Below are 60,745 nucleotides of genomic sequence, written 5' to 3' on the forward strand. Positions count from 1 at the left end.
CATTCAGTCATGATGTCATAGCTTTGGAAAATAAAAGGAGGTGAATCAGAAAAAATTATGTTAGTGGAAAATCTTGCATGAGACCAAGAACAAGCCATCTAAACCATCCTTATGCCTGAGGACATCCCCTTTGCCAAAGTTCTGTATACAGAGTAACCAATATGACTAAAAGCCAGGGCAGAGTCTGAAAAGCAGGCTTTATGGGAACAAGCCCAAGAAAAGGGTGCACCAGACAAGAGGAGCTGAGACATATGAGGATGCCGAGGAAATGCACTGAAGATACAGGTAGGGCAAGATATGTCAGATATTTTAAAATGTATTCTACTATCTGTCTTCGACATGTGACATGGCTAGTAAATAAAAAAATGTTTAGACAGCATAGTGATGCCCAGCTTTCCAGTCCAGGCCTGATCACTTTCTATAAAGAGTCTACATTTTTTCCCCATGTCTGCATGGTATTTCCTAGGAAGCTGATATTTTTCTCTCAAAAATGTGCATGTTAGAGTAACAGCTCATTGTAACTAACTCAGGATGAGTAAGTGAGCCTCATAATGGGTTAGTATCCCCTCCTGGGCTGGCCCCCACCTCACTTCTAACATTTCAAAAGCTCCACATGACACTATAATGGAATGAGTAGTTTCAGTAGATGAGTGCACATTACACTTCTGTAAGCTGAGTATTTTCCTTCATAATAATGGCACTTAGTTTCTGCTGTTTTTTCTTCTTATGTTGTCTGCTCAAAGACATATACAGTGCCCCTAACCAATCAACAGTAGCCGATGTTCTCATAGATTTCTTGTACTTGAGTGCAGAAGCAGAAAACTGGTGCTGCACTTAAGTTTTAATTATTGCATTAAAATGGTGAAGGGCAAGTTGGTGTTAGCTCATAAATTGATTTTTTATTGTCCCAATGGAGTCTTTCTAGAACCGACCAGACATTTAGTTCTGATTGGCGGTTCCCACCGTCATGATTCTGTAGAAGGCAATTTACATTGCCCAGGGCTCCTCACCTGAGTTCACCAGCTGTCCTCCTGAGACTGACTTAACGCTGACTACAGTGCTAATTCCTGACAGAGGTTTATGTGACACATTATTTCTTAAACATATTTAAAAAAAAATAATAATAATAATAAAGCGCAGCCGAATTTCAGTCCCATATAGTCCTCGTTTCCTGCCAATCATATTCTACCCCGCCTTTTTACTTGCTTTGATTTTGTTTGTGGTACTTGTAGTTCGCTTTCTCCATCTTAGCGTATACTTAAATGGTTGTACAACTACATTTCCCAGCGTGCCTTTCGCGAACTCAGCTCACTGCTTTCGGTGCAAAAATCTATAGTGATGTGTGGTAATGTTCATAGGGTGGAAGTAGAGTTCCGCAAAAACGAAAACTTAGATGTACTGTACTTTGTGGCAAAAACGGAAAGAACCGGCAAAGGCTTTTAAAGTTGACCATTTATTCACTCGTATTTTTTTTTCGTTTTCTTGCTCGCCGGTCTTTCCTTGTTCGTGTTTGGAATATAAGCAATCTGCAGAGCAAATGAGGTTCGCGGTTTAAATGCAGAAGGTGCACTTCTACGGTAAAGTCGGCTGGGGCACCGATGTCATCGCAGTCTTTTGCTATTTCACCAAAGGACCCGTTAGTCTGTTCTTTTCTTTTGTTATAAAATAATCCATATCTTGTTTTGACCTGATGTGAACTTTGAAGAGGATGCTTCTGACTCTCGATAGCTGAACATCTGGTGGAGGCTGCCACTTGAGGTCCTACTTATAAGCTCCTGCGCTTTTTGGGTGAAATTGATAGTTAATGTTTTCTAATTGTAGCTGAATGCGCGTATTTTTAATTTTCTTTTTAAAAGTTCTTGGTTGAAAAGAAAGCATATCGATTTTTAAGAGCATACCAAAGCTTAATACCGAAATAGGTATTCAGGGACTTGCCCCTGAGTTTGCTTGATTTGATTTTTCTCGTTTATATAGCGAGACAACTAGTTTACGTTTTTTCTAATGAACCCCTGGACTTTGTTCAGACCTAGTAACCTGCTACCCGGCAGTTTATTACCTTGGAGCAGCGCTGTGCCTGAGGATCCTAACAAGGTACGTTGAAGTGGGTGTTGCTTTTTCCTGGGGGGTTACTTTATGTGTGACACAGGAAACGATTCCAAGCACTGCTTGGGATCGTCGCCTTCTTTTTCAAACTTTTAGCTTAATATCTTATTGATCTGGAGCTCATTCGTTTTATTACATTGTCTCTATTATAAGGTTTAGTTCTGAGAGACGTGGAAAACAGATTAATATTTCGGGCAAAGCATCGAACTCGCAGGATTATGTAATGCCTCGAGATGAAGGATCCACGGTTTCCATATGTTCTTTGTAGATGACCTCATTAAGTACACCCAAACAAGAAAATGATTATGAATGCCATATTGATAATTAGAAGATGCGATGAGAGATTATCAATTGGACAATTTTCTGTGCTACACCCCGTTGAAAGTGAAAGCAGCTCTGCTAGCAAAACTCTCCAAAAACAAAAATACAAAACACCAGGACCCCCTGGGTGCTTTCTTACTAGCCCGGTTCTACAGCTGTACAGGCTGCAAATGTAGAAAGTTTTTATAATGCTAACTTAGGGCGCAAATGGGATGGTGGCTTTTACGCGTTGATAGTTTGTTTGTTTGATTACAGTTGAAGCTTTATTTTTAATCGGCAAAAACGCCACCGAATTAAACACAAAAACGAATAATTGAAGTTAAAAATAAACAAAAAAGTGCTCTGTTAATTCGGAAACAGAGAAAGTCTTGGTTAAACCTTGCAAGTCCAGATCAAATAGTAAGTAAGGAGGATTCCTTCCCTCTGTCCTAATTGGCAATTCTTTGTAATTAGACGTTAAATGAAAATATACAAACAAACATGCAGCTTCATGCAAACATCTGAGCATGCCCAGAATTGTTCATGTTTTTGATAGAAATTGATATTTTTTTATCAAGATACCATTACATTTGTTTTAAAATACAGCCAAGAACTAACTAGTTTTGTGACTGGTTATTCCTACTTGAAATGCCTTATGTTAAATTTATTGTTCATTAGTAGTGGCTGGGATTGGCTCCAGCAGACCCCCTTGACCCTGTGTTTGGATTCAACGGGTTCAAAAATGGATGGATAGTAGGATACATACTACTGCAAACCCCATTTTCAGTAGCTATTCCTTCAATGTCTTAATGTTCAGCTGCTTTAGCTTATCCTTAATTAAATGCTACTTGGTTATTAGAGAAACCTTTGTAATTGTGACAATACTGCTGAAGCCAGTTATTCTGTTCACTTGGTTTGCAAGGTAATGGCATTTCTAAAGTTCAGTCCTACGTTCAATAATGGCCAAAGTGAAGCAGCTATCTTAAGGAACATATCAGTCTATTGTTTTTTATTTTGCAGAATGAAGTTGTTTCGTTGTGTTTTATTGTTTTTTTTAACATTTTATAAATTGCCAAAAAACTAAAGATTTCTTGCCAAAGGTGTTTATTACTGCCTTTAGAGAAAAGGGCAAGCTAGATCTGACCACAATAGGGAAAAAGGGGAAGGCCCATATGAAGAACTGAGGATAAGGTCATCAGAGTCTGTATTTTGAGAAACAAATGCCTTAGAGATTGTTAGTTGGCTTTTTCCTTAAATACCTGCCAAATACCAGCATTGCGTGCAACATGAAAGAGATGAATTCAGGATGCTGAACATAATACACTGTTCCAGTCATCATTGGCCCAATCTCTGTGTTCTTTTGTTCATTTTAACCTTTTCTTTGTATTTACCAGTTTTTCTTTGAAGCTCTACGTCTTAGGCCGGCATCCCAGAATTGTGTTTTTTCTGTTGCAAAAGACACTGGTATTTGGTGTGTATTTATTGCATTCAATTGGATTCCAAGTGAATAACAAGTTTCAGCAGTGTTAATACACTTACAAATGTTTCTATAAATAACAAATTAGCATTTAAAGTTCTTAATTTAGGATAAACAAAGGGACTGAAAATTAGGACAATAAAGGAATGGCTTCTGAAAATGTTTTTTTTTTTTAGTCATATCTGTATAATAATATACTTTAAAAAAACACTTATTTCAAACAGTAATAGCCTTTATCAACACTAGTAATGTTGGCTGTATTTTTAAATCAATTTAATGTAATTAAAAAAGTATCAATTCAGATTTCCATACCGGATCGGTTGAAGCCCAGGTTAACAACAGCCAAAAAAGGAGAAGGGGGAAGGCGCGTCCAGAGGTGGGGGAGAAGAGGAGAGGTAAAGAGAGTGGCAGTGAGGATAGGTACTTTGAATGTTGGCAGTATGACTGGTAAGGAGAGAGAATTAGATGAAATGATGGAGAGAAGGGAGGTTGATATTGTGCATGCAAGAGACCAGATGGAAGGGGAGTAAGGCCAGATGTATCAAAGGTGGGTTCAAATTGTTCTACCATGGCATGGATGGGAGGAGAATTGATGTAGTGATTATCCTGAAGGATCAGTATGTCAAGAGTGTTTTGGAGGTGAAAAGAGTGTTGGACAGAGTGATGATCATGAAGCTGGAAATTGAAGATGTGATGATGAATGTTGTTGGTGCATATGCCCCGCAAGGTGGGTATGTGATGGATGAAAAAGAAGATTTCTGGAGTGAGTTGGAAGGAGCGGTGGAGAACATACTCAAGGGAGAGAGATTTCAATGTACATGCTGGGAAGGGAACAGAGAGGATGAGGAGGTGATGGGTAGGTATGGTGTAAAGGGGAAGAATGCAGAAGGTCAGATGATAGTGGATTTTGTGAAAAGGATTGACATGGCCATGGTAAATACTTTAAAAAGAGGGAGAAACGCAAGGTGACCTACAAGAGTGGAGGAAGATGCACACAGGTAGATTATATTCTATGCAGGAGAGTCAGTCCATAGGAGATTGGAGACTGCAAAGTGGTGGCAGGGGAAAACGTAGTTAGGCAGCATAGGATGGTGGTCTATAGGGTGATGATGGGTAACAGGAAGAGGAGGAAATTGAAGAAAGAGCCAAGGATCAAATGGTGAAAGTTGAAAAAGGAAGGTAAGATGGGCACTGAGTGGCAGTGAAGAGTTACCAGAAAGCTGGGCAACTACAGCAGAAGTAGTAAGGGTGACAGCTAGAAGGGTACTTGGTGTGATGTCTGGACAAAGGAAAGAGGATAAGGAAACCTGGTGGTGGAATGGGGATGTACAACAGAGTATACAAAGTAAGAGGTTGTTGAAGAAGAAGTGGGATAGTCAGAGCGATGGCAAAAGTAGACAGGAGTACAAGGAGATAAGGCGTAAAGTGAAGAGAGAAGTGGTTAATACTAAAGAAAAGAAGTATGAGAGGTTGGACACTAAGGAGGGAAAAAGGATCTGTACTGATTGGCTAGACAGAGGGACCGAGCTGGGAAAGATGTGCAGTAGGTTAGGGTCATAAAAGATAAAGATGGAAACATACTAACTAGTGAGGAGAGTGGGTTAATCAGATGGAAAGAGTACTGTGAGAGGCTGATAAATGAAGAGAATAAGAGAGAGAAGGTTAGATGATGGATAAAAAGTGAATCAGGAAGTACAACAAATTAGAAAGGAGGAATAAGGACAGCTATGAAAATGGTAAAGAATGGAAAAGCTGTTGGTCAAGATGACATACCTGTGGAAGCATGGAAGTGTTTAGGAGAGATGGCAGTGGAGTTTTTAACCAGATTGTATAATGCAGTCTTGGAGAGGAGAAGTAGTATACTAGTACCAATTTCTAAGAATAAGGGATATGTGCAAAACTGTAGTAACTACAGATGGATAAAACTGATGAGCCACAGCATGAAGTTGTGTGAAAGAGTAGTAAGGAAGCTCGGTTAAGAGGGGAGGTGATAATTAGTTAACAGCACTATGGTTTCATGCCAGGAAAGAGAACAACAGATGCAATGTTTGCTCAGAGGATGTTGATGGAGAAGTATAGAGAAGGCCAGAAGGAGTTGCATTGTGTCTTTGTGGACTTAGAGAAAGCACATGACAGGGTGTCTCAAGAGGAGTTGTGGTATTGCATGAGGAAGTTGGGAGTGGGAGAGAAGTACGTAAGAGTTGTACAGGATATGTACAAGGGTAGTGTGACAGTGGTGAGGTCTGCTGTAGGAGTGATAGATTCATTCAAGGTATAGGTGGGACTACATCAGGGATCAGCTCTGAGCTCCTTCTTATTTGCAATGGTGATGGACAGGTTGACAGACGATATTAGACAGGAGTCCCTGTGGACTATGGTATTTGTGGATGACATTGTGAATTCTAGCAAGAGTAGGGAGCAGGTTGAAGAGACCCTAGAGAGGTGAAGATATGCTCTAGAGACGAGGAATGAAGAATAGTAGGAACAAGATAGAATGCACATGTGTGAATGAGAAGGAGGTCAGAGGAGTGGTGAGGATGCAGGGAGTAGAATTGGTGAAGGTGGGTGAGTTTAAGTATTTGGGATTAACAGTACAGAGTAATGGGGAGTGGGGAGGAGAGGTGAAGAAGAGAGTGCAGGCAGGGTGGAATGGGTGGAGAAGAGTGTCAGGGGGGATTTGTGACAGATGGGTATCAGCAAGAGTGAAAGGGAAGGTCTACAAGACAGTAGTGATACCAGCTGTGTTATATTGGTTGGCGACGATGTCACTGACCAAAAAACAAGAGAAACAGCTGGAAGTGGCAGAGTTAAAGATGTTAAGATTTGCATTGGATATGACGAGGATGGACAGGATTAGAAATGAATTATATTAGAGGGTCAGCTCAGATTGGATGGTTGGGAGACAAAGCCAGAGTGGTAAGGTGAGTTGGTTTGGACATGTGCAAAGGAGAGATGCTGGGTATATTGGGAGAAGGATGCTAAGGATAAAGCTGCCAGGCAAGAGGAAAAGAGGAAGGCCTAAGAGAAGGTTTATGGATGTGGTGAAAGAGGATATGAAGGTGGTGGGTGTAATGGAGCTCGATGCAGAACACAGGGAGGTATGGTAAAAGATCTGCTGTGAAGTCCCCTAAAAAGAGCAGCCAAAATAAGAAAATGAAGAAGAAGAAAGTATCAGTTTCTAACAACAACATGAACATTAATGGGTGTGTCCAGACATTTGATTGGTACTGTACATCAGGTTCTATATGTATTAGTAAGACACATATTTGCATCCCAGATTATAATTTTCTAGGTTACGTGGCTCTTAACCATGTTGAAATGCATTGCAGTACAGTGAATTAACTATCATTCTAGCTTAATACACCAGAATAGTAGAATATTCATTAGTGCCACTGGACAAAGAAAAGAATGGGAAATAAAAATAAAGTACAGTTATTAAGAAGTACAATGGACAGTTCAGCAGTACTTTTAATTCTTAGAGTTGATATTAAATGTTAACACCCGAGGAAGAACTTCCAAAGCCTGCTACAGTATGGAGTGCCATGTACTTAAAGGCTTTGCTGCTTTATCTTTATTTGTTTACAGCTGGAACTTTTAATGAGGCCTCCATCCATCTATCCATCCTCTTCCGCTTATCCGAGGTCGGGTCGCGGGGGCAGCAGCTTAAGCAGAGAGACCCAGACTTCCCTCTCCCCGCCACTTCTTCCAGCTCTTCCGGAGAATCCCAAAGGCGTTCCCAGCCCAGCCGGGAGACATAGTCCCTCCAGCGTGTCCTGGGTCTTCCCCGGGGCCTCCTCCCGTTTGGACGTGCCGGAACACCTCACCAGGGAGGCGCCCAGGAGGCATCCTGATCAGATGCCCGAGCCACCTCATCTGACTCCTCTCGATGCGGAGGAGCAGCGGCTCTACTCTGAGCCCCTCCCGGATGACTGAGCTTCTCACCCTATCTTTAAGGGAAAGCCCAGACACCCTGCGGAGGAAACTCATTTCAGCCGCTTGTATTCGCGATCTCGTTCTTTCGGTCACTACCCATAGCTCATGACCATAGGTGAGGGTAGGAGCGTAGATCGACTGGTAAATTGAGAGCTTTGCCTTACGGCTCAGCTCCTTTTTCACCACGACAGACCGATGCAGAGCCCGCATCACTGTGGACGCCGCACCGATCCGCCTGTCGATCTCACGCTCCATTCTTCCCTCACTCGTGAACAAGACCCCGAGATACTTGAACTCCTCCACTTGGGGCAGGATCTCTCCCCCAACCCTGAGAGGGCACTCCACCCTTTTCCGGCTGAGGACCATGCTCTCGGATTTGGAGGTGCTGATTCTCATCCCAGCCGCTTCACACTCAGCTGCGAACCGATCCAGAGAGAGCTGAAGATCACGGCCTGATGAAGCAAACAGGACAACATCATCTGCAAAAAGCAGTGACCCAATCCTGAGTCCACCAAACGGACCCCTTCAACACCCTGGTTGCGCCTAGAAATTCTGTCCATAAAAGTTATGAACAGAATCGGTGACAAAGGGCAGCACTGGCGGAGTCCAACTCTCACTGGAAGCGGGCTCGACTTACTGCCGCAATGCGGACCAAGCTCTGACACGGTTGTACAGAGACCGAACAGCTCTTATCAGGGGTCCGGTACCCCATACTCCCGAGCACCCCCACAGGATTCCCGAGGGACACGGTCGAATGCCTTTTCCAAGTCCACAAAACACATGTAGACCGGTCGGGCAAACTCCCATGCACCCTCCAGGACTCTGCTAAGGGTGAAGAGCTGGTCCACTGTTCGCGACCAGGACTAAAACCACACTGTTCCTCCTGAATCCGAGGTTCACTATCCGACGGACCCTCCTCTCCAGAACCCCGAATAGACTTTTCCAGGGAGGCTGAGGAGTGTGATCCCTCTATAGTTGGAACACACCCTCCGTCCCCTTTTAAAGAGGGGACCACCACCCCGTCTGCCAATCCAGAGGCACTGTCCCGATGTCCATGCGATGTTGCAGAGACGTGTCAACCAAGACAGTCCTACAACATCCAGAGCCTTAAGGAACTCCGGTATCTCATCCACCCCGGGGCCCTGCCACCAAGGAGTTTTTTGACCACCTCGGTGACTTCAGTCCCAGAGATGGGAGAGCCCACCTCAGAGTCCCCAGGCTCTGCTTCCTCATTGGAAGGCATGTTAGTGGGATTGAGGAGGTCTTGAAGTACTCCTCCCACCGACCCTAACGTCGAAGTGAGGTCAGCAGCGCACCATCCCCACCATATACGGTGTTGACACTGCACTGCTTCCCCCTCCTGAGACGCCGGACGGTGGACCAGAATCTCCTCGAAGCCGTCCAAAGTCGCTCTCCATGGCCTCCAAACTCCTCCCATGCCCGAAGTTTTGCCTCAGCAACAACGAAGCCGCGTCCGCTTGGCCTGCGGTACCTATCAGCTGCCTCCAGAGACCCACAGGACAAAAAGTCCTATAGGACTCCTTCTTCAGCTTGACGGCATCCCTCACGCCGGTGTCCACCAACGGGTTCGGGATTGCCGCCACGACAGGCACCGACCACCTTGCGGCCACAGCTCCGTCAGCCGCCTCAACAATAGAGGCACGGAACATGGCCCATTCGACTCAATGTCCCCACCTCCCTCGGGACGGGTTGAAGTTCTGCCGGAGGTGGGAGTTGAAGCTACTTCTGACAGGGGACTCTGCCAGCCGCTCCCAGCAGACCCTCACAACACGCTTGGGCCTACCAGGTCTGACCGCATCTTCCCCACCATCGAAGCCAACTCACCACCAGGTGGTGATCAGTTGACAGCTCCGCCCCTCTCTTCACCCGAGTGTCCAAGACATATGGCCGCAAGTCCGACGACACGACCACAAAGTCGATCATCGACCTGAGGCCTAGGGTGTCCTGGTGCCAAGTGCACATATGAACACCCTTATGCTTGAACATGGTGTTCGTTATGGACAATCCATGACGAGCACAGAAGTCCAATAACAAAACACCGCTCGGGTTCAGATCGGGGGGGCCATTCCTCCCAATCACGCCCTTCCAGGTCTCACTGTCATTGCCCACGTGAGCATTGAAGTCTCCCAGCAAAACGAGGGAATCCCCAGAAGGTATGCCCTCTAGCAACCCTCCAGAGACTCCAAAAAGGGTGGATACTCCAAACTGCTGTTCGCATATGCACAAACAACAGTCAGGACCCTTCCCCCCACCCGAAGGCGGAGGGAGGCCACCCTCTCGTCCACCGGGGTAAACCCCAATGCACAGGCTCCAAGTCGGGGGGCAATAAGTATGCCCACACCTGCTCGGCGCCTCTCACCGGGGGCAACTCCAGAGTGGTAGAGAGTCCAGCCCCTCTCAAGGAGATTGGTTCCAGAGTCCAAGCTGTGCGTCGAGGTGAGTCCGACTATATCTAGCCGGAACCTCTCGACCTGCGCACTAGCTCAGGCTCCTTCCCTTCAGAGAGGTGACATTCCACGTCCCAAGAGCCAGTTTCTGTAGCCGAGGATCAGACCGCCAAGGTCCCCGCCTTCGGCCACCACCCACCCCTTGAACCGTCACCTTATCGTGGTGGAGGGGTTTGCGTGTCCCAATGATCCTAGGAGCTATGTTGTCCGGGGCTTTATGCCCCTGGTAGGGCCACCCAAGGCAAACTGGTCCTAGGTGAGGGATGAGACAAAGAGCGGTTCAACAAACCTCCAATGAAGAGTAAAAACTTTGGACAACGTTTTCCCTTGCCCGGACGCGGGTCACCGGGGCCCCCCTCTGGAGCCAGGCCTGGAGGTGGGGCTCGATGGCGAGAGCCTGGTGGCGGGCCTGCACCCATGGGGCTCGCCGGGCACAGCCCGAAGAGGTAACGTGGGTCCTCCTCCCCATGGGCTCACCACCTATGGGAGGGGCCAAGGAGGTTGGGTGCAGTGTGAGTTTAAAGAGGCCTGCATCTTGGAATTGCAGTGTGTGTGTTGGAGTATATGTAGCAAGATATAATTTATTGATGACTTTATATGTCCAAGGTAACTATGTGTTAACCCAATTGTACACCAGTGTAATGAAGTAAGACTTGATATTATATGGTACAACTTTGATTCTATTTATGATCCAGATGAGCTCACCCATTTGTTGATAAATTGTCAAGGAAAGATGCAGTGCCAAATAGATTTTATGTGATAGTTTGGGACCTCCTACTTAATTGTTCCAGACATTTAGCCCAGGAGAAAAACTGCTCCCATTACTACTACCACTTTAGTTAGAGAGAGCAAGATCTCCTACCAAATGCAATTGCACTGAAACAATTAAAAAAGCCATCAGTCAGTTACTAATTATCTTGTCTTGGTTATAGATACTTTCTGATATACCGAAGAAGAAAACCATCAGAAAACCTAATTTGTGTTTATTAAATTATAACTAAGAGCTCTCAGTACTTCATACAGGTTCCAGATTCTCCAGGGTATCTGGACAACACTGGTAGCCCTGACTTCTGCCTTCCAAGAGAATTGTCCATTGAAACTACTCTGTGGCTTAATTTCTTTTCACCACTCCATTATTGAAAAAATGACTCTTGAAAAAGTATTGGGAAAGGACAAGTCTTGTCTTTTTTTAAACCTCTTACACCCTGAGGGTATTTCTCAGCAATCTCCACCTGAGGGGGCTACTCCAAACTAAAGCCTTATTATTCAAAAATAAAGGCAGGACAGCCAATTTTTCACTAAAACCTGACAGATTACTTCTTAAATGTTATAAAACCTGCGTCTGTGCCAAATGTAAACATTCCTTTATTTAGAAACTGCTGCTAAACGAGAAAGCAAAATAGACGCTCAAAGTAATATTTTCACATTTTTGTTTTCTGATACAGTGTATCTCATATACAAGTAATGCCAGGTCATTGTTTTCATCTCTGAACTGTACCCAAACATGTCTACCTTTCTAAAGTTTCATGGTAATAACACAAAGAAATAAACAGTTGCAGCATTTGGCGAAAATGTATCCAAAATCTCTTCAAATGGGTATTCTGAGATCATTTTTCATCTAAGGAGGAGCACACAAAATAAAGCTTTATTATTCCAAAAAATAAAAGACAGTTTTTCACTAGAACCTGACGATATTTTCCAAATGTGATTAATTTGAAACAAAACACAAATTTGAAAATTCCTTTACTTGGAAACAGCTGCTAAACTAGGAAACAACTAGGTGCTTGGTTAATTTTTTTTTTCTTCAGATTTTTATTTTGTGTACTAGTAATGACACTTAAGACTGCACAATGACAGCAACTATACACACACACACACACACACAGAGTTGTGCTAGTTTAGCATTGGTTTACTGTTTAATAGAGTGTCAGTGTGCAGCTGAAGGTGTTCCTGGTGGTGGGCAAGAGGAGAATGCAGCATACCATCTATCAAGCTGTGCCACTGTCAGAGACGGCAAATCGGTGGCGACATCAGATGCAATACACACACGCGCATACATATAAACACAAAACAATTTTATGTAAAAAATATAAACACCTTTGTGTAGAAAATTTCATGCAACAGACATAAATGGAGATTGATAGATATGCATTATAATGTACATACACATTATGTAGAATATATACATATAATGCATTATAAAATGTACATTATGGCTGTTTGATGGTGCCATTGTCAATATAACATTACATGTAATGCACTGGAGTAATAGTCTACACTAATCAAAACTAAACTAAATACGAATAGACGAGAGTAGTTGTTTTTTGCAAGCTTACTTACTCAGAAAATTCTTCATCTGAACTGCTGTTTGTGTTGGAGTCAAAATCAGTCAGGTCTTTATCACTGTCTTCGGTGGTAGCTTCCAAAAGCTTGCTCAAAGTGCATTTTGGTCGACTTGAAGCCATTTTTTTTAAGGACAATAAACGGAAATAGTGCTTTGCTGATGTTTTTTGTTGATGCATCATGTGTCTTTGAGATACTATATAGTTGATTACGCACAAACCCAGATATGTCTCATTATGTTCATATATAGACATGCATGTCTTTCGAGACTTCACAGTCGCTGCTATCCAGTGGTATAAGGTTTGAGAGTGTGTGACCTATTGAGTCTGCACTAATGACCCAGAAATGTCAGGTGGCACTTGGCAAAGGTGGCTTGCGCCTTCTCTTATTTGGAGGATATCTCATGATTAGTGAATCATACAATTGTGTGCTTAGACTTATTTTGATTGTGACAGATGTGTCACTTGTAGATTTTTTCTGTTGTTTTGTTAAGTAATATGAAATAGGATATGATAAATTAGAAGAATGGTGTAATGCTTTTTTCAGCCTATAGCTCACGTTTACTTGGTCGGTGGGAGGGTTCATTGCATTGGAAGAAATCTATTGGTTGGGACAATTTGATTGACACATAACACTTGGTGTCGGTGGGGGGAGTACTTCAAAGACCTCCTCAATCCCACTAACACACCTTCCAATGAGGAAGCAGAGCCTGGGGCCTCAGAGGTGGGCTCCCCCATCTCTGGGACTGAGGTCACCAAGGTGGTCAAAAAACTCCTTGGTGGCAGGGCCCTGGGGTGGATGAGATACGCCCAGAGTTCCTCAAGGCTCTGGATGTTGTAGGACTGTCTTGGTTGACATGCCTCTGCAACATCGCATGGACATCGGAGACAGTGCCTCTGGGGTGGTGGTCCCTCTCTTTAAGAAAGGGGACTGGAGGGTGTGTTCCAACTACAGAGGGATCACACTCCTCAGCCTCCCTGGAAAAGTCTATTCGGGGGTCCTGGAGAGGAGGGTCCATCGGATAGTCGAACCTTCATCCTGGTTTTCATCCTGGTTGTGAAACAGTGGACCAGGTCTACACCCTAAACAAGGTCCTGGAGGGTGCATGGGAGTTTGCCCAGCCAGCCTAGATATGCATTGTGGACTTGGAAAAGGCGTTCCACCGTGTCCCTCAGGGAATCCTGTTGGGGGTGCTCCAGGAGTATGGGGTACCTGACCCCCTGATAAGGTCAGAGCTTGGCCCGCATTGCCTGCAGTAAGTCGAACCCGTTTCTAGTGAGAGTTGGACTCCGCCAGGGCTGCCCTTTTTTACCGATTCTGTTCATAACTTTTATGGACAGAATTTCTAGGCGCAACCAGGGTATTGAGGGGGTCCTTTTGGTGGACTCAGGATTGGGTCACTGCTTTTTGCAGATAATGTTGTCCTGTTTGCTTCATCAGGCCGTGATCTTCAGCTCTCTCTAGATCGGTTCACAGCTGAGAGTGAAGCGGCTGGAATGGGAATCCGCACCTCCAAATCCGAGACCATGGTCCTCAGCTGAAAAAGGGTGGAGTGCCCTCTCAGGGTTGGTAGCGAGATCCTGCCCCGTGGTGGAGTTCAAGTATCTCGAGGGTCTTGATCACAAGTAAGGGAAGAATGGAGCGTGAGATCGACTGGCAGATCTGTGCGATGTCCGCAGTGATGCGGGCTCTGCATCGGTCTGTTGTGGTGAAAAAGGAGCTGAGCTGTAAGGCAAAGCTCTGAATTTACCAGTCAATCTATGTTCCTACCCTCACCTATGGTCATGAGCTATGGGTAGTGACCGAAAGAACGAGATCGCGAATACAAGCTGCTGAAATGAGTTTCCCCCGCAGAGTGTCTGGGCTTTCCCTTAAAGACAGGGTGAGAAGCTCAGCCATCCGGGAGGGGCTCAGAGTTGAGCCGCTACTCCTCCGCATCGAGAGGAGTCAGATGAGGTGGCTCAGGCATCTGATCAGGATGCCTCCTGGATGCCTCTCTGGTGAGGTGTTCCAGGTATGTCCAACCGGGAGGAGGCCTCGGGGAAGACCCAGGACACACTGGAGGGACTAGATAGATATCTCCCGGCTGGCCTGGGAATGCCTTAGGATTCCCCCGGAAGAGCTAGAAGAAGTGGCTGAGGAGAGGGAAGTCTGGGCATCTCTGCTCAAGCTGCTGCCCCCCTCCGCGACCAGATCTCGGATAAGCGGAAGAGGATAACACTTGGGTATTCCATATACAGAATAATTACTATGATTATTTTTCAGATTTTTGTGTCAATTTATGAAACACCCCATGTATGATTTCATACCAGATTAAAAGTAAACTGTAAATTTTGATTACTAGGAGTGTAAAGTCAACACCTTTTACTTGCAAACATGTGTGGCATAGTTCACATGTATGATATAGTGAATGATTTTTAAACAAACGCTTGGCCTGGTACTGGGCTGCTCAGGGTATAAGCTGTGGCAGAATTTTGCAAAGGGGGTGTCCCTAACTATTTGTAAAATAAAATAGCTAATAATATGCCACTTCACTATATGGTTTTATATTTAAAAAAATAATCCTATAAAGGGAAGCTGAACAGAATGTAAATGAGCTGGCTCTGCAGAATACTTGTTATGCCTGTTTCTGTGAATGGCAGAAGTGTAGTTTGATGCATATAGTTTGAGTTAACTGTGAATTGAGATTTGAATTAGATTCTTTATAAATGAGCAAATGGTTGTATTTGATCCAGGGTTGTTTCACCACATATGTTTTGATATAACCTTGGTTAATTAATTTAGGATAAGTTAAAGTGATTGCGTTGAATCACTCAGGTGACCAGATATGGAACCTGTACTTCAGTCAATCCATTAACACATGAAACACTGGATTAATGTTATGGGAATAGACTTTTCAAGTACAATCCGAGGCTTAATGTACAGTTCTTTTCATAAAAAGTTTCTTCCATGAGTCTACAGGACCATCTAAGATACTCTTTAATGAGGCACACTTGCTTATATCATATTTGCATTTGTAATAGGGGTAAGTTCTTTCCCCCCTGTTACCCCTGTCTTTCTCTGTCTGCCTGTGATGTACTGTCTGATGAACTTATGGTCCTCCCTTTTATCTTTGGTTTAGCCTGCACTGTCTGCTCTCTGTAAGTCAATCATTAGTTGGTCCTTTGGCCTTTCATTACCTGTTTTACTCCTGTGTGTGATGTGCTGTGTCAGGTTTTAGATTCTTACATGGGGAGGGAAAAGAACATGAACCAAGGCATCTGAGGTTCCTTGTCTAATTCCACAGATTTCCCTTGTGTTCCCAGCCCAGATGTCACAAGCAGAAGAAGTGAACTGTGACATAACTTACCATTCCAGTTCAGATGTTGTGGTTATAGCTGCTTGTGATGAAAGTAGTGCATCTGTGGCAGGGTATCAGCATTTCTGTGGAGACAGCCCTTATGATTCTCGATAGTGATGTGAAGTGGCTGAAGGTTGCAAAACTACCTGGTCACATGGGTATTGGGTTTTTTGTTTCAGACCATCTTTAGAGTAGTATGATCATTATGAAAAAGAAATCTCTATCCAATGGGTAAGACTTGACCTTGGTCACTGCCTGTTTCATGTCTCAGAACTTGTTTTTTTCAACAGAATACAGAGTCTCTGGGGATGATAGTGTCCAGGTGACATACTCAAAGAAGACTGCACTGAGTTATCTCAAGGGTTTTTCATCTAGATAATATGCAGCCATGAGAAATCTGGTGTTCATAGTATGAGGTCAGAATATGGTAGCCACAACTTGTAAATTCCAAACCACAGCAATGGGTGCCCCTTTGTCAGTTCTGTTTAGGGTGTTGCTCTTGCAGCATACTGGAGAAAAACGTTTGGTAATATTCAATTACCCAGAAATGCAAGCACTTGACTTTTTGTTTTAGTTCGAGGCCACTACATGATTTATTGAATCTTCCACAAGAACATAGCCGTAATACTTACTTGATGTAGACCAAACATACACTTAGCAGAGCTGATGTAGATGTGGCTAATATGTTGCTTGAGTCCTTCCACTTGATCTCAATTATTTTGCCTTTTTTGTCTTGTAGCTACTGTCTCACCATGGTGAAGTTTAAGGTGACTGAATTCATCAGGCATAATACCACAGTTCTGTCATAAAGTGCCATGTTATGCATCAGTTCCAATTTCCCTGTGAACATCCAATTCACATCATTATCACTATCGCTGAATTTGAGCAATGGTTCTATTTAAGTTAATTTTAAAGCTACCTTTATGGCTTTTTGTTTGCTATTGTGTATTTTGTTGGAGGCTTTACCCCACTCATTAATATTGATGAGTTAGTTACCTTAGAATTTCCATAAAGTGGCAGAAAGCATAGAAATATTTTTTTTCTTTTTTAAACAGAACAATGTTATATCACCCTAAGGATGGCAATAGAATATTGTCCCGAGATTTATTTTGGCCTAATGGTACAATACAGCATATCCTTACATGTCACCCGGAGCCTGGCTTGAGTTTAACCATAACTTCATAGAATTCTGAGCATGAGTCGAGTACTGAACAACAACAAACAATATCAAAATGTTTATCTGGAAGTCTCAGGTTACAAGTGTTACATAACCCAATGTCAATTATATATCATAAGACACATGTATTTTTCACTTCTACTTATCATTGACCAAAATAAAGTTTTATCCCAGAATTAGATGTCATTCCCCACTATAGACGAATGTACTAACTTTATAAAGTTTACAAAAAATCTATTTGTATAAAGAATAAAAAAAAAATGAAAATACTTAATGTTTTTATGTTTTTAAAATTACAGGAATGTTGTTTTATTATTATACGATAGCTAGATAGAACAGACGGATATAATCAATACTATACCTTAGCATTTATATAAAAATATAGTGTGTATTTAACTGATGGCTTTAAATTGGCCCATTGTGAATGAGTGAGGGTTTTGAGCATGAGTATACCCTGCTCTGGACTGTTCTGGATTATTAGTAAGACATATTTTATTCTATTTTGTTGGGTTAGTCTTTGTTTCTCTGCATGCTTTGTGGGTTTAATGAGATTGTTGTGGTTGAATTCGGAGACAATCGTTTTCTCCTGGTTGGTTCTGAATTGAAAATATGGCTTTGTGATGGTCCATCTGCTGTAGATGTTGGACTTCCTAATGAGTAGGGACAATTTTTAAAGGATTAATGGAAAAAAACATAATTGGCTCTTATTATGAAGGCTAAAGGTCTTGAGGCTGCTGACTCAGCATCACATTTGACACACTTCATCCATGACTGTACAGGCAAATACAGTAACAACCACATTATCACAGTTTCTGATGACACCACGCAAACTTAGCTATCAGCAGGAATGAGCACTTTGAAATGAAGAGGCAGATGTGACAAAATGCTTTAGTCATAAGAAACTGGCCTCAAATGTCACCAAGACAAAACAACTCATTGTGAACTTCTATAGACACAAAAACAGTCTCATCCTATTTGATACCTAAACGTATGAAACACTCCGTATATCCAAATGTAAAGCCTTGACTATTAAAATCATGATGCCAGGATAGCCTTCAGCACTGTTTGGAAGTCTGTTAATGTCCACAGTGAAAAAGACAGGAAATTAATTTTAAAAGCAGGCAACATCCATCCATCCATTATCTAACCGTTATATCCTAATACAGGGTCACGGGGGTCTGCTGGAGCCAATCCCAGCCAACACAGGGCGCATGGCAGGGAACAAACCCCAGGCAGGGCACACACACACACACACACACACACACACACACACACACACACACCAAGCACACACTAGGGACAATTTAGAATCGCCAATGCACCTAACCTGCATGTCTTTGGCCTATGGGTGGAAACCAGAGAATCTGGAGGAAACGGGGAGAACATGCAAACTCCACGAAGCGAACCCGGGTCTCCTAAATGTGAGGCAGCCGCGCTACCCACTGCACCACCGTGCTGCCCAGCAGGAAACATGATATTCATAAATAGTTTGTTAACATTATTTACTGTATGTAGCATAACACAGCATTCAATAGATGTGTTTAAGCAGTCTGCTTGTCAACTGAATTTTGTTTCCCTCAACTTGAGAAGAAAGTTGTGGAAGTATCTCAGGTGGGCTACATCTAGGATTGACCATCCTTAAAAATTAGTGATTGCCAGTTCGGCTGCCATTTATATGATTTTGCATATATATTTATGGGTGCAGAAATATACTGTTAATGTAAGTGTTTTCTTCAAACTTGTAACTAATAAAATTAATGAAAGCTTTTAACTAAAAATAGAAAATGGGAATAAATTCTGTTTGCAGTTGTTACATTGATCACATTGCCTAAATCAAAGTTTGAATGGAAAGTGATATGCGTGGTAAAAATTAGTTTTAAGTACATCATATGTAAGCAGAAATAGTCTTGAATTTTGTAAATTACAATACTGGCTTAATGTGCAGCTCGTTGAAAAAGGAAGTAATTTTTTTTTTTAAATTTCTTTCCAGGAAAAACGACAAGATCTTTTCTCTTGCTGCTGTTACTGCTACTGCTCCTGCTGTTCCCCATCCCCTGACAGAACCACACTTCCTAGCTGTGTACAACCAGAAGGTCACCCTGCAGATATCTCACGCTATCTCACTTTGGCGTAACTGGTGCTAAATTTTGCCTGTGGTGGCCAGATCTGTCAGTCAAGCACATCCATTCATAGTTGGGCTATAAGGTAATTTTTATGATGCATTTTTGTATAGCAGTGCATTTTGTGTATTGTGTATTTTATTTTATAGGGCTTAACTGTTTAAATTAATTGCTACTGTGATAGCAAATCTAGTTTATATTCTGGAGGAACCATAACTAGCCTCATGTTACTGCAGCAGACAGTGTCACCTTTGATGCATTTAGCTTTTCTTGCCTACAATTTTAATACATTCAGTGTTATCAAAGTTGGTAGTATAACATGTGGTCATTTAATTTATGACTGTAAGGAGGTATGATTTTTGTTTCCTGTCATTCCATGCTCAAGATTATTATTATTATTATTTTTACAGTTATTATTTAATTTAGTGTAAACTCCTTGTTTCATTTAGGTGACTCCAGATTGGGACCTTTGTTAACAGTTTTCAGTTTATTAGAAAACACAACCACATATCATTCACATATTTGAAGCAAACAAAGATTATAAAGTCACTCCATATATCAGTAACACTGTACATTAAAGACAAAAAGACCAAATATTCTTAGTTATTACTGTATTTACAAACCTGGCCTGGTGCTAAACTGAAGGAACACATGGATTTAGAAGCCAATGATATCTAACAGGTTAGAGGGAAAACTACAGTAGGTGGAGGAAGAGAGGAAATGCTGCAATGAATGCAAAGCCATAATATATTATTTTTGAAGCCTGCTTGAGTTTCTGGGGCTGGAGCCTATCTTAGCAAGCATAGGCATAAGGTAGGAACATTCCCCTGGACAGGGCACTCATACATACATTCACACCACACAATGACTAGGGCCAATGTAGAGTTGTCAGTTATACTTAAAGTGAATTTTGATTCTTAATAACAAGCAGGCTGCTTCTAGTTTGATGCTTACCTATATGGTTTCTTCATTTGTTTTATACTTCATGTTCTAAATTTCAATCGTGCTGAGTAGTCTAACTTTGAACACATAGCAGCTCACATCAATACTCAGTCGTAAAAGGAGCATTTTTTGCCATTTGTCCTATCATTTCTTTTTGCACACAGAGATAACCCCCATGAACAGTGAGAGTTTATATGAAAGTTACAGAGAGGGTGATTTAGGAAGAGTCTCTGAAATTGTGAGCCGCTAGTTCTAATCACAATGCTGTCACAACACCAAGCTTTTTGTTAAGTATAAGAAAATAAATTGTAATGGTTAAAACTAAGAGTGGGAATTGCCAGGGACACCAATATTATATTATCATGATACATGGTTCATGATGCGATAATATTATGATTTTATTTTTTAATCTATTTTACAATTGCCAGATTTTGTGATTTCATTCTGTGAAATATTACAATGCATTAGTGTTTTTATTTGTACGACTGAAACAAAAGTTGTAACTACATTCCCATGGCTCAAAGTGCCATCAATCTGCTATGCTTAAAACCCTTGAGATTATTCATCCCAATTTAATATTTTTTGATGAAAACGTAATTTTACTGTTTAAAAAGTCCTCATAGTAAATTGAACAATAAACATACTTCATTACATTGTCTGTTCTTAGTTCTTGTGAATTAAGAACTTGTTAATTTTCAGGAGCTATTCATTTTCATAAGGCAGTCTTTTCTAAATGCATACAAGCCCTTTCTTTTCATATATTGTTGTAAAATATGTATAAGCAAAAATTATCCTAAATACAGATGTTCTGTTTTGTATCAGAACCCTTACAGGCATGAACATGTTACAATTACAAATTTACAATAGCACCTTTTACACCAAAACAGTAAAACCCACAGGCTTTTTCTGTTACCCATAAAAGAAAATTTTAAGAGTTTAGGGTGCCCTCTAGAGAACTTTGGAGAAAATGAATTGTGTTCTGCACATTTCCAAAATGGACAATAAAAAGCATTACTTTAAAACAGAAATAAAAAGAAAATCATCAATCACCTACACACAGGGATCACCCAGAAAATAATCTGAACTTGGGAACAGTTTGACAGGTTGGTTAGAAAATAGATGGGTGGGTGGAAAGACAAAATAATGCACAGGATTGTTTTGTGGGAAATTAAAACCTGAATTTAAAGAGACATAAATAAAGTCCCTATTGCTATGGGTTTCCCCAAAATTCTCATTAAATGTAATGTATAAACATATTATAATCCTATATTTAAATGTAAAATAAATGTATTGTATTTTGCAGTCCACAGTCACTTCATAATAGAGATGGAAAGATTTTAAACTAGACTTTGCTCATTAGGTTTGTATATAATATATCATTGCTTTTGAGGAAGTATCTAAAGAAGATGTAGATGATTGCTTCTCTTACTTCTTATACACTAATGTAAATGTTTTTCCAAGTTATAGTTACGCACATGTTGAAAAAAATGTTTGTCATTATGACCTAAAAAAAGGAAAAACTTACCTCAGTAAACTATGCTATTTCATTTACAAAACTAATTCTCATGAGATACATAGTGCTGTGGCAGTCTAGATTGTTCTACAGTCAAAATAAATTCCTCATACACAGAAGACTGCTGGTGAAAAATTTTATTGTTGCGTCAATAGCATAGACATAAGGGTGCAAATGCAGCGTAACGTTTTTATTTAAAAGAAAACAAATTTAAATTAGCAAAAATCTGTTAAAATTATATATGAAAAGTGCTGCTGCCAGTTGATTCAGTTTTTCTTGGGGCTTAATGTTTTGCTCAATAACTTAGTTGAATACAATTTCAAGCTTTAAAAAAAATTTTGCACTGCAGAAACTACTTGTTTTAAATAAACACTAATTACATTGTTTTATTTTCCAATAAAATAAAATTTAGCATTTATATTTAAATAGCACCGTTCCTCAGAGATTAGCTTGCATATATTTTGTATAATGAGAATTATCTTTTTGAAACGGATTATCTACAGTATAAAGGGATGCAAGTAATATGTAAGATGCATTTTTATTTAAATAACTGAATATGTAGTTGAATGAAATTATGCACTTTAAGAGTAGTATGGCTTCTAAGACAAGTCGATTCTGGAAGCCATCTGGCAGCTTCTAGATGTTATATATTAATTTGCATCTATGGTTTGTTACTAGAGAGTGAATTGTTTTCTTCTTGAAAGCATTATAACGGGAAGTAACCAACAGCTATTTGTTATGTATATGTCCTGTGATGGTGTGACACTGCATCCTGGGTTGTTTCTTGTCTTGTGTCAATGCTTCTTGGATGGGCTCCAGCCCCTCATGACCCTGAAATGGATTAAATGAGTTTTCAAATGCAAGTATGTATTTAATGTAACCAATATCAACTGCATCAGTTATGTCTTTTCTTTTATAAGTGCTTGCTTCGTAAAAGGCTATCTTAAAGTGTAAGCATAGAAAAAAGAAAAAAAAATTAAATATGTATTCTACTGAAATATATGCAGTCTGAGACTAAAAAAAGTTGTGCCTAGAAGCTCCGGTTTAGCATGAAGGAAAATTGGGAATAGAGGTTAGCATTGGCAAATAATTAGGTTTTCATGTTTGTTTTTCTCATTACTGCCAGTGATGGTTTACACATCAGATTTGTAATAAAAGTCAGTGACAAAACAGGCTACAATAATTGCAGCCTGAAGAGGCCTCTCAAATCAGTACAGCATAACTACAAAGCCCCAAAATTATATTTATTAGCTTTGAGAACAACTTTGAGAGTTTGATAGACACCATTAGAACACTCTAGACGAGAACAGGCCATTCAGCCCAACAAAGCTCGCCAGTCCTATCCACTTATTTCTTCCAAGAAAACCTCAAGTCGAGTTTTGAAAGTCCCTAACGTCTTACTGTCTACCACACTACTTGGTAGCTTATTCTAAGTGTCTATCGTTCTTTGTGTAAAGAAAAATTTCCTAATGTTTGTGCGAAATTTACTCTTAACAAGTTTCCAACTGTGTCCCCGTGTTCTTGATGATCTCATTTTAAAATAACAGTCTCGATCCACTGTACTAATTCCCTTCATAATTTTAAACACTTCGATCATGTCACCTCTTAATCTTCTTTTGCTTAAACTGTATAGGCTCAGCTCTTTTAATCTTTCCTCATAATTCAACCCCTGTAGCCTTGGAATCAGCCTAGTCGTTCTTCTGTGGACCTTTTCTAGCACTGCTATGTCCTTTTTGTAGCCTGGAGACCGGAACTGCACACAGTACTCAAGATGAGACCTCACCAGTGCATCAGGTTGTTATAAAGGTTTTGCCTAGTTAGCATTTTTTGTTATTGCACATTGATGTCAATGTATTTATATAGCACATTTAAAACAACATAGTAATGCTGTGGCCAAAGTGCTTTACAATAATGGACTAAAAGAAAAACAAAACAATTAACATAAAACATAAATAGAAATAAAATATATGAACATAAAATAAGATACATAATAAATAGAAATGATGTTATATAATCACAAAGAGGAAACCATCAGTATTACTGAAGGTCACGGAATGCAAGTGAATAGAAATGAGTTTTTAATCTTGTTTTGAACAGTTCAATTGTAGATGACTCCTTTTACGTGATGAAGTAAAGAGTTCCACAGGCGAGGCGCAGGAGCTGCAAAGGCCCTGTCCTCCTTGGTTTTACACTTGGTACGAGGGACAACCAAAAACAACTGACCAGAAGATCTAAGCACTCTGGATGGCTGGTGTAAAACACACAATTCAGATAAATAGGCAGGAGAAAACCCATGTAAAGATTTAAAAAGTAGCAGCAAGATTTTAAAATCAATTCGAAAACTGACAGGCAGCCAGTGTAAAGAAGCTAAAATAGGAGAAACAAAGTCATACTTTCTTGTCCTAACCAAGAAGCGAGCGGCAGCATTTTGGACCAGCTGTAACCTGTGTATCAGAGATTTGTTAATCCCAGAATACAGTGAGTTGCAGTAATCGAGGCGAGAAAAAATAAAAGCATGAGTAGCTTTCTCAATAACCCTAGAAGATAAAAAAGGCTTTATCTTACCTAATAGACGAAGTTGGAAAAAGCAACTCTTGACTACAGAATTTACTTGTTTCTCAAAAGAGAGGTTACTATCAAAGATAACACCTAGATTGCGGACTTGAGGTTTGGAAAAGACAGAGAAAGAACCGAGAAGTCCAAGACCAATTTGGGCTTTAGCTGATTGACCCACTATAAGCACCTCTGTTTTATTTTGATTTACATTTAGTTCAGACAGACAGTAGTGGATTTGATTTGTTGCAGAGTTGCAGACAGGAATATAAACCTGAGTATCATCAGCATAGCAGTGAAAAGAAATGTTAAATTTCCTAAAAATCGCTCCAATAGGGTGAAGGTATATAGAGAATAAAATAGGACCCAAAATGAATCCCTGAGGAACACCATATTTAAGTGGAGCAGTAGATGAAAAAGAGGAATTAAAAGTCACTGAGAAGTGTCTACCAGTTAAATATGACCTGAACCAGTTAAGAGCAGCCCCTTTAAGCCAACAAGATGTTCAAGTCGCATCAGCAATATTTCATGGTCAATGGTGTCAAAGGCAGCGGGACAGGTCAAGGAGGAGAAGGACTGCCGCATCACCTGAGTCAGTAATAAGAGAGATGTCGTTGAACACTTTCAAGAGTGCCGTTTCAACACCATGATACAATACAATACAGTTTATTTTTGTATAGCCCAAAATCACACAGGAAGTGCCGCAATGGGCTTTAACAGGCCCTGCCTCTTGACAGCCCCCCAGCCTTGACTCTCTGAGATGTCAAAGAACAACTCCCAAAAAAAAACCTTTTTAGGGAAAAATTGAAGAAACCTTGGAAAAGGCAGTTCAAAGAGAGACCCCTTTCCAAGTAGGTTGGGCGTGTAGTGGGTGTCAAAAGAAGGGGGTCAATACAATACAATACACAGAACAGAACAAATCCTCAATACAGCATAAAAATAAAAATTTTAGAAGTACGGAGCAGAATTTAACAGTAGATGATATCACATAATAAGATTTGGATATTTTTAGAGTCCTGGAGACCTCATCCATCAAGCTGCCTCCCCCATTTGGCCATTCCATGGCTGAAACAGTGCTGGGCCAGCCAGTCCAATGAAAGGACCCCTCATGATATGATAACGCCTAAAGCCAGATTGATAGATCTCATAGGTCTATATGTATGGAATACATTTGCAGGAAAACTTTCATGCCTATCAAGAAGGATCAAGAAATATAGGCATTAATAGTTTGCCTAGTGTAAAGGGCTCCAAAGCCATTAATGGTTGTAGGTGTTGAAGTAGGTAGGATTTTAAAGGCTTCTCCAAATTTCTCTGGAAACCTTTTCCTCTTTTGTAAGTTGCTTTTGATAAAAGTGTCTGGTAAGCAAATAAATGTAAATGTATATTTCTCTGGAATCCAATTCAAAGATGTAAAAGCTGTTTTTAGATACTATAGATATGATCATTATGGCAGAAAGTTTTAATATACTGCAGGTGTGAAAAATAGAGTTGTTTGAATTTTGAGTGAGTAAAGAATTTTATTAGTTAATTAAATTGAAACATATTCGTAGTGAGCTACAATCTCTGTATCCCACATAGAAAGAAACAATACTTAGAAGCTTGAAAAAATAAATGTTAGCCCTTGTGTAATATATATGTGGCCAAAACAAGAGAGAGGAGAAAAAAAATTGCTTATCTGGATGCATGCAATCTTTGTCCACTCATGTTTCTATTGTGGAATTGCTTTGTTACATCATGTTAAAATGATGGCTCCACTTGTTTGCATTTGTGGCAATGTATGACAATAGTATTTAAATTCTGGTGTTTTCTGTTGTAGAGTGTGTGTGTCATGCACAAAAATATTGGCTAAATTTGACTCCACCCATAGCATGTGCTTTGTTGTATGAGCCAGTATATATTAACATTTTTTTCAGAGGGTATATAATGAATACGTTTTCATATTTTCTTCACAGCTGCATCTGTAATGGGTAACAGGAGTTCTCTGGGACTTCCATCAGGATCTGGACCTCATCTAGTTGGTTGTGCTGACATTATGGCAGACCACACTAGGAAGGTATGTGACATACAGATTTACTGTTGTTGGTAATGGCTGTCCTTCTGTTTAAAATATTTATATGTTCTATTTTTACGTCTACATAAAATATGGAGAGTATTGGGACGGTATAAAAATTTTGACTACTTTTTTTTTTTAATAATGGAAGAAGCCTATTGATTTTGAGAAAATCTGGCTGGTGGATTTTTGTGTGTTTTTCCCTTTCTCTAATTCTAGTGCTAAGTTCCCAATTTTATTTTGGGAAGTCATGTTCTGAAAGCACCAGATGTTTTTATGTAAATCTTAAGTATGGGTAGGATGCCTTTTTTGTACTTAACATGTACTAGTTTTCTGATAATTCTGCAACTTGTTAAATTTAGATATTTTGAATATATTCAAGAAATGATTAGAAAATTATAGTATATATTGAGTAAATTTTCTGTCTATGAAATGCCTGCAGTGTTTTTAGTGTTAAAGCAATGATACATTTTTTTGACAAGATCAATTTTCTGGTTCCTGTGATGTTCCAATAATTGTAACATAAAGTGTCCTCTGAATTTTAGAAGCTTACCATTGATGTCAACCTTGATATGTTTTTTTTTCCATAAATACAAACATTTTGGATAGATTAAAATGAAGCTAATGTGCTTATTTACACCATTTATGTCATGGTTATTTCAGCACATATAATGCATTCATGTTTTAGAATATTCTTCATCCATTTCACATAAATCTTTCTATTGGGATCTGCTGTGAAGGGTGCTGCTATGATCCTGTAGCTAACACTGCTTTTTGCCACCTTGAAATATTTTTTCTGAAGATGCTTTAAAATTTGAATTATAAAATACTTAATTGATGCAACTTTCTTTGTAATTCTCAGGGGACATTTTTCAGACTTTACTACCCATGCCAGGCTGCAGAGGACAGCGAACAGCCCCTGTGGATCCCACGGTCTGAATACTGCAATGGTCTAGCAGACTATATGAACCTCAACAAGAACTGGTTCACTCCACTTCTTAAACTTACTTTTGGTAAGTTAGCTTCCAACCATGTATGCTCATAAATCAACTTTGCTAAAAGTTCCAAGCTTGTGTGCATCAGAAAGACATTACTGTGGTTAGAAAAAGTCCAAAGAAGAGTGGCTACACTGATTCCAGGACAGACAGATATGAGGCATGAGGAAAGATCAAAGGAGCGGAACTATTTCAGTTTAAGCAAACAGAGATTAAGAGGTGACATGTTTGAAGTTTTTAAAATTATGAAAAAAAATTTGCACAGTGGATCCAGGCTATTATTTTAAAACTAGTTCAACGAGAACACGGGGACACAGTTAGAAACTTGTTAAGGGTAAATTTCACACAAACATTAGGAAGTGTTTCATCACACAGAGAACCATAGACGCATGCAATAAATTACCATGTGTGGCAAAGAGCTACCTTCAAATCTTGATTTGATGTTATTTAGGAGAAATTAGGTGGATAGGATTGGCAAGCATTGTTGGACAGAATGGCCTGTTCTCGTTACATTTTTTTAGTATTTGAAATGTTATAAAATCCTAAAAGCCTAGTTTTTTTATTTCTTTCTTTCTGAACTGTAGTACTCTTGCCATTTTCTGCCTGCTAGATTTGATTGCATCACAGATCTTAACTGCTGAATAATATTTTATATTAAAATAGGTCATAGGCACCAGTTCTTTTTGATGTCACACCTGAGATGGTGGGTGCAGGTAAAATGAGAAAGAAAGTGACATATTAGTGCATAGAGAAGCATGCTGCAAACCAGGAAATGTAGACTTTTTTTTAAGAATAATCTTGAGTCAAAATGAGACTAAATTCCCAGATGACATTTCAGTTGACACCATTTGTAGGTCATGTGTTTAACTGAGTCTCCCAAGTCTTGTGTACGACTGACGTTCATGTCCACAATAGTGGTAGTGTGCTTTCTATCAAAAAGAGCACTGCCTCTATGCTGCTAATTAATTGTGTGTGAATAATACAAATCACTTGAAATATCCTATTCAGCAAAGTATTATTTTAACTAGTCAAGTTATTCAATAGATAAGCATTAAACTGCAAAGAATACTAGCGGAAAGTAGCTCTCTGTTTTAAAGCACTGTAGTTTATCCAGAGATAATTAATTTTTGTAGTACATTTAGTTTTATTAAACAGAAAGAAAACAGACAAGTTTTACTTAAAAAAAAAAAAAAAAAATCATCCCCATGACATATTGTGAAACTACTATGCACAGGAAGCAAAGCTTTTGTTTTGAACATGTTCAGATGTGTATATATTCAATCTAAGCAGCACGCTATTCTTAATGACAGGTTCATTTCAAGTCCCAGTCAGATGGTGTGCTCCTATTGTTCCTGGATTAAAATTTCCACTCCTCATTTTTTCTCATGGGTTGGGTGCCTTCCGGTAAGTATTAAGACAGTTTTTAAAAATCATCAAGTTCTTTGGTTCTTCTATGATCCACTTTGCCCTGCAGCATAATTTTAATGCTTTTTTAGAAAGAAATAACCTAACATAAATGCAGTCTTGCCATAAACAAGTATCTCTACTGTGAATTTTCCGTTTGATAAAATAAAGCTGATTTTAGGTAGAATGGTTTGCTGTGTCAGTGAGCAGCATTGTTCATAAAAAGATTCTTCTTGATAATTATTCTTGTGTTAGGAGTATTGCACTGAGTATAATGGCATATGAGAGTAAATACAGTATATGAGAGAATGGAACTAAATGTAATATTGTCATATGTTTGTTTTGATTCCCTCATAAATTTGACTATAGAATGAAAATTTGTTCCACTTCTATTGCCATGAAATTTGTGTTTTTCCTTACAGCTTGTTTTGTAGATTGCTTAATGTTTGTACAATTTGTAAAAAGAAAAAATCTACAGTATTTATAAGTCATTCATGTGGCAAAACGTTAAATTAAATTATCTCTAATATATTTTTTATAAACATGTTCAAACTTTAGCCAGCTTTACAAGTGGATATAGTTCTTCTAATTCTATTTTATTTAATGTTTTTTTCCTGAATGTTAGCATCACATTTGTGAACATCCAAACACTTCATATGGCTTTTTCTTAATTTTTCTATTTTGATACTGTGATCCAGTTGCCTTTATGTGTATTGAATTTTCTTACTCTAGGACCGTGTATGCTGCAGTCTGTTTGGAAATGGCCTCTCATGGCTTTCTTGTTGCTGCTGTGGAGCACAGGTAAGATAAAGTAGGCCTATATTAAATTGTTTCCACATAAATGGACCATTTACCACCTTAAATTGATGGGATTGTGCATTAGTCAGACGTGTAGCATCACAGTAATTTAAATAAACCTTAAACAGTGAATAAAACAAAGTACAAATTAAAATGGGATTTTCAGGCTCACTGTCTTGTCTCATGACTGATGATTTAATCTATTATCAAATACATCTCAGCAAGTCATCTATCCTGTTCTCATGCAGCTGCAGAAAATAAAAAGAAAATTGGCAGTTGGACTCTACATTAGAACCAATTTAGAATAGATAGTGTTCACTTTTAAAGGTGTAATATATTGCAAATTGCTGGCAATTGTAATCAAATTAATATTTTGCACTCCCCAGTCCTTTAAATAAAATGGGTGCAAATATAGTCCAATTTAAACAAATAATTTCAAATAAAAAAACATGAAGTTGTTTGAACTCTGCTGAGATAGAAGCTAAACTGAAGCATATTTAACATCTCTTTCCAAACTGCTTAGTATTTTTTAAGCTTTCTCACAAATCTGCACCCCCAAGTATCTATGTTGTCTGCAATTATCTTTCAATCTTTATTTAGGGACTGCTCTGCTAGTATTACTTACCATTACAAGGAAGCATCTTCGTTGAGCACTGAGGAGCCTGTGCTTCCAAACTGCTACCTGCAGGAAGAGTGGATTAATTACCGCAAGATTAAGCAAGAAGAGAAGGAGTTCAAGGTTCGAAACTTGCAGGTAAGTCGAGTGTGGGAGTTGAATTTCTGAGCATTCATTTCCATATTATTGACTATATTGTCTTTTTTAGTTTGTATTTATTCTTATATATGGTATGTAGGACTATGTAATATGGCCAGATATAATCGATAGTTATTAGCATAACGATATTTACTAGCAATGTGCATTCTGACTAGTATTAATATTTAAGTATCTGTAAGGGTTAATGAAAGGATATTTGACTACCTATCAAAACATTTTTTCTGTTTTTCATGTTTGGATATTAGAGTACAATATTAATGGAACTGTTCATACTCTAATATTTAAACTTTCCACTTAAACTTGCTGGAAACAATTTGCACATTATAAAGTTAGCAATAATCATAGCCTTTTATTTCAATTTTTGTCTTAAAACAGCAGGTGGAATTCCCCCTGTATCTGTTTGACTGTGTAGGATCTGTACATAAAATGCATGCTTGTCATAATCCCACACTACAGTTCAAGCCCTGGTAATTTAAAGCAAATAATTGACTAAACAAATTTGATTGAGCTATACCTTCAAGTAAGAATTTATTTCAGTACATTTATATTGGATTAGTAAAATTAAGTTTGCCCCTTTTAACTGTAGTCTGTACATTGTCACTTGAAGCCACATTTTGTGACCATGGTTGTTATCTTAGCACTGTCGTTTCCTTTTAGTGTTGAGTTCATGGGAGAAGACTGCATATTTTGGCATAACATAGTTCATTACTTCTCTAAAACTCAAAGGAGCATCGTGTTTTCTGCTTGGAAATTTGGTAGTCTGCTTGAAGAGAATTGCATTATTAATGTAGTGACTACAAATGTTGAGGTTTGCTTGTATTCTTCTGTTGTTGGGTCGAGAAGTTCTACAGAATGCTTTACTCTTATGTTGGACTACTTTACTTAGTTGGACTACTGTACAAAGGTTTTGCATAACCGATTTTTCACAGAGCAAGAGTCTGGCTTTCTGCTTCAAAATGCTGGCAGACCTGACTTCTGTTTTTTCATGCTGTATTTCCTCTCCAACTTTCCATAATGCAATACAAATAATTTACTGCATGGAGAACCCAAATAGTGATTTCAGTATTAGCATACTGGCACCCTAAGCAGTTGTCCATGTATTCAACTACTAATGCACATGTGCACAAAAAAAAAAAATCGTGTTTAAAAATACTAGCCCCTTAGTAAGTAATGTTTTCATAATCCTAAGTTTAATTAAAATATCATGAGGTATTAGTATTAAACACTCAAACTAACATTCATCAATGTATTTCGGACTTAACAATGCTAAATGCTTCACAGTAATAAGAGGTAACACAACTTTTTAGAGAGATGGGTTGCATTCAGACTTGTTAGTCTGAACAGTAACATCTATGAGACAACTCATACGTGGATGTCTTTTATTTGAACCTGCTGGTAGAGTCCCACTTGCTCTTGTTTTTGCAGCATGGCAGACTGGAGAAATCTAATTGAAAGCTTCCTTAAATCAGCTAGATTCATTTACATACAGTATAATGATTCTTAAGCCTTTCAAACATACTAATCAGCATACTTTTGAATGGTATAATCCAAAAAAACACCTCTGCTTTTAATTTTTATGTAAAGTACCAAAATAGTTAATAAATAGGAGTCATGAGTGGATGCTTTGATTAAAGAAATAAGACTTCTTATATGTAAACTGTTATCAGAAAGCAAAATGTAATGTTAAATGTTTTATATAATACTATTTTCTAATTGGAATGTATTGGTATGAAAGTCAGAGTGCCATAGTTAAACAAGTAGGTGGTTTCAAGTATTTTTTTTCTCATACATTGAATAACCTATTAGAGTAATTGAATTGAGCGTCCCATACCTAGAACACTAAACCACAGCCTATTGAAATACCACATCATCATTACAGTGTTTCATTTTTGAATATTTAATTGCATCCCAAATAGTTTTATAGTTTTAACATTCCAGTGTTATTGCCATGTACTCATTCATTCAGTTAATTGGGATAAAGTAGTGCTAGCACTCAGTTGATTTATTAGCGTGGATGGCTTGGCACAGTTTCCAGGGCAGACAGCATATAGTGCACTTTCGTGGCTTTCTTTTAATTCTGAAAAGTTCAATCAGTGGTGTACAGAGCATTATGTAATGTTCATGATAATGCCATGCAGAGTCATTGAAGAAGTTCTGTAGGTGGCATAGGACCTGAAATTTCATGGTGTTAATTGTCATTTTGACTATTTTTAATTATTGCTTTTTTTTTATTTAAAGTTACACCAACGTGCTAATGAGTGTGTGAGAGCTCTTAACCTCGTGAATAAAATCAATGATGGAAGGAGTATCGTCAATGTTATGAAGTCTGACTTTGATATTGAAAGCCTCAAGGTAAAATAGATGTCTTCATGCGGATGTAATTATTTACTTTTGTGTGATAACATCCAAAATTATGCACATTACACTGTATTGTTAATTGTTCAATAAGAATTCTTATTTCAATCAATTAAATATTCTACTTTATCCTGTACTATTCATTGTTACACATCATCATACATTAAATATACTGTACACAGTCTTACACATGAAATCAGCTTATCAATTTATGTTTGCAATAATGTATTTCATAGGAAAGTCCATAATGAATATACAGTATTTATCTGCTTTTGTTGTAGAAACCGCCTCTTGGATAATTTTTTTAGCACATGCAAGGTAAAGGATGCTTTTGATCAAAGAAAGTGAATCTGTACTACAAATAATCGTATTAACAATACATTTCTAATGCTAAAATATGTCAAATAAATTTTTTATCAATCAGTACAATTTTATGTTCAATAAAAGTATTCAAACTGAAGATCAGAGGTCTGCACATTAGATTTTTGCAGATTTTGTTCTCTGAGGGATTTTTTTTTTTTGCTTGTTTGGTTGTGGGGTACTTATTCTTTTATTCTACTTATTCTATTTCTTGAGTCATGAGACATCATTCTTATGGGCTTTTTTGTGTTAACTGATAGTTGGGTTATGAAACAATAACTCTTTTTCAAAATATTTATGTGAACAATATCCATTTCCTTTTCGGATTATCAGTTTTATTTATTTTTCTATTTACTGTTTTTCACCTTTATGTTACAATACTTTTTACCATGCTTTTGTCTTTGCTTTTTAATTTTTTAATCTCTTAATAAAAAGAGAATCCTGATATTTATAAAAAAGTACAAAATACTTATCCATTTTCAGCTCTGGTAATTTACATTTGTCCCCATGTGTACAAAGTGCAGTGAGAGTCTTATCTGTATGTTTCCCACTAACTCATAATAGTAGTATAATAAAAACAACTGATATTGAATTCCTCAGCATATATTAAAAATAAAATCAATCAATATATGTAGAAGACACGGGGGTAGGCTTGTGCAGTTGTGAGTTATTGAGTAGCCCTATGGCTGACCTAACGATAAAAACTGTCCCTGAATCTAGCATATCAAGTTCTAACTGTCTTGTGTTGTTCACCAGAACGAAAGAGGGAGAAAAGTGACTGTTCAGAATCACTGAGGTCCTTAACAATACTTTTTGCCTTTCTAACATGTGCTCGGATGTCAGCGGAAGACCTTGAAGTGAATGTGTTAACCAGCCTTCTTTATGACAGGAGAGATGCACTGTAACCAATTTAGGTAATTTGTGATGGAATGGCTCCAAGAAGTTAAAAAATGCTGACCCTGTCCATTGTATACTCACTAGTGTACAGGGTACAATTACCTGCTTTCTTGGAATCTATGAGCATCCTCTTTGTTTCCCTTATGTTTAGGGAGAGATTAGTGTTAGTGATTAGTCCTGTTAAAATTACTGTATTAAAGGATGAGCTATGGTTTATTAAAAGTGTCAGTTTTTAATTATCCATGTAGACAAGCATAGTATGAAATGCAAGGGATATGGAATTCTCTGTGAGCCAATTGCAGCTATAAGTGAACTTGAGATGATCCGCGGTATCTGGAATATTATTTTTCACATGCTGTACCATGACTCTCAAAGACTTTAATCATAATGTGAAAGAGTGCCACTAGTCTTCCAGTGACGCAGTAAAGATATGGTCACTGAAGTTTTTGAAACCTGCACCAACATTTTGTCTAGACTGGTTTCTTTAAAAATACTAACTTATTTAAAAACTCTACTTGTTATCTGGAAAAGAGGATGAATTATGTAGAAATTCAGGAACTTGCATGGGGGAAACTTTGTTGTTTTGGTCTGAATGGGTATAGAAAACATGAAGTTCATCTAGAGAGAGGAAATTCCAATGCAATAGAATTCAACTCATCCATCCATCCATCCTCTTCCGCTTATCCGAGGTCGGGTCGCGGGGGTAGCAGCTTAAGCAGAGAGGCCCAGACTTCCCTCTCCCCAGCCACTTCTTCCAGCTCTTCCGGGAGAATCCCAAGGCGTTCCCAGGCCAGCCGGGAGACATAGTCCCTCCAGCGTGTCCTGGGTCTTCCCCGGGCCTCCTCCCGGTTGGACGTGCCCGGAACACCTCACCAGGGAGGCGCCCAGGAGGCATCCTGATCAGATGCCCGAGCCACCTCATCTGACTCCTCTCGATGCGGAGGAGCAGCGGCTCTACTCTGAGCCCCTCCCGGATGACTGAGCTTCTCACCCTATCTTTAAGGGAAAGCCCAGACACCCTGCGGAGGAAACTCATTTCAGCCACTTGTATTCGCGATCTCGTTCTTTCGGTCACTACCCATAGCTCATGACCATAGGTGAGGGTAGGAGCGTAGATCGACTGGTAAATTGAGAGCTTTGCCTTACGGCTCAGCTCCTTTTTCACCACGACAGACCGATGCAGAGCCGCATCACTGCGGATGCCGCACCGATCCGCCTGTCGATCTCACGCCCATTCTTCCCTCACTCGTGAACAAGACCCCGAGATACTTGAACTCCTCCACTTGGGGCAGGATCTCTCCTCCAACCCTGAGAGGGCACTCCACCCTTTTCCGCTGAGGACCATGCTCGGATTTGGAGGTGCTGATTCTCATCCCAGCCGCTTCACACTCAGCTGCGAACCGATCCAGAGAGAGCTGAAGATCACGGCCTGATGAAGCAAACAGGACAACATCATCTGCAAAAGCAGTGACCCAATCCTGAGTCCACCAAACCGACCCCTTCAACACCCTGGCTGCGCCTAGAAATTCTGTCCATAAAAGTTATGAACAGAATCGGTGACAAAGGGCAGCCCTGGCGGAGTCCAACTCTCACTGGAAACGGGCTCGACTTACTGCCGGCAATGCGGACCAAGCTCTGACACCGTTGTACAGAGACCGAACAGCTCTTATCAGGGGTCCGTACCCCATACTCCCGAGCACCCCCACAGGATTCCCGAGGGACACGGTCGAATGCCTTTCCAAGTCCACAAAACACATGTAGACCGGTGGGCAAACTCCCATGCACCCTCCAGGACTCTGCTAAGGGTGAAGAGCTGGTCCACTGTTCCGCGACCAGGACTAAAACCACACTGTTCCTCCTGAATCCGAGGTTCACTATCCGACGGACCCTCCTCTCCAGAACCCCGAATAGACTTTTCCAGGGAGGCTGAGGAGTGTGATCCCTCTATAGTTGGAACACACCCTCCGTCCCCTTTTAAAGAGGGGACCACCACCCCGGTCTGCCAATCCAGAGGCACTGTCCCGATGTCCATGCGATGTTGCAGAGACGTGTCAACCAAGACAGTCCTACAACATCCAGAGCCTTAAGGAACTCCGGGTATCTCATCCACCCCGGGCCCTGCCACCAAGGAGTTTTTGACCACCTCGGTGACTTCAGTCCCAGAGATGGGAGAGCCCACCTCAGAGTCCCCAGGCTCTGCTTCCTCATTGGAAGGCATGTTAGTGGGATTGAGGAGGTCTTCAAGTACTCCTCCCACCGACCCACAACGCCCGAAGTCGAGGTCAGCAGCGCACCATCCCCACCATATACGGTGTTGACACTGCACTGCTTCCCTCCTGAGACGCCGGACGGTGGACCAGAATCTCCTCGAAGCCGTCCAAAGTCGCTCTCCATGGCCTCCAAACTCCTCCCATGCCCGAAGTTTTGCCTCAGCAACAACGAAGCAGCGCTCCGCTTGGCCTGCCGGTACCTATCAGCTGCCTCCAGAGACCCACAGGACAAAAAGTCCTATAGGACTCCTTCTTCAGCTTGACGGCATCCCTCACCGCCGTGTCCACCAACGGGTTCGGGATTGCCGCCACGACAGGCACCGACCACCTTGCGGCCACAGCTCCGTCAGCCGCCTCAACAATAGAGGCACGGAACATGGCCCATTCGACTCAATGTCCCCACCTCCCTCGGGACGGGTTGAAGTTCTGCCGGAGGTGGGAGTTGAAGCTACTTCTGACAGGGGACTCTGCCAGCCGCTCCCAGCAGACCCTCACAACACGCTTGGGCCTACCAGGTCTGACCGCATCTCCCCCACCATCGAAGCCAACTCACCACCAGGTGGTGATCAGTTGACAGCTCCGCCCCTCTCTTCACCCGAGTGTCCAAGACATATGGCCGCAAGTCCACGACACGACCACAAAGTCGATCATCGACCTGAGGCCTAGGGTGTCCTGGTGCCAAGTATACATATGAACACCCTTATGCTTGAACATGGTGTTCGTTATGGACAATCCATGACGAGCACAGAAGTCCAATAACAAAACACCGCTCGGGTTCAGATCGGGGGGGCCATTCCTCCCAATCACGCCCTTCCAGGTCTCACTGTCATTGCCCACGTGAGCATTGAAGTCTCCCAGGAAAACGAGGGAATCCCCAGAAGGTATGCCCTCTAGCAACCCCTCCAGAGACTCCAAAAAGGGTGGATACTCCAAACTGCTGTTGGCGATACGCACAAACAAACAGTCAGGACCCTTCCCCACCCGGCGGAGGGAGGCCACCCTCTCGCCCACAGGGGTAAACCCCAATGCACAGGCTCCGAGTCAGGGGGCAATAAGTATGCCCACACCTGCTCGGCGCCTCTCACCGGGGCAACTCCAGAGTGGTAGAGAGTCTAGCCCCTCTCAAGAAGATTGGTTCCAGAGTCCAAGCTGTGCGTCGAGGTGAGTTCGACTATATCTAGCCGGAGCCTCTCGACCTCGCGCACTAGCTCAGGCTCCTTCCCCTTCAGAGAGGTGACATTCCACGTCCCAAGAGCCAGTTTCTGTAGCCGAGGATCAGACCGCCAAGGTCCCGCCGCCACCACCCAACTTACACTGCACCCAACCTCCTTGGCCCCTCCCATAGGTGGTGAGCCCATGGGGCTCATGTACAGTATGTATGTATCTCCATGTTCTGTCACATTTAATGTGCATTATGGATGCTTCTGTTTTCAGTTAAGTGGAATTCTGGTATAAAATTTTGACTGCAATGACTACACTTCCTGTGTGTTTTCATATTCTTAACACTCCTGGAGTGTGTTTGTGCAGATTTTCAGAAAGTTATGAATGTTACTGCTAAAAAGTAGTTTCATAGTTTAAAATCCTTTATTATCTTTTGAGAGCACTTGTTTCTTCTAGAATATTTTGTTTGATGAGCTCAAAATCCTTTAGTGGAATCCTTCCCAATGATGTTAGACATGAGTTCTAAGTTAAAATAAATATATTTTATTCTTTCTTTTTTAGAATAGGGTAGACATGGAGAAGGTTGGGGTCATAGGACATTCCTTTGGAGGAGCTACTTCTCTGTTAGCCTTACTCAAAGATGATCGCTTCAGGTTAGTAACAGCTGCAGTTTCTAAAAAATATTTTTGACTTTTGGCATAGAATTTACATCTGCTTTATTTGTTGAGTTCGTAGGTTTTAGGCACTTCTTGGAATGGCTTTAAGCTTATTAAGGAACAAGTAATTATATTTTATTTAAAACAGCAAGATTTTTGTACTTGTAGAAATTAGTGATTTTCTAAGGCTAATAGAAACCCTAACTATTTGTTTATTAAAAAGGTGGCAGAGGGAAGTGGACCGAATTGAATAGTGATTCCTTAACTATACACCTCCCGTGGCGGCGTCCTACTGATATGCCAAAGATCCAGATCCAGATCTGTCCCAATGACAAAATTTAACTGTATCAAGTTTGTAGGTTTCATCTGACAGCATTTCTTTCTAATTGAGATCTTGTGACGGTAATCCACTTGACTGAATTTATTGTCATGTTTCTGAAACTACCCTATAACTTTAATTAGCCTTGAGGCTTGGAGAATTATTCTTATTAAAGAGCACACTGCTACTAAAAGGAAGTATACTTCACTGACTTTGATTAACAAATACTGTACGTTATTCACATTAACCGGGTAAAAGTAAAATGGTGTTCCGAAAACTGTATAATCTAATTCTTCATCATAAGTGGGGCTAAATTCCGGTGGTATCCAATAACACGTGCAATTTTCTGTTTTTCAGGCCAATGGAAGGTTAGTTTGCCATAAAAAATAACCAAGTCATTGCCAGTTTGATTCTATAGGACCATGTCACTTATGATAGTTAAATACTTATTAAAAAATGTCTCAAACATTTCTTGTCATTTTTGATTGTTTTTAAAAGTAGTTTTTAAAAGAAAATTAAAGATTTATCAGTTTTTGCCTTGTGAAATCTACTATAATGCACATCATAATAAAAGAAAGAACCCCTAATGGATTACATACCTCTGAAGAATTTTATTGAAAATTTGATTTTAAATTACAATTGGCTAACAGAATATTATCTTTTTATTAGTTTTTGGTAATATTAAACTAATCAACGTCGTGTGGTTGAAGTTGGTCTCTAAATCCAAAGGAAAACAAGTGACTGACTGAGCAATCAATTTAAGATAGCATCAGATTCCTTCTGTGTTTCAGATTATACTCATTTACATAAGTTATGTTCTAACCTGACCAGTCTTATCAACGTCTGAATCCATAGAGAAACATAGCTTTAGAAAAGTAATCTTTTTGCCCAGTTTGGAGATGCCTATACCCAATGGCAACATTTTTATCTTTGGTGTTGCATCCTCCTTTCAAAAGTGAAATACAATAAGAATGATGCAATATTTTCTGTCTTTTGTGACAGGTGTGCCATCGCTTTGGATGCTTGGATGTTCCCCATTGAAAATAATCTGTATTTTCAAATGAGAAAACCTGCTTTTTTCATCAATACAGAAACCTTTCAGACTACAGACAGTATTACAAAGATGAAGAAACTTTTCCAGAATAATAAAGAAACCAAGATGATTACAATCCTGTGAGAGAATTTTCCATTCAACTACTTCCTATAAAGTTAATTATCTATATAGTTTCTAAACTCTTAATTTTGTATTTAAACTCAACACACCTTTGATGTTGTGTCCTGATTGGAAAACACTGTTTTACACAGTTAGAATAAGTATACTCTTCTAACTCATAGAAGATCTGAAAGAGAATAATTTACATCTCTTCATTGCTTATAATCAAAACATTCAACGTGTACAAGTATAGTGCGCACTAGTAAAGTAACATATATAATTTAACAGAGACTGGATTATCCAGGATTGTAATGTAAAATAAAGGTGAGTAATGCAGAAGACTCAGTAAACTGAAAAAACTGTAATAAGCAAAAGCTTACTACAGGCTCCATATAGAAAGTCTGAGCTATTAGGTAGCAAAGCGAGTAGAGTCAGGAACCTTTGATATGCACCTCTTTGACCTGCTCTCATTATGCTATGAAAATGATAGATCTAAAAATACACTCTTTGGTCATTTTACTAGATATCTAATACAGGAGGATACCCCTTTTGCCCACAGAGCAGCTTGAAGTGTTACAGGCATTGATATAACATGGTGCTGGAAACATTCCTTAGAGATTTTATTCCATGTTGACTCTATAGCATGTTTGGCCACACTTTCATGATGTTTACCACCTTTTCTACCTCATGGCAAAGGTGTTTTTTTGTTTGATTAAGGTGTGGGAACTGTCTGGTTACAAAGTAATAATTTATAACTTTTCTTCACTAATTGTTCTCCTTTTAGAGGGACTGTTCATCAAAGCCACTCTGACTTTACATTCTTGACTAGTCCGTGGCTGAGCCGCATTTATGAAACCAGGGGCAAGCTACAGCCAGAGAGAGCCTTGGAAATTACAGCCAGGGCAGCAATGGCATTCCTCAACAGACATTTAGGTGAGAAGAATCTTTAATGCAAATTTAAATAATTACTAGCTGAAGTATCTGGTTTTGTCCTGGTATCCTTATGTAATTGGTTAAATTTGAAAGCAAGTGTTTATGTATTTTTAAACGTTGACCCTTTTGTCATTGCTGGCTGAAATGCAGATCTCCCATCCATGATCTTCACTACGTCAATCAATTTCTCTTCTCTCATGAGTGGAGAATGTTTTCTTTTTGTGTATGATTAGATTCTGTAGTTGGAGTTAGTCCTTCCTATACTGAAACTGTAAATGCTACTTCTTTGTATTTTCTGGTTTGCTATGGTTTCAAACATAGATGGTTAATCCCACATTAATAAATTTGATGGCTTGTTGAATAATCGAAGCACTAACAGTAGCATGTAAGATAGGCAAAAATAACAGTTTTTGTGTTATTCCCTCTATATAACTCCATTCATGATGAAACTTTTGAACTTCTGAAGCTCAAAGTTAAATTAGGTTAACTGCAATGTAAGTGCAAAATTTCATGAGCATCCACTTAGCTGTTTCTGAGTAATGAATGGTTTTTGTGGTGTTGTGTATCTAGTTACAACTTCCCAGAGAAATTCTTAAAACTCCATGAAGGCTATATTTTAAAGCACATGAACAATAATGTAAATACAAAATTTAATGAAAGTAGACGGCAATTTTTGGGTGATGCACAATTTTTGTGATGGTCCTCCATCACACCATACCCCACATCCGGTGCAATTGATTCCATTAAAACATTAACATGTAATGTAACCCTCTCTATAAGTAGGATAAATCAACACAATATGCCAAATTTATTGCCATCGGCTGAACAGTTTTGGTTAGATAGCATAGTTTTTGTATTGTCATCAATCCCATTTGAAAGGCCTTAAAGTACAGCATTTGTCCCGCTCTAATGCAGGGTTTTCTGCTTTCACTGCCTTCCTCCACTTCTTCCAATCTAGAGAGCCTTCTGGAATTTAAGTCAATCTGTCACAGGTCCACCTTGATTCTGTCATACCAGTGCTTTTTGGGTCTTCCACGTGGTCGCTTGTCATCTGGACTTAGTCGAAGGGTGATCTAGTCCAATGTCTCTTCTTCGCTATGCAGGACCTATCCTTACCACCTAAATTGAGCCTCTCGCATCTTCTCTGTGATTGGTGCCCCTCCCATCCTTCTCCTAATGTCCATGTTCATTACGTGATCCCACCTCGTGAGTTCGAGTGAGCATCTTTATCGCCATCATATAGAGCACCTGTTCTTGTTGTGCGGTGGCCGGCCAACATTCGACACCACAGAGGGCCACTGGTCGAATGACATTCTTGTACACTTTTGCCTTGATGCAATTTAGCATCCATCAATTGCACAGGACACCTGTGACTTTTCGCCACTTGGGCCACACCACGGCAACATGTGTGTAAGGGGGGGTACTGTCTTCAGTGCTTATACTGGAGCCCAGGTATTTAAACGGTGATGTCCGTGTACAGCAATGTCCATGGTACTGGTGTCCGGATATCCGCTGTAAATGTGTCCATATATAGGATGAAGATCAAGGGTGATAGTGCCAAGCCTCGGTGGACACATACTTGCATTGGGAAGGGATATAGATTTAAAGACGTATTATATTCAGTAATATGCTAAATTTCTTGAACACCTCTCCCCAAATTGTTTATAGTCACTGTACCAAATCTGTTTTTTTTTTTGTTTTTTTTAATGCCGTGTAGCTTAGATTTTAAGTTGCTTTGTTGTACATGAAAAATTTCATTATGATCGATTTAGCCATTTTAGAATACAGTAACTTACTGTTTGTAGGTTGTATCCCAACAGTACATCCCGCCTCTGTGATGAAATTTTTGACAAACAGAGTGCGATCTGAGGGCTGAAATTAATTCTTTAGTGTGCAAAACAGATAAATAACATCAAACAAAGCTAATTCAAAGGATGGACTGAGGTTATTCTAATTTTATTTACAGTGTCACAAACTCGACTCAGTCATAGAAAGGTTTGGGGTATCCTCCCATATAATTGATTTCCTTGCTGCAAAAAACGTTTATCATGTAAATACAGCACTGCTGTGCACAAAACAGTCCAAAGCAGAACTGAGGAAATAGGGAAATGGTGGAGGCTTTTTAAGGGGAAGACAGGAAGTGAGATCACAGGAGTCTGGCTCATGAAGGTCTTCAGCCATTGGTTCAAGCCAATCCCGGTATGACTCTGAACTGCCCTTACTCAAGGCCTTTAGCTGCCTCCCATGTGCACGTGTGTGACAAGGCCTCCCCCTCAGCCCAGACCCATCGGGTCGGGCAACCCTGACCGAGAGGTCGTGAAACCGAGAAAGAGCATCAGCGTTGGTGTGAAGGGTGCCCCAACGATGAAGGTGCGAAAACTTGTATGGCTGGAGGTCAAGAAACCACCGGGGGACCCGCGGATTCGACTCCTTGTGCAGGGCCATCCACTGTAAAAGTGCATGGTCCGTGACAAGGGTGAATTCCTGGCACAACAGGTAGTACCTCAGCTGAGTAATCACCCATTTAATCACCAAAGCCTCTCTCTCCACCGCCGCATACCTGGTCTTCCCGGTACAACAGTTTCTGGCTCAGGAACATGATGGTTTGTTCCACATCATTAACACTTTGGCTCAGCACAGCCCCAAGGCCTGTGTCTGAAGCGTCCGTCTGGAGGATGAAAGACAAAGAAAAGTTAGGTGCCTTCAAAATAGGTGCAGACGTAAGCGCCTGCTTCAAGTCACTAAATACAGCACTTGTCTTTTCAGTCCATGCCACAATGTTTGGGGCCCTCTTCTTTGTCAAATCAGTCAAGGGCACCGCTCTCTCTTGGGATTAATCCAAAGCCCGGCCTCACCAAGTGTCCGCAATACTGCTTTTACCTGCCGTAGGTGTTCCATCCATGTGCTGGAATAGATGACCACGTCATCCAGGTAGACAGCACTGTAGCCAGATGCTGGAAGGTTGCTGGAGCCCCATGCAACCCAACTGGAAGGACACGATACTGCCAGTGTCTGCTAGGGGTGCTAAACACGGTTTTAACCTTCGCGGAGTCAGTTAAAAGACCCTGTCAGTACCCCTTTGTCATGTCCAGTGTGGTCAAATATTGAGCCTGTCCAAGCCTCTTGAGGAGGTTGTCCACTTTTGGCATTAGATAGGCATCAAATTGGGAGACTTGATTAAGCTGACGGAAGTCATTGCAAAGCCTCCAACTCCCGTCAGGCTTAGTGACCAATACAATGGTACTGGACCAGGGACTATGGCTTTCCACGATTACACCTAGTTCCAGCATGTGCTTGATCTCAAGCTCTTCTTCAGACCTTTTTGCCTCGAGAAGACGATAAGGATGTTCTCGGACTATAACCCCGGGCTCTGTCGAGCTCAACCAGAGAGGTCCTTCCGGGGTTTTCACTCACTACCTCCAGGACAGACAGGATAACTGTTTCCAACTCCCGTTGTTGTCTGGGACCTAAATCTGCCTGGAAGTTAAGACTAGCTGTGTGAGCAAAGAGTGAGCGGGGCTGACCGGAGGAGGGATCGAGATCCCTGTCCTTCCGCGGTTTCAGCAGGTTTACATGATAAACCCGTTCCCTCGGCCGACAATTGGGTTGACTCACCAAATAGTCGACGAGTCCTTTCCTCTCCTTAACTTCGTAGGGGCCTTGCCAATAGGCAAGCAACTTAGAGTGAGAGGTAGGTACTAGGACCATGATACGATCTCCACGAGAGACGTGCTGTGGTCGTAATATCGGACCTGTGCTACTTGGACCTCTTCCATGTGACTTTTAAGGAAGGGCCGAATCTTACCAAATCTATCTCGTAATTGTGCAATATACTCCAGTATGTTTGTAGAGGGAAGAGCCTCTTCTTCCCATCCTTCTTTTAGGATATCTAATATGCCAACACGCGCAAAGACCCCTAGCAATTCCTGTGCGATGGCTTTAGAAGTAGCTGAGCGCAACGGAAGAGCTTCAGGGTATTTGGTAGCATAATCCACGAGGACTAAAATATACTTGTGTCCTCGGGCTGAGGGCTGTAGAGGTCCGAATAAATCAACCCCAATTATGTGGAAGGGAACTTTAATTAGGGGAATAGGAACGAGAGGAGCACGGTCCTTCCTAGGAATTTGTCGCAATTGACACTCGGGGCAAGAAGTGCAAAAGCGGCGAACCTCCTCATTGATTCCCGGCCAATAGAAATCGAGTTTGATCTGCTCCAGGGTTTTCTCTTTGCCCAAATGGCCACCTAGGAGGTGGGCGTGTGCTAACTCACAGACCTGCCGCCGGAAGGTCAGCAGGAATAAAAGTAGCCATCTCTCCTACCCATCATGCACTGCTACGCAATACAGAAGGTCATTGTCTAACGCAGGGGTCCTCAATCACGGTCCTGGAGAGCAGCAGTGGCTGCAGGTTTTTGCTCCAAACCAGTTGCTTAATAAAAAGCACTTATTGCTAAAGTAACACTTCTGCTTCACTTTAGTGATTTTGAGCCCTTATTGCTTAATTTTGTCTTAAATAGCTATTTTAATTGCTCCTTATTATCAATAACATGCAAATGACAAGAGAGAGCAGCATTTCTCCATTTAGCTTATTTACATTTACACCTGTGTGTATTTATCTGCACTATTGGGTTTAATTAAATACTTGGAAGAGAAATGAAGAGAAAAAAGTGAAGGATTGAGAATTACTCGTCCATTTTAGCCTTCAAATCATTTGCATGATAGAAAGGGAAAGAAAATCTAGGATATGAGAATGACCGGACATAGCAGAGTTAATTTAATTTCATAGCTTGTTAGTGCTTTATTGGCAAGAATTGCTTTCTAATTAAGCAACCAGGTCAGAACAAAAACCTGCAGCCACTGCGGCTGTCTAGGACTGGGATTGAGGACCCCTGGTCTAACGTAAAGTGAGGACCCTGTGGCATCGACTGGTTAGTGTGATGGCCATTGACTAGGACCACTGCATTTTTGACAAACTTCAGAGAGTCATCATTCCACTGCTCCCTTTTTAAAAGAAGCCAGCGTCTCTCTGAATTGAAACCGCAAAAAGGGACAGAGGGTCTGGGCCAACCTCAAGAGGTGTGGTTTCCTCCCATTCCGTCTCGGCGCTGGTGGATGACGTATCGCCACATGACGGTCCGGGAGTTGCCACATCACTCAGGGAGGCCGCTTCGTCTCTCTCTGCTGGCTGGTTACACGGCGTGGAGGCAGCTTGAAAAGGCTTATCCCCGTCTATAACTAGGCCCAAGTTAACACCAGGAGTGGTATGTGTCTCACCGCTTTTAATTTTAGACCAGTCCCGCCCCAGTATCACCGAGTGTGGTGGAATCGGAAGGACGGCCATGCTTAATTTTCGTACCGATCCTCAGTAACTGATGTGACAAGCGGCGGAGCTGTACCAACGGATTTCTCCGTGGACACAGGCTATACTGGTCTTAATTCTTAACCACTGTCGCGGCAGCACAAACCGGTGGGCTACAATGGTAATGTTGCTACCGGAATCGAATAAGGCCATGGTCTTGTACCTGTTTACAACCACTACGCCTGTATGTGGGACCGCCAATGGCTAAGTCAGAGCACACCAACCCCTCCTCCCCCTCTACCTGCATCCCTCCTTGCTTCCAAGCGATTTGCGCACCTGCGACTCGGGGGATGCTGGCACAAGCTCTGGGTTGTACGGGTCTAGGTTTTGCCATGTACACTGGTTGAGTTCGACAAAGGAATGGTTCTGCTCCCTCAGATTTTGAGGCCGTCCTTTGAGTTTCCAGAAGCTCTATGAGCTCTGCCATGTTCTTAAACTGCTTGCCCCAGACCGGCTGGGTGAAGCCACAGGGAAGCGCTTTCAGGATCAGATAGCAGGCCACTCTGGGTCCAACCTCCAGTTTTGTACTTTACTTACCTGCCAGTCTGGGGCACCTCTAGGTGGTAATTGGGGCTCTGGTTTCACAGGGAGACTGGCACTCTTCTCCGAGAGAGCATAATAAGCTGTTTTTGCCTCCCCCCTCCGGATCAGCCTAACTCTGTGAGCCCCTCTCGCACACTCCCTGGCCTCTCTAGGTTGCCTGGTTAAGCATGCCAGGAGCGGAGCCCGTACTAGTTCTCGCCGAACCACGGGACACTCTCCCTGCCTGAAAACTCGGCCCCGGTACGCTGCCACCTGGGTACATTGCAGGTCCTGTCTCCTTCTCTTCCGGGACTTCTCCATCCTGCCAACTACGGCAATGTCACAAACTCGACTCACAGTCATGGAAAGGTTTGGGGCAGCCACCCGTATAATTGATTTCCTGGCTGCAAAGTCGATCAAGTAAATACAGCACTGCTGTGCACAAAACCGAGTCCAAAACAGAACTGAGGGAATAGGGAAAAGGTGGAGGCTTTTAAAGGGGAAGACAGGAGGTGAGATCACAGGGGTCTGGCTCATGAAGGTCTTCAGCCATTGTTTCGAGCCTGGACGGGACATCACAGGGGCCGGAGCCAGCAAGGTCTCCTTCCATAGGCTCAGTCCCAGAAGTGACATCAAGAGGGCCAGGTGGAATCTCCCGTGAATGGTCTACAGCAAGAGTTCCCAAACTTTTTTCAGCTGCAGACCCCTTTTCCAAAAACTTTTAAAACCATCAACCCCCTAGTCATTTACTTTACTTACTCAAATTAATACATTTGTACAGTACTTGATATTAAATATTTCACTAGATATCAAACTTTTCATTTTAATCACTTGTAATTAATGAATGAAAAAGATAAAAGGACTATGGAATATGACATTATCTTGTGCAACATTTAATACTGAAACCTGCACTAACGAAAATTAAAGCAAAAAAATACGAGCAGAGTTTTTTTTACATTTTTGACATTTATAAAATAAATATGTTAATTCAAATTAAGTACAAATAGTCCAAGCTGTACTGTCTGCATTTCTTTTTTGGTCATATTATTATCTGAAGAAATAAAAACTTTTATTAACAAACAATTTTGACAGCCCCATGATAAAAAAAAACCAAAAACAAAACAATAAAGTATGTACTTACTTGAAAGAAGATTTTTGTTCAAACTCGAATAAATAAACTGTGTCCTCTGATTTTCTTTTTCGTAGTACAGTAATCCCTCCTCGATCGCGGGGGTTGCGTTCCAGAACCCCCTGCGAAAGGCGAAAATCCAAAGTGAAAATCATACGTTTATATTGTTATTTTTATATTGTCACGCTTGGGTCACAGATTTGCACAGAAACGCAGGAGGTTGTAGAGACAGGAACTTTAATACACTGCAAACAAACATTTGTCTCTTTTTTCAAAAGTTTAAACTGTGCTCCATGACAAGACAGAGATGATAGTTCTGTCACACAATTAAAAGAATGCAAACATATCTTCCTTTTCAAAGGAGTTAGCGTCAGGACCAGTGAATGTCAGAGAGAGAGAGAGAAAAGCAAACAATCAAGAAACAATAGGTGCTTTTAGGGCTTTTAAGTATGCAAAGCACCTCCCAACAAAGCAGCCGCAAGAAAGGGAGCAATGTGAAGGTAGTCTTTTAGCATTTTTTAGAGGAGCGTCCATATCCTCTAGGCCAGTGTGCAAACAGCCCCTCTGATTACACCCCCTCTGTCAGGAGCAGAGAATGTCAGAGAGAGAGAGAGAGAAAAGCAAACAATCAAAAATCAATAGGTGCTATTCGGGCTTTTAAGTATGCGAACCACTGCACGGGAAGCATATCGTATATCATTGAGGAGTTTAATACATAATACATGCTCTGATTGGGTAGCTTCTCAACCATCCGCCAATGAAATCAACTGGGCAAACCAACTGAGGAAGCATATACCAGAAATAAAGAGACCCATTGTCCGCAGAAACCCGTGAAACAGAGAAAAATCCATGATATATATTTAGATATGCTTACATATAAAATCCACGATGAAGTGAAGCCACGAAAGTCGAAGAGTGATGTAGTGAGGGATCACTGTACTGCTCCTCAATAAATAATTATATTCAAAGTTCAAATCACAAATAAGTACATGTCACATCAAACGAACCAATTTATAGTGTTTTATGAAAGCATGACCGTACAAGACTGATAGATTCTGCTAATATCGAATATGCGTTGTCTCGTCTCACTGCGAGCAAGTGCAGACATGCAAAGGTTTTTCATGTCCGCACTTGCTTTGATATGTTCGATAAGACAATGCACAGACATGTTTGTGCTACATGTATTTTCATGCATTCTTACCTGTGACTCTTTTAATGACACATTTTTCCTTTTTGTTCGCAAGTTTGGTATGTAATGTGTTTTTATTAAAAAAGTGTTTTTTTTTTAATAATTTTACTTCTTAATTAGGTACTTATTGGAATCATAGATATTTTGAAGTAATAAACAAGTAGCAGTAGTAAGGGGGTCTATTTTTGCTGTTGTCGACCCCCAAATTTTTTTATTGAAACTATCGACCCCTAGAAAGTTCAAATCGACCACTTTGGGAACTCTTGGTCTACAGGAAAGGAAGAAAAATAGTCAGTGCAGAGTTTAGCTGCATCCCATGTGCACGTGTGTGACAACGGAGATTAATACCCTTTTTTATTTATACTGCATATGTCTGTATTTGCAGAACTTCAGTGGTTATTGTGCCATGAGTTTCATTATACGTAGATTTTTAACAAGTAGGTGTTTCATTCAGAAATGTAATATCAATATCTTATTTTCTTATTACTTGTAGTTATCTAGACTGGTCTAAAAGAAAATGACTACTGGTTGCAGTATGAAAAATATCACACTTTAATGGTGGGAAAGATTTAGTCTGAGATAGTCTATACATATAAAAGGCTACGTCCACACTGACTCATCACTTATTCTCCCACTTTCCATATAGGTGGGAAGCTGAAATTTCGCATGCTCATTCCTTGCAGTGTACTTAAAAAAGTTAGGTATGTTTCATGTCCTAGCGCAACACCCAAGGGGGGGGAAATGGGTGTACACCCTAAACTGTATATATACTGTAGATAGGGGAAACCCATCCTCACTATTTCTGCAACTTCCAATATATGTAGGAAGCCCAAATTTCCAATGCTCATCCTTTACACTGTACTTACAAACATAAAGTATGTTTCATTTTGCGCTGTGCCCCGTAACTAACTTTTGAAAATAACATCTTCATTTCGGCAGTTCTCACCATTATGCTGTAAGGAACTGACCCCTCCTTTTGGTGGTTTCATTCCTTATTTCCATTAACAGAGGATTTATTTCATGGCAGAGATGCACATGGGCAACCCCTGGTCCCCCTTCCCTTTTTCTGCACGGCCGCTGTCCGCACACCTACCACGTGGTTGGTTCCCTGCTTATATACATTAACAACATCCCGTGCTCATGTGCCTCTTTACTCCCTTCCTTACTTTCCTCAGCTGTTCGTCTTGCTCACTGCTCCCTTCTTCTTTACTCCACTACTTCAAGCCTGTTACTGTTTGCCTAGCTTCACATCTTCCTGCTGGTGATTCCTGCCTTTTCATTTAGTTTCTTCACACTCCTAATCTTACGGATGTGCCACTGCACACTCCATTTTTGAAGGTCGGTGCACCAATTACAGTATGTTACTACGAAACTTACAACCACTAAAACTTTGTAACTGCACCAGACTTCAGATCAGATCTCTGCACAATAACCTCATTGAGGCAACTGTCTTCGCTGGAACTGGCTCAGGGGACACTGTATTTATTCCTTGCATCCCTCTCATACCCTCTGACCTCCCATTGCAATTCAAACGCCTCCAATTTCCAATAAGGGCCTGCTTCACTATGACAATAAATAAGTCACAGGGCCAGACTTTAAAAAAGTTCGGCCTTGACTTGACACAAGATTGCTTCTCACATGGCCAACTGTACATTGCATGCTCAAGAGTAAGCTCAGCAGACAGCTTGGTCATTTTACAGCCTGAGGGAAGAAATGCAAACGTCGTTTACAAAGACATCCTTGCATCCTAAAAATGTGCATTTCTCATACACAACATTTACAATCATAAATTAAACTCTTTACAATCATCAAATTCACTTTAAATACTAAAATAAGCCTACGACAATTACATTGACAATCATGTTACGTTGTTTTTAAAATGTTTCCTTTTCTTTTTCATAACTTCTTTAACACACTACTTCACTGCTGTGAAACGCAGGTATTTTGCTAGTTTGATTACAAAATGAAGCACTGCATTGAATTCTGTATATTCAAATACAGTACGTAACAGGGTTAGGGTCAATTCAGGAATGAACTCAACAGTTCTAATTCAAACAAGGAAATAGAATTGGAATTTAACAACTATAAGAAACTGAATTGGAATTGAATTGGAGTTTCAGGAAGTGGAATTCAATTCAGTGAAATTCTGCCGAATTCCATTCATTGCTGTTTCTGAGCATTTCTTTGGGATTACATGTAGGGACATACGTTTGAACTTTATTTATGGTGCCTTACAAATACCAAGATGTGGATGAGACAAGTGCTAGACATGGCCATTGATATTACTTATTGTTTGTATTGAGTCCTCTTGTCCCATGCACAAGTTAATACATGCAGCCACATAAACAAAATCATTTTTTGTTTTACATTGGTAAATAACCAAACTTCCACATTTATTAGCAATGAATAAAATCCTATATGTTTGATTCTTGTGCAGCAGTGTTGATCATATGTTTATATTTTCAAAGTGCTTGGTTCACTACCAGTTCAAGTACTCACCCTGAGGATGCCGTTTAAAATTTGATGTAGCTCAGTTGGATCCATGAACACAGGTATACCACAGTGCTTACAGATTGCTTTGTGGTTACCTGAAGTTGTAGGAGCTGGTTCACCAAAATGATCCTTCATAAAGGTCTTCCCAGAAATTTAAGATTTCTCCGATATTTCCAGTTTAATATGGATTCCAAATTTGTGTGTTAACATTGCAATCCAGAGTTCAAACACAAATCAGATCCCCATGCAGTCCAAGATCATACACTTAAAGCAATCCAAAGTCAATCAAAATTTTTCCAGCCAAACTCACAGAAAATCTCCAATCTTACACCTTCAACATGGGCCCTAATTGGCTTTTATTTATGCTCGTAAGTTATGAACCTTCACCTTGCATAGAATTCTGGAAAACATTGTTTTAATCTATTTTAAGAAAATGTTGTTAGGGACATTAATTACAGAGTGACAAATGCAAATTATCATAATTGTACTTTTTATTTATAACAGTGATTTGTGACATTAACATGCATGATACATAAAACATAAATTCATCTTGTACTATTTTTGTATGTTTTTTATTTACGTGATTCATAATATTTAATGTACTGTAGACTGTTTAGAGAATCGAGTCAAATTATCTTAGAAACTGAAATTTCATGGAGTTTATTTGAATTCAATTCTGTTTTTCCTGACATTCCAATTCAATTTCAAATCCATTTACCTTCAGTTGCATGCAATTATAATTTCCAATACCAGGAAGTGAATTGGAATTTACCATGCATTCTCAGTTGAGTTCACGAATGGCTCAAACCCTGGTACATAAGATTAAAAAGGTATAGTTATTACTAAATACTGTTTTTCCTCCTAATTTTGTAGTTTTACTGCACTGCTGTTTTTCTGATACTTTAATGAAAGGCATAAGTAAAAAAAAACAGCCTTAGATTCCTCTTAACACAAGCCATGCAGGCCTTTACACATTTAGCATTGGATGTGGACAGAAAATAGTTGCATTAGTCCATGCTGTAATGCATGCAAGCATGAGTCAAGATCAACCAATGTAGTGAGAAGTCATCTAGTTCAGGAACACTGGATTGTAGCTTGTCCTGACTGCAGTTGGTGCAAAGCAAGAATGAGTCCATCACAGATAATACAAAGTTAAACTTGGGTCTAAGTCAGCTAAATGTGTGAAACTAGTAAATCACACCTGCTTTAGGCACACTGTGACTAACAAATTTCACTAACTCCTTATCACAGTGAATTTTAGAGACAAGTCATGCAAAGATGCACTTCCATAAAGTCATTATTGATTTTATCAGTCTGCAAATTATTACAAAACATCCTAAAATTTCTTGAACTTCCCAAAAAAACATTCACCACAATCTTGAACAGTGACTGTCCTGCAGAGATCACTTCTTGAAGCATCCATTTTCAAAGGAAATCACATTAAACCCTCTACGAAATTCATAGGATTTCAGGCTTCTCTCATTGATCCTTACTTCACTTTCAGAGTTGTTTATTCTTTTTTTTTTTCTGGAGAACACCAAAAGTAGCATTCAGTGGTATAAACATCCCAAAATGTCAAACATATTGGTAGATTATTTTACCTCTGGAAAACTTTTTGATGGTACAGACATGAAGTTGATCAGTCTAAACCAATGGGCCAGAATTTCTGCACTACAATTGGAAAGATTGATTAGCTGGTGATTACAGCTAAAGTGGATTATCCAGTTTTCTAAGGTGGCGATTACTTTTACAAATAGGAGGATTATATGTTGTGTGACTTTCAGAGAGAGAGAGAGAGTTTTACTTGTAACTCGTGTGTTTAGATTTTAACATTAAAGATTTTATAAAAACTGTAAAAATGAGAAATGCAAAGTGCAGTGGAACAGTGTTGTTAATTTTGCCATTCAAATTTAACAACAACAACATTTATTTATATAGCACGTTTTCATACAAATGATGTAGCTGAAAGTGCTTTACGGAATGAAGAAAGAGAAAAAAGACAAAATAAATAAGAAAATAAAATTTGGGAACACTAATTAACATAGCATAAAAGTCAGGTCTGATATCCAGGGAGGACAGAAAAAAAAAAACTCCAGATGGCTGGAGAAAAAAAATAAAACCTGCAGGGGTTCCGAGACCACCCAGCCCCCTCTAGGCAGTCTACCTAACATAAATGACCTCAATCAGTCTTCATTGTATTCAGGGTTCACATGGAAGAGCTTAATGATGACTGTCATGTGGACTTCTGGCCTTTAATCCATCAATGTAGGGACATCACGGTGCTTTGATCAGGTGTTGGTGGCGCAGATTGCCACCACAGAACACTGGAAAAAGAACAGAAGAGAAAGTAGGAGTTGGTACGAATTTTGGAGCCACAATAAATGATAATGATAATAAATTGAATATACAGAGCATCAGGAATAAACAAAATTGAATCTATGAGAAAGCCATGTTAAAGTAATTTGTTTTTACTCAACTCCACTGTATTAGCCTGGCGAATACCTATTGGCAAGCTATTTTCAGATTTTAGGTGCATAAAGCAGAAGGCCGCCTCACCACTTCTTTTAAGTTTAACTCTTGGAATTCTAAGCAGACACTCATTTGAAGATCTAAGGTTACGATTAGGAGTGTAAGGTGAGAGGCATTCTGAAATATTAGATGGAGCGAGATTTCTTAAGGCTTTGTAAACCATAAGCAGTATTTTAAAGTAAATTCTAAATTACACAGGTAACCAATGTTGTGTCATCAAAACTGGAAAGATGTGTTCGGATTTTCTTTTCCTAGTTAAGATTCTAGCAGCTGCATTCTGCACTAGTTGTAATTGATTGATGTCTTTTTGGGTAGTCCTGTGAGGAGTGCGTTACAGTAATCTAGCCGACTGAAAACAAAAGCGTGAACTGTTTCTCAGCATCTTGCAATAAGAGGTCTATCTTTTGCTATATTTCTTAAGTGAAAAAATGCTATCCTAGTAATCTGATTAATACGTGGTTTAAAATTCAGGTCAGTGTCAATAGTTACCCCTAAATTCTTAACCTCTGTCTTGACTTTTAATTCTATTGCATCAAGTTTATTTCTAATAACCTCATTATATTCATTTTTGCCAATCACTAAAATTTCTGTTTTCTCCTTATTTAGTTTGAGAAAATTACTACTCATCCATTCAGAAACACAAGTAAGACATTGTGTCATTAAATCAAGAGTGTTGGGGTCATCGGGCTGTATTGATAAATACAGCTGTGTGTCATCAGCATAGCTGTTGTAGCTCACGTTATGCCCCGAGATAATCTGACCTAATGGAAGCATGTAAATCGAAAAGAGCAGCAGACCTAGGATAGGATAATTTTTGGAGGTTTAATTACTCATGCTGTTTTTTTTTTCCCTTTTTCTTTTTTTCCTGTTACTCCCTATAGATCTAAATGAGGAGTTTAATTCCTGGGACAACCTGGTGGAAGGCAAAGGCACTGATATTATTCCAAATGCCCCACCTGTACTAAGTAACCTGTAATGAAATACCTGGAGCCAGCTCCACCTCCTACCCCATCATCAGGCTGCAGTTGTGACAGGTATTTGGACATGGAACGGGCAACAGTGCCAGTCCTGTCACACAGCTGAATCTTTGGTGCATTATCCCAATTTCCAATGTGCTTCCCATAGCAGAGGTGACACTGGAAACCTCCCTCTGTTTTTGGTGCTGAAAACATTTCTCATGTCATATGTTGTGATGTTGATTTCATGTAACATGTGCCTGTCCAGTATGTTTTTTATGAGTAGTCTGTGCTACAATAACATTGATACAAAAGTAATATTATTTTTATAGAAAACCGTTGGTGATAATAAATAACCTGTTTCTACTGCACCCTCAACATATTGTTTTCCACTTTCAGATTTTCATTTGTTTTTACTGGTGCACAGACTTCTCGGCTTTTGTCTCTAAAGAAATCTGATGTTATTTATGAATCTGAAATGTACAGGTGATACAGAATGCCAATATTCTTAATCAGTGTCAAAGTTTATCTCTTAAAAAAACATTGCACTGCAAGCACTTAGATTCTATGGCAGCTGTTTATTATGGTCCCTTATTAGGAAATATTATTGCTCCTAATAAATGACTCTATGTAAGGCTGTATTTTCTTCAGGCTGGCAGTATGTAGTAGTAATATTACTACGATTCATTTTGTGAAAAATAATGAGCACTGAATGGTTAGTTCAGATTTCATTGTTTAAAAAAGTCTGTTAATTTAGCCAGAGGTGACTGGCAGCAGGAAAAGAAATCAGTCACTCGTATACTATTTTGTAGATCTATTTTAACAGTCCTCAAACCTGCCTCGCCCAAAATATTATTATTTAATCATTATTACAAATAGTAGTATGGGCTGAGGTGCTGAGGGTAAGTAATTGCAGCTTCTTGTAAAGATTATCTGTAAAATGAATTATTCTTGCTCCAGTATATACACAGGAATTTAATGTTAAGGTATCGTAAGAATGTTTTAGGACTATGATCTGAATTGCCTTTTAAATTTCTTATCTGCCTGCATAAATTGAAGATTTCATTTCTGAGACCATTTGCTACTGTGCGTTATCATTTTCTAATTTAACAGATTTGCTAGTTTATCGGACAGTGATGTCACTTTGACACCAGTCTAGCTTGCAGTTATTGAGAAATTCAAATATTGTGACTATCAGATCAAAATTAGTCTTGATGGAACACATGATTAAGATTTAATAATTTATATTGCCTGCTTTTTAAATTAATTGTCTAAAAGAGACTGATATATATTTAAGTTTGCCTGCCTGCTTGAATGTTTCTTAATGCAAAACAAAGCAGTTGTAAAGTAAATATGGGTTATAAGACGGGAGCATTTATTTGCACAAGTGGTTATGCATTTTGTAACTTAAATCTGCTGCTTATGTAAATAAGAAGCTCAAATTTTATTTTTTAACTTGTTATATCAGAAGAATGATGGATTATGTATGGCTATTGCAAAAGAAAGGTGCCAAAATTACATTGATATTTGGGTGGATCCCTTGCTGTTTCAAGAGTGACCATAAGATGGTGCCAAAGCTTGTTTATAGACAGCCCAACTTGTTACTGATGGAAAAAATATTTTCTGTATCGTATACAGTAAAATTTCTTTCAGATTAATTAATTGGAAAATGTATTTTAGAATTGTAAAGGTTATTTATGTAAAAGTTGTCTTTCCCTAAATGGGAAGGTAATTTATGTGTATTGTATTAAATTATCTTAAAAGATTTGTCCTTAAGTGAACCTGTGGGGAAAATTGAAGTAGGGGTGAAGAGAAGGTATTACACTTCAAGCAGATTCCAGTTTTCTTGATATATACTTGTTTTTGAGATGACTGGAATTGGCTGCCTTAACATAGACATCTTTAGAGACATTGGTTTCATTGTCAAAGCCAGCAGTTCTGTAACACTTCTGAGACATTAAAATAGGAACTTTAAACAGTCCAGTCTTTGTTTCTTTTTCTGTTTTGAATACAGTGTACAAGGTTTATTTACATTTTTAGATTTAACTGCTTTATTATATGCTTTGTCTAAACAAAATATTTTGAATTGAATTTTGTATTGGGTTATAAATCTCTTCTGTATTATAGGTTAAAAGAATTTTGAATTAATGTGTCCTTTCTCACTCATTTTCACTTTAACTTTGGTTATCAACAATCATTTTCAAACTTAAAGTCTCCCACCTGTTTAGTTTCCCAAAATGTCAAGAATCTCTCTGTTCGTACTACAAGGGTAGTTGTTATTATTATGTATTCTAGATCAAAGCCACCTCTCAGCTGCTCACCTTTATTGATAACAGTGACTCTGATCTGACATCTGTGTAGCTGAAGGGGTGGCCCTGACTAAAAGCCCCACTTTGTTTTTTCAGGCATAACATAAAAACAGATTATGGTTTTAGCAGTACTTATAGAAACATAAGTAAGTGTACAATATCTGGTTTGAATTCTTTGGTGAGTTAGATACCTACAGGAATCTCTTCACTGTTTCCAGTATGCTGTATCAGTTCAGTTGTTGAATATACTTCTCTTCTTTTTCTGCAGGATTGTTCTGTCATTGTCAGCAGAACTGGTTACTTTAAACTTTTCATTTATTGTCCCATAGAGGATCAACAAAGCTGACTTAAAATGATTGAGATATTCAAAATTGGAATACTTGTCGATTGTCTGTGAACTTTGCACTCCATTAGCAATAACAATTTGACAATAAAAGTAACAATGACAATTTAGTACTGCAGTTAGTGCCAGGATCAAGTGACAGATGAGCAAATTAAAACTCTCAATAACAGTGGTTGTGATCTGAAGGATACTGTTAAATATTCTATTCAAAGATCTGTGTCCTTTAGAAGACCTCCCTAAACTGATATCCAAGTGATGTAGTCATTAAAGTAGTCAGTCTTGCTGTAAATTTGAAGTTTGTGACAGCCATTCCATGACTGAAACATTTTTTGAACTGGATGCTTTTATTTATGTCAAATGTTTTACTTTTAGGAATTTTAACACCTTTGTCATAGCAAATGCATGTGTACATGGTTTATTTTTTGTTTATCAATTCCTGTGTGTAAAGATCAAATTTAATTTTGGCAATGGGGTTAATGTAGCATGATGAACTTATTCAATTCCTTTACTTACTGTACGAAAGTGAGACACAAGAAAGATTGGGGAGAAAGAGCAAGATATAAATAATATTATGTCCTGCTTCATCACTATGGAAACCAGCCTTGACTTGGCTCTGCCTGTTGTGCCGCCCTGAGTCCCAGTCTGTACCTGCCCATCTGTGGCTTCTCTTTCTTCTGCCAAGGTACTGTAGGTAGGGCTCTTTATGTTGCTAAGCACTTGTTACCAGGGGAACCAGCTTTTATAATGAATTTGCTTCTTTGATATGGCGTGTTTTATTCCTTCAAGGTTCCAATGTCTGTTCAACTTTTAACCAGTGGAAATTCAGTTTTTACTAGATTATTTTTCGCATTTTATGATATTACAGGTACTCATAGACTTACAACCATGTCGACCAGTCATAAGTCAATCTGGACATAACACGGACTATGTATTCAAACCTGACCATATGCATGGTACTATGTAATAAGTCCCTTAAGTCGTATTGTTTGTTTTTTTAATCATCATTCTTAGAACATTGTGTAGATGTTCTATCTTTTTTTTTTTTGCAAATTATTTTTGTATTTCGTTTCATTATTACTGTTCCTCGCCTGTGTTCCAAACCTTTAACAGCTTCACAATCCTTTGTTTGTTTGTATTATGTTACGTCATCATTGTGAGCCTCTCCCAATTTTCATTGTGTTAACTGTAAGAGGAGAAATTTTACTGGCAGAGTTTGAGCACTCGTGTTTTCAGTTTTAACATTTCAGCCTGTTAATAATAAACATTAAGAGATTAAGGAGTTCAGTGTGGTTTCATTACCACTTTCTGGCGGTTTGTATGAAACGGCACATTGTGAGTCAAAATGCAGAACCTTTGGTGGTTAACCAGAGTGTGGCAGTAGAGCATGTGTAGGTAATTCCGGTTATAATGGGATAACTTAAAGTCATATGCAATCTCATTTTTTTTTCTTCCCTGGTACTGCTTGATCACCTTAATTTTTAGGTTGAGATCAATTACCTTTTTTGCTGTAATTGTACGACAAATATAACTGAACATAGTCAAAACCACTGCAGGTAATAAACTGAGATTGAGATGAATGAGTCACGCCATATAGAGCTGGTGTGGCGAAAACTGTTGCAGTAGCGGTCGTAAGTCGAATGGTTGTAAGATGCATAGGATGTAAGTCGATGACTACTAGTATTTATGTATTTACCTCAATTTTTCAGAAAGCATTTGATAAGTTTCCTCATTAGAGGTTAAGCATCAAATTAAATAAAGAATGGGAATTTAGTGTGTAGGTGGTTGTAGAATTGGGTAAAACACAGGAAGCAGAGTGCTATAGTACAAGAAACCTAATCAGAATTGGGTGATATTAAAAAGTGGTGTCCCTCAGTTCTGAGGCTGCTGCTTATTTTAATATATATATACAGTAAATGATATGGATAGGAATACAAATGACAAGATGCTTTCGTTTACAGATGAAACCATACTAGGTGGATTGGCAGATAATCTAGAGTTAGTTGAATCATTACAGAAGGAGTTGAAAAACAATATAGACTTGGAGGATTTGTGGCATTGTGAGATCTAATGTAAACAAATGTGAGGTATTACAAGTACAGTAGGGAGGAGATATGTTAGATCTGAGTACACAATGGGGGATATGAAACTTGAAAATAATCCTTATGAGAAGGACGTAGGAGTTATAGTGGACTCATCACTTTCTACATGCAGACAGTGTCCATAAACCTAAACCTTTGAGAAGGCTTACAGAATGTTATGTTATATATCAGAAGGGATTCTGGGATTGAGAGGTATGAGCTATGAGGAGAGACCGAAGGAGTATAAACAAATGAAGATTAAGATGTGACATGATTACAGTGTTTAAAATTATGAAAGAAATTATTTCAGTAGCTGTACTGTAGGTTGTTCCTTTAAAATGAGTTCAACAGAAACACAGGGGACACAATTAGAAACTTGTGTAAATTTCACACAATTGTTTTTTTGTTTTCACTTAGAGAAACACAGACATGTCTCGGAGGGTTGAACTTTAGGATCCTTTACTTGATGTTATTTTGAAAAAAATAGGTAGACAGGATTGGTGAGTTTTGTTGACCTGTTATTGTCAAACTTTTTTCCGTATGATGAAAGAACTTGGGTTTGCATTCCGGATGCTCCCTGTGTGGTGCTTCCATGTTCTCTCCCGTGTTCATGGGGGTTTCCTCCCACAGTCAAAAGACATGTAGGTTAAGTGAATTGGCATTACTAAATTAACCCTAGTGTGTGTGTGTATCTCTCTGTTCACCTTGTGTCGGACTGGCACCCCATCTAGTGATGGTTCCCTGATGCTCATTGGGATGGGTTTAAAAATGGATGGATGGATGTACTTATAAGAATGATGATATATACTTGACATTGATTATACATTTTTGTAAATACATTAAAAATAAAACCTGAAATATCATGTCTATAATGTAGGCACTGCAGCCTTTTTCTGTGACACTCAAAACCTGACTCTAGGTACATCCCATTTCCCTTAATCAGCCTTGATTAAAATTCACTTGCAGTAAATGCAATTGATTGGACATGATTTGCACATCCACTTATACAGCTGGCTTTGAATGTTGGAGGAAAAACCAAGTAATAAAGTCAAAGGAATTGTTCATAGACCTCCGGGACAGGATTGCATCCAGGTGCACAGATGGAAAAAGGCACTGAAAAGTTTCTGTAGCACTGAAAATCCTGAAGATCTCAGTGACTTCCAACCATTCTTAAACTGGGATAGGTTTTCCACCACTAAGTCTCTTCTTTGAGCTGGCCACTACCCGACCAAACTGAGCAAAAGAAGAAGTAGAGCCTTAGTCAGGGAGGTGACATGAAGTGGAAAGACACTCTTGATAAAACTAGAGGTTTTCTGAGGAAATGGGAGAAAAGACACCTAAAGGACTCGTGATATTGTAGGAAAAATTTTTGTATAGTAGGACAAGACCAATTTTTACCTCTTTGGCTTTGAATACCAAGTGATAAATCCATAGGAAACCAGGC

General features: G+C 39.8%; 1 protein-coding gene across 1 annotated transcript; it reads left to right on the top strand.

Annotated features, from left to right (window-relative positions):
• Positions 1–1,301: 1,301 nt before the first annotated feature.
• LOC120517562 (platelet-activating factor acetylhydrolase 2, cytoplasmic-like) lies at positions 1,302–56,550 on the top strand. The gene is made up of 12 exons (XM_039739963.1): positions 1,302–2,091; positions 19,132–19,346; positions 26,222–26,322; positions 27,182–27,332; positions 28,625–28,718; positions 29,451–29,519; positions 30,117–30,270; positions 32,530–32,643; positions 37,896–37,987; positions 39,312–39,482; positions 40,247–40,395; positions 54,497–56,550. Exons 3-12 carry the CDS (start codon positions 26,233–26,235, stop codon positions 54,589–54,591), a joined length of 1,179 nt encoding a protein of 392 aa, XP_039595897.1. The 5' UTR covers positions 1,302–2,091; positions 19,132–19,346; positions 26,222–26,232; the 3' UTR covers positions 54,592–56,550.
• Positions 56,551–60,745: the final 4,195 nt, after the last annotated feature.

This window comes from Polypterus senegalus, chromosome 17 (assembly GCF_016835505.1).
Source record: "Polypterus senegalus isolate Bchr_013 chromosome 17, ASM1683550v1, whole genome shotgun sequence".
NCBI classification, from domain to species: domain Eukaryota; kingdom Metazoa; phylum Chordata; class Cladistia; order Polypteriformes; family Polypteridae; genus Polypterus; species Polypterus senegalus.

What these genes read in the sequence shown, in the direction of transcription:
- LOC120517562 (XM_039739963.1), top strand. Translation starts at nt 26,233, where the DNA reads ATGGGTAACAGGAGTTCTCTGGGACTTCCATCAGGATCTGGACCTCAT. An exon ending in GTTGCTGCTGTGGAGCACAG is followed by an intron (nt 29,520 to 30,116) that starts GTAAGATAAAGT and finishes ATCTTTATTTAG; the next exon opens with GGACTGCTCTGCTAGTATTA. An exon ending in ATTCCTCAACAGACATTTAG is followed by an intron (nt 40,396 to 54,496) that starts GTGAGAAGAATC and finishes TACTCCCTATAG; the next exon opens with ATCTAAATGAGGAGTTTAAT.